The sequence below is a fragment of the Trichoplusia ni genome, chromosome 11 (genome assembly GCF_003590095.1).
Source record: "Trichoplusia ni isolate ovarian cell line Hi5 chromosome 11, tn1, whole genome shotgun sequence".
NCBI lineage: Eukaryota > Metazoa > Arthropoda > Insecta > Lepidoptera > Noctuidae > Trichoplusia > Trichoplusia ni.
Genome location: NC_039488.1, coordinates 3,641,505 through 3,713,593, shown reverse-complemented (window position 1 = coordinate 3,713,593; position 72,089 = coordinate 3,641,505). Strand labels below are relative to the sequence as shown.

General features: G+C 35.2%; 2 protein-coding genes across 2 annotated transcripts; one reads left to right on the top strand and one right to left on the bottom strand.

The window, feature by feature from the left end:
- The first annotated feature begins 12,709 nt into the window (after nucleotides 1–12,709).
- On the top strand, nucleotides 12,710–14,466 carry LOC113498782. Its single transcript, XM_026878926.1, has 2 exons — nucleotides 12,710–14,225; nucleotides 14,453–14,466. Exons 1-2 carry the CDS (start codon nucleotides 12,710–12,712, stop codon nucleotides 14,464–14,466), a joined length of 1,530 nt encoding a protein of 509 aa, XP_026734727.1.
- Nucleotides 14,467–44,781: 30,315 nt separating this feature from the next.
- LOC113498876 (alpha N-terminal protein methyltransferase 1-like) lies at nucleotides 44,782–45,612 on the bottom strand. Its single transcript, XM_026879036.1, has one exon. The coding sequence runs from the start codon at nucleotides 45,482–45,484 to the stop codon at nucleotides 44,798–44,800; it is 687 nt and encodes a 228-aa protein (XP_026734837.1). The 5' UTR covers nucleotides 45,485–45,612; the 3' UTR covers nucleotides 44,782–44,797.
- Between the last annotated feature and the right edge of the window lie 26,477 nt (nucleotides 45,613–72,089).

The window sequence follows — 72,089 nt, the reverse complement described above, 5'->3', positions numbered from 1 at the left end:
GCCCCATGACTTTAGAAAATTTTAATTTATTTGTTCCATTTTATTGGTCAGTTTTAATTAAAGTTAATTTGTGTTGAAATATTTCTAATCTAATTTAAACTATTTATGCATTATGAATTAAATCCTTTCCAATTTAATTAAATATGGTTAATTTGTAGTCGTTAATCATTAGTCATGCAAATTTTAATCCAATTAATTACACCTAAATGATAAATTACGTAGTTACCCTACACAATTGATTGATTTACAGTGCTAAGCGCGTCGCCCGCTCCCCATGCCAGCCCACAATGAAACGGTAATTAGGAAGTCATGTTATTTAAAAAAACCTCGTAATGAAAATACAGAACGAACAATAAATAATGTCGAATTCGGAGTAATTTAGATTTCATGACACCGAATAATTACGTAGATATCCGTATATTATCGTTGTTTATACCGAAATGTATGCAGTATACGGTATACGGCATACATTTTGGTGGTGGTGTTAGTCATAGATCACAGGATTAATGTTCGCACACCGGTCTAGAGCGCGGTCTGCCATAGAAGCAAATATTATCCGCCTCGCGTGAAACACTGGCGCTTATTCTGTTACTCACGTACTAAACTAATGCTTCTTTTTTCTTATGCAAATGTAAAATGCGATCAGGATAGCGATAGAAAGGTAATTTCGCAAAAGCCATTTTTACCAACGAAAGAGGAGAGTTAAAAGTTTGATGTATCTGTTCTACTATCTGTGGCATCATAGCTTCCGAACAGATAGACCGATTCCAATTTAATTTGTTTTGTTTTGTATTAAAGATAATCTATTTCCAAGCGTGTAAAAGTTGTGCGGTGTGAAACTTTTACTGACGATGTATTTTTTTTTTACATTTTCAAAGGTCGCCATTTTCAAAGGACCATCAAAACGCATACTGTGAGTATCTTACTCACAGTATGCGTTTTGATGGTCGATCGTATTTCGAGGCCGACCGGTCGAAATAAGTTTAATTCGTGTTCAACAGAATCTGCGCCCACTGGCTTTACTATTGACTTTAATAGTGATATACAATGATTGCAAATCAACTTCTCGTGTTCAATTGAACTGTAGTTCTTAAATATGAGATGTGTAAGCACTATTCTTTCGATTGCTTTGGGAGGAAACTGTTGACTAAACAAAGTAAAAGTTAAATAGATTTTTTAAGTTAAATCTTTCGATAGTTGAAAGGATTTTAAAACATTTTTGAGTGTGTTTTATTATTGTGATATATAATATAATTTTAGCGTACTTCCAACTTACCTTCATATTAATAAATATAAATAGTTTAAGCTTTTAGTCCAAACTGTTTGCCCCTCCTCACCGGGCTGTATCTCATGAACCGTAACACCTAGACAGTTGAAATTTTGTTAAGTAACGGTTGTTACGGCCATACGTTGGTGGGTGACGAACAAATTTGAAGGTCCGCTGATTGGTCACCCATCCGATTTATTTTCGTCATTCTATTCGTGCGTCTCAGCGTCGCCAGTTTGTTCAGTCTGTAAAACGAAACCCTTTAAAAGGTTTTATTATTTAAATCTATAACATTCGATTAAACCCTTTAAATCACAGTAATGAAACAACTCCTACATATTTCAAGGAACGAAGCTAGTTCGGAGAACATAACACTTATTTGCAAACAGTTTAGTTTTGTTCAGTTGAGTTCGTATTTGCCCCAAATCGGACTTAAGCCGGGCACTCACTCGCCGACTGTGCTCAACTATAAACGTAATGAACAAAGCCTTATTGCGTACCAACCACCTCTTAAAGTTGTATTATACTAGTCACAGAAGCGAGGAAGTGAGACAGCGCTCTATAAGGCGTCGCAGCGTCCTTGTTCCACAACTGCTATAAGTAATATTACTATAGCGCGTAGTGATAGGTTCTCACTAGCGACTAATTTGTACAACTGTGTTATGTTTTGTCAACAATAAAGGCCGATGTAGATCGTGGAGATTATGAAAAACATATGAATAACGTTGCGCCGATACATAGCAGTGCATTTGAGACGATAACAAAGCTTTGTGACTTTAGAATAAACGTGTTTTGCCGACTTTTGCCTTTGTTTTTATTACAATAAACCTGTTGGTCGATCGCATCGATTTTTTAAAGTTAAAAGTTGAATTTTGTTATATTTACGTTAAAAGTAAAATATCGCGAACCCAATCGCTTCGCAATTTCTCTACATGATTAGTTATTAAAGAAAAGTACTTTGATTGCCATTGCCAATTATTCAATACAAATTATAGAGTAATGAAATTCGAACGAACGTTATGCCCCACAGCAATGAAGGTACATAATATCGATATCCCATTTCGGTTTAGTCGAAATTGAGGGCTTGTTCACGTGCAGCGACACCTGGTGCACAAAATGAACGACAATGGAATCGTGTTTGCGAGTTCGCGCACAAATTACGTGCATTTTATTGTACGTTGCGCAGCTAGTTGCTGTAACGATAAATACGTAGGTGCTAGGGATGTGACAGATTGTTTTTCGATGATTACGAATATCGAATTCTTGTGTAATATTGTTTTGGATTGGCAGAGGTCCGTTGTGGCGCAACTTAGGGGAGGCTTTTGTACCGCAAAAAGCTGAGTTGTTTGATAGTTTAGGATTCAGTTAGGAGAAATTTTGTGTATAAGTGTTGCATTTTTTTGTCTACGCCGACTGGCAGCGTGTTTATTTAATTCTTATAGATAACTCTTTGTGAATACAAAAACTGTATGTTAATCGTAAAAAGGAATAGTTTTTCAAGATTGATTCTTTAATTAAGAGCAATTTAATTCTTTATTTTGTTTTTTTTTGACATTTTGAAAAGCAAAAGCGACTTTTCGATAAAACTATGTCCCATCACTTTTTAAAAAGTCGTAAGTGATTTCGCCTGTTATTGCGTAGGTATAAATAATAATATTCACATGCAAATAATGTAAAAATATATTTTTATTATTTTGCTATTGATTTTATGACATAGGAGCTAGCATGAATGATTAATTGTACAAAGCTTTATAAGCAAATACCTTCAGCTCAATATTTTATTAAAAAATCTTGTCAGGAAACTGTTTAATGAAAACAATGTAACATCACTAGATTACAATAGTAAATTCGTAACATTGTCACATAGTTTTGTAAAGAGCACTTTGTATGCACTGTAATCGTTAATTATTTACAACCCTGACACCTGGCAGCCTCCCATAACCCCTTAAAGGAAGAAATAATTTCTGTTGCTGTGGAAAAGAGACGGCACGCTACGAGGGGTATAGCGACATCTCTTTTCCACACGGAGATTCGTTTTACATTTAAAGTAGGAGGCACCATTGACTTCAGTTTATACAGCCTTGAATACAGTTTCACTATTAATGAAAGCTGATTGACCATCAAAAGTTACTAAACGGTCCATAAAAAATTTGCGCGTATCAAGATAGATTTTCTTTAAATGCTAGTCTTAAACGATCTTTATTTTATGAGAGATTTTGTCTTAATGACGTGTAATTAAAAGTTACTGTTTATGCATTTCATTAATTTAGTTTCATTCTTAAGTTAATATTGAAGTTGAATTACAGTCGTCGACCAATGAAGTAGATGTATTATTTCTAAGGTATCGTATAAATAGTCTGAAAATAAACAAACCGTTTGGGTGGCAAATATATTTTACTCGATACTATAATGTTTTGCTATTTGCATTATATCGGCTACAGGAATACATCATCCGCGTAAAGACTCACAATCTACTGCCTGATGACAGACGGATAGAAAGCAGATCCTCAGTAATAAGGTTTCCATTTTTAGCCTTTCGCAAGGAACCCCTAAAAACCTAACTTATAATAAAATCACGTTCACTCAAACCAAAGAGGCCAACAATTTAATAAAACTACAACACAAATCTTTTTATCCCGAAAGCTAAAAAATATAACGTTTTTCTCGTATCATCAATTATTTATTGCAGGTCGGAGGCTGTGACTGGCCACTTTCATAATTGCCTTAGAACGTAACGACGCGATGAGTTGGCCAAATGATGCGTTACTTCGATGGGGCTAAAGTAGGGGAAAATTGCTATAAGTTATGCAATTTCCCTACGCACCATTAGCCCCAGGCCTCCAGACTGGGAATTTAGTACTTAGCGCTTATTGCAACGTCTGCAGCGGATTTTGCGATGTAATAGCCTTTGTACCCTCTTGATGCGAGGGTTCTTGCACGTGATTTCATGGAAATGTTGTTCATTATAATTATTAATTTTGTATTTTCTCTACCTCTATTATGGTTCAAAAAAGTTTTGCTATCGTTAATATTAATACCTAAGACGCTACTAAGGATTTTAAGTTTAAAGAAAATTGTTTTTCTTTTTTCTGTACAAATATTTGCATGGCTATCACAAATAACAAACGTGTTACTGGTCTGTATAATTTTTGTTATCATTTTACACACACAAAGTGATTACACGTGAAAAATAAAGAGATTTTGTAAAGTTCACAATGTCTCCACCCAGAACATCAAAGAAATAAAGGAAGGACAGCGCAATTTTGAGAAGCTTAATTGCAGAACGATCGGTTTGTATTGGGAGTACTTACGATAGCAAAATTATCCAATTCCTTAATAACTCTGCACAAAAAAAGTATTACAAACAAATCTAAGCAACTTCAATAGGCACATAGTACAGATACAAAATTTCTATAACAATATAACTCTACGTAAAAATTCATTAATCATCAGGTGTCCTAGTTTCTACTTACAGAAGGTTACGTTCAATTAATGAGTGGCTAGTTGTAAAACGGAACGAGGTTCCGTGCAGGCACATTACGACCTCGTAAACTAATGTAACTGACGTGAGACTACTCGTAATTTGACTTTTACTTGTATTTGTACAGTTCTCGTCGAGAAGCAGGTTATGTAGGCATGCTTCTGTGAGAACATCGTGAATTCTATTCATGCGGTTTTCTTTTTTTTTTAGGTACTGGATACTTTTTATTGCTTTTTTATTGTCAGTTGCGTTACTGTAACGCTGTATTAAAAAAGTTTGCTATGCGATATGAAGATAGAGGTTTTAATGTTGATACTAAACTTTATTTGCGTTGCTCTAATGCTGCATAAAGTTGCAATGCGATATAAAATTATTTAGTATTATTTTATTTAATATTTAGTTGATATTTCAAAATACTACTTTACTATCACTGTGAGATTTTTTTGTTTTAAAAGTATCTAAGTTAGGGCAGAATTAAATACTATTCTATAAAATGGGCATGTAGGTACCTACAGTGTAGATCCGTCGTATAGATCTCACTTAATCTTTAACTTTCAAACTTAGAAACAAAAGATACCCGTTTTCGGCGCGAACTCTGCCGTGTATAATATTTGTAAGAATGACTCCAGTAATTACATTCTATTGGTAGCTTGGTAATAAGTTAACTTACTCTGTTTAATACTCCACGATTCTCTCACGTCTGATAACCAAGGCACTAAGCGTTTGTGTCGTTAAATTAATAGTCACAGAGCTCGAGGGGCGTTTATACAAAATCTTTTAAATAAAGTTGGTACGTGATCCCTCGCTACGGCCGTCCTGCCAAATGGTGCAACAACAGATTTTTGTAATGTTCTGTATTGGTAAGCGAGGTCTGGACCGACGCCAATTCGGCCATCGATTTACAAGTTCTCTTTATGTTTTCCTGATACTTTCTGTACTAGACAAAATACGGGGCGCTTCCGTTTGTTGTACCTACACGAAAACCCTAAATTTAAGATCGGGTTTTCTTTTTTACTTGATTCTGAATTGATTTAGACTACAAATTGACCTTAAAACAGGTATTTGTTGTTCTTTTTGTACCAATGTATAACCCAAATTATGTAGTTAACATGGCAATTGCATTAACTTCTGAAAAGCTTTTGAAAATTAAACCAGTTTATCAGTTTATTCTTTTAATCAAATCTTCAAATTAGTATTAACACCTCTTTCTTTAACTTTAATTATATTTTAGGTTTAAAAACTTAGGCTGTGTTGTTAATGTCATACGAATACTTGAGTTTGGTGTTACCGAGTTTTACAAACATTACTAAGAAAGGCCAATTACACTGAGTGGTTTTACGTGTATCTTACTTACTTTGTCTAATTTCGTCTCGTATAATTAATGTTAATTACTGTATAAAAGAGGAATGAAAACAGTTGAATGCTTTAAATTCAAGAAAGTTAAACATAGCGAAAAGTGAATTAAAATTTAGACATTATTTTATGATTGTTTTTGTTTAGGGTCGAGCTTGTGATGCGTTATTAATTAATGGCTAGCTTCTTCACTTGACATAAAAGATTACATAGAGTCAAGGGACAGTTGACGAAAACTAATAATAGTTTGAAGTATTGTTTCTTTACAGCTCGAAATATGGCAGTCAATCACACTAAGCCATATAGAATTTGCTACTTTTGTCCGCCTTCGCCAAGGAAGTGTAAGGTTGTTACAGCTATAACTGACATCCAAGCGAATGAAACTTCGAGTCAAATAACAAAATGAAATTTGACGTTCCTTACAAAAACAGTTAAGTACTGAAAAAACTGAGTGCACTCACACGTGCTTCAAAATTTATCTAACGCAATCTACTCTTAAGAGTGAGTGACACAGCATGAGTCGATTAAAACTAAACGACGTTCTAGTATTCGGCCATATTAAACATTTTATGAGATCCTGCTACATACTGTACAGCACTATTTTATATTGTTCCTCCAGTTTATTAGTTAAATAAAGTTCAGTGCATTGTATGATGAGATAATACAATGTTATTTTTAAGGCTAATAAAGTCCGGTGTAACTTCAGCTTCAGTATTGAAAGCTCAAAAGGTAGGTTTATGATGTTACTCAAATAAAATTTATAATATTTATTCTGTTTGAGTAATAGTTAAATATTTTGTTATTTAGGTTTAATTATGAACCGTGTTATAAGAAAGTGTTGTCTTTTACTATGTCTCTATATTTTTTTCATTGAAATTTTTGAAAAAAAATCTTTTGAAATTCTACATACTTTAGTGTCAAAACAGTTAAAAGACTATTTAATGAAAAGTCTCTTCTTCTGAAATTCAGGGTTAGGTCAAAGTTCTCACTGAGGCCGTTGCATGTTGGACCTGTCTCCAAGTTAACGCTTTGGAAAGTGACGGGACTCTTTCAATGAAGTTATCCCGTGCTTGAAGAATAATAATACTTGAAACAGTGAATTATCAACTGTTACTATGCAAACCTTTGGTTATCAATTTAAATACATATTATGTATTTAAATTGCGCATAGCAACTTATCTACTTCCAGCAAAGTGACTGTTTTACTTCATAGTAATCGGACTATCACTAACATTTCACCCGATTTTGTTTAATACTCATTGTTTATAATAGATTCTGGTAACCGGGAAAAATCCAATGACTTTTGTTTTCTTTTAAACCAACTTTGGCCTATAAAAACGAATTCTTATGACCCAGCAACCCAAGTCGCTTACGGCGTTTCAAACAAAAAACGTTATCGTGATATTAGCTCATTGTAAAAAAAGTACCGACCTCTATATTTTTTAGGGTTACATGCCTAAAGGGTTGCTTGCGGCTTCGCTGTTTGTCAGTTTGTCCGTTGGTCATGTTTTATGTCTCATGTACCGTAATAGCCTGGCAGTTGAAATTTTTGAAGGAGATTTATTTCTGGTGTATTTAAAACCAGATAAAAAGTCAAGGTTAGGCAGTTCTTTAGTATGATCACATATGAGATCTGTGGTTATTTCTTTAGTTTCTTTCAGCCTATTTGAAATTAATCTCTGTGTTTCGAGTCCGATTCGTAATTGACCGTTTTTTTGTGAGCAATTTCATAGTCAAAGAAAATACAACTTAACAAAAATATTATCGTGATTTCTTTTTTCTCTACAACACTGTTAAATAGCTTTTAATTAAGGCCGAGAAAATAGGATCCTAAAGAATTGTCAGTAAGTATACCCTCAACAAATGTACAAAAAATCCGAGATTCATGTGTAATTAAAACAGGACTTTCAAAACTTAAATGAATTTACATTACACAATACTCAGTGGTCAAGTAATGATGTTCGTTTACTCACGTTTAAAAATGAAATGTAAATATAAAAAAAAAATCCCGACACCAAAAAACTTTTACCCCATAACTTTAAAAAGGCTCAACCGATATTTATCAAACGCGTCTAACGACATTCGCATATAATACGCATATAAACGAAACAAATAGAGTTATAATTACTCAATCCATTCGGGAGCTTTGATGCTGACAGAAAGACAGGCAAACAAACACGTGAAACTTATTTTACCCCTCTTTTTGCTTTGGGGCTTAATAATTGTAGTGTTATTTTAGGTGATCACTGAAAATCAGCGCCGAGTTGTGGTTCGCGCCATAGCACAGCACAATGCTGGGTGGTCACCTACTTGTCGCAGTTGACCTTTATATTATTTATATTAAAATGCTATTTATAACTTTGTTTGCATAGGTCTCTGTGACAAACAAATATTTTTTCTTTATTTCACTGTATGCCGTCGATTCCAGTAAATCTATATCTCGTAAAAGCCGTATGCATCCGCAACATAGCATGAAAAGGCTAAACATTACTCTAACAGAAATAGTAATTGCGTTGTTAAGTTAACGAGATGAAGAATCGACAATGTATAACAGTATCCATTCAAGAAGTAAAGTACGTCAGTCAACATTGCCTTTTACGCTAACGATCTGAAGAAGAGCCAGATTATGTAGAAACCAAGCATGTAGAGTCAGCAACAAAAGTCGATTTAATGATCACATTTCCAAAACATATTAAGTTACTGCTCTGATATTTTGTGAGAGAATTTTCTTGAGAGCTATTATCGGATAAATACACAATAAAATAAATTTTTGGACGCAGAAAAATATTGGCACTTTTAAGTCGGGTTGTGATTTTTGTTGACTGTACTTAAACCTTTATTAAACCCAGTATTTGTGTCATGTTCGAAGTAATCTAGCACGACTTAGTACGTTTAACCTTTAGACGAACATTTATCACTTTGAAAGACGAAGTTTTTTCTTGTTGTATTTAATAAAGAGTATTAAAATTTTCCGAAAATAGGTTGGAATTTTACTTCGCAATACTAGGTTTGAAATTAAATTTATTAGGCTTTTCATTTTACTTCAATTTATTATTGATATTTATAGCTTTTTAATTTGAAGCTTGTATACCTACCGTAGGCAGAATACTTCAGCCGTACAGTCGTTTGTATAATGCGGATTTAAAAATGCCATCATCATTCAAATAAATTTTAAATAGCTTAATTCTTAATAGAAATAAATCTCGCAATGAAGGCACAGTAAGATTTTAGACGTGATTTGTCAGGTGGAGCAAGTCGACAGTAAAATATAGGGATCATTAATTGAATCGCAATATTGCTTTAACAAAACAAAAGGCCGCTGCGAATGACAAATTTGTATCGTCCTGGAGGCATCAGTCGCTTACAAAATTTGACGGAACCCCGCCCTCTGGGCGCGATACCGAAATAATAAATGGAATCCTGAACGGCAGCCGGCTTAAGATATAATTTTACATTTTTCTTGATTTGTCAACCCTCTTGCTCACGTAATGAGAATAAAAAATGTTCGTAATGAATTATTTCAATGCAATATTTTAAGCTTCCATCGCATTGCCTGAGTTTCAATTACAGTAGGCACTGTGCCACTTGTAGAACATTATCCAGCATAAAATACTACTTCATAATTTAAGGGAAAACGCCGCCTGTATTGACTATTATGAGTAAAAGTCGACTTTTTACGAAATGAAGTCATCATTTTAAAGAATTTAATTTAAAGCAGCCTTTATTAAAGCTAGTATAATTTTCAACTTGAATTTGTAAAAACGACTGTCTGTTTACTGTGCTTATTTTTATACATCATAACTTGCTTGTATGTCCCACTGTCTATTGTAAGACAAAACAAAACACTATCCGCCTAATGTACAACGAAATTTAAGACACTACTTATAGTAGGCGCACAACTCGAGCAACTTAATGTCAATTACGGAACCATTATGCAAACTTAAGAGCGAAACATTACATTGCACTTAACAACAACAGAGTGAGGCACGTGGAACCCGAAGACGAACGATAAACCAAGAAATTTCAGTACGCGAATGAGATGTTGGAACTTACCGTGAAACTAGGAACCAGTTGAAGAGAATTTATGCAAATGAATCTCATCTTAGTTGATGGAATGCATTGTACTGTAACACTACGCATTGGATGTAGCCGCAATATAAATTATCTTTGTTGGTATTGTGTAACGTGAGGCGGTGATGTGCGCAGGTGTTCGCGTAATTATAATTGGTGAATGTTTCAATTTTAAACTGATGAAGAAATTGGTTATTTGTACTGGTATGTAATTGACCTTTTTAGCCTACTCTCGCGCATGTATTTTGATCGCCCGAGTAATTTCGGGATCTAACGGGTATCGCTAAACAAACTCCTTTCGAGCTTGGAACTAGTCTAGTCTTGATAAAAACTCGTAATAAAATCTTTATCGAATAAATATGAATTCATCTCAAAATTATAAGACTCTTTTTTCAGAACTGTTACGCAAATATTTGTATAATATTCACCTATTTCAGAAACCTGTAAAGGGTTGGCGTAGCGAACTGTGTTTCTTCATTCTCCCCAAAGCACCTTTAGATAGACTAAGCTTGCTGAGTATTATCAAGATTCTTATATAAGACGCTACATTTTCGTAGCGTAGACGAAACTACGCGTAGAACCCGCTACGAACTACGCCTCCTACAGAGAAAAGAAACCGCTTGGAACATTATTCAGACTAATGCGATGACTTTTTACAGGCTAATGCAAACAACTTCTTTACCAATAGTGCCATAAATAAGTGACCAAGACTTTTTTATTTCACGCGACCTACTTCACGTAGGATACAGTTACGTAAACTCTGATCATTGTCAATTTCTAGGGAAATTTGTTTCAGTACATTTTTGCCGGCCCAATTGAATTATATTTCAAATTATAAACAAAGCAACTTTATACCCAAGAGAGAAACGGCTATTCTAAGATTTGCGAAATGTATTTTTTTATTTCAGATTGTTCGAAACTTTTTTATTATTATTCAAGGGCACAATCAATCTCGTTTGAGTTTCGCCGAATCCTAATTTTCATCTCTATAAATTGGGGCTGCGTTTAAAATGTGGGGTATATTTTCTACAACTCGTCTGAAATTCAAATTTATTAGAAACGCGCATAAATTTTCGAGTTTAGTTTTGTGGCATTGCGTTGGCGGCCGTGCTATAAATCTGGTGGTGCCATTGGACGCTAATAGCGTGCACCTGTCGCACGCGCGCGGAATTCAGAAAGGTATTTGCGCTATCAGCACCACTTTGACGTGACGAGAGCTATGACACTACAGCACAGCCATTACACCGCGTCAATTTTCTGCATTCAACTGTTTGATGCAGGTTAAAATATGCTTTTGAGTCTGTGAAAGTCAGTCTAGAGTAAAAATATTTATCATAAAAATGAACATCAGCTGGAAACTACGGTATGTAATGTAATAAAGTGTTACTTTCATAAAAGTCTGTGGTCTGAAGAATAATGTGCTACTAAAATGTGGCTATTATGTCGGTATATAGCTAAGTAAAATACGTAGCTCATTTTCTCCTTTCAATTGCTTTATAATAGCATCAATATTTGTGTTGATATTCAAACAATTTTATTGCATAATCAACTCGCATTTAATAAGGTTTCATTTAAAATAAACATTATTTTAAAGTACAAAATATTTACCGATAACTGAATCTAATATTTGCTTGTTTGCTATCAAATGCCGAATGGTAAAGCTACTTCTCTATGGCAACACATGTACGACGCATAAATTCGGTCCTGCGCGTTAAAATTAGAAATGTAAGCTTTGCGCCGTGAAATATGTGCCTTTAAAATTTATACTGTGTTATATTTTGTTTACGCCATAGACCCACAATTATTTACTAAGCACACTAGATTTTCCGAGATACAAACTCTTTCGTTATTGTTTTTCGAACCTCTTTTAAAAAAGAAGGATTTAGATCGTCTGTTGTTTCGAATTCTGGGCTGATTGTTTGTGGATTTTCGCTGTTAATAATTAATTTTCGGACCCTTTTATGAAAGTGCGCTTAGACGGGAGCGGTGTTTGAAAAGGTCGCCCACCAAAATGTAATACTGTACAAGTTAAACATCTGGTATATGCAGTACGTATGTAGTATCCACTTTAGATCTACAAAGGATACGAGAACGCAGATATAAGTGTGCTTTCTAGAAGAACAAATAAAATATGGGAGTTTAGTGTCTCTCCGTCGCAATACTTAAGTATCTGCTACCTGTTGCTTCTGTAATCTTCATTATTGAACTTTGTTATTTTGTTGCTTCAAACATACAGTGGAGACTCTGTTTATGCTTCTTTTTTGGTCCGTAAATAAATATTCACCGTACTGTGTTATTATAATAATAATAAATAAACAAGCTGTTTCTGAAATATTTTTATTTTTTTCGTTCATTTACCATATTTTAGTAGGTATACAATATAATAATATTTATAATTTAAACAAGAACTTCAAATAAAATCATAAATTCAGCAGAAACCAAATAAACGTTAAAATAAAAATGAGCCCGTCGTTACGACTTGTAATGACATACGTCAAACATAAAAAACAAGAAATCCGGAACAGTCTTTTATACAAATGTTGACACGACTTCAAGCTAGAGCAGCACGCCTTCCATCCCCGGACTCGTCGCCGAGCTCCGCCTCGCAGCTGCCGCCGGACCGAGGTTCAGCGACGGCAGTTGCAGTCGCGTCGAGCTCCAGCGACGAGTACTACTCCCCGCCGACGTCGCCAACACCTGTACATCGGCAGGGGAGGCGCCGGCCGCCGAGTAGCTTGGCGCCCTCAGGCCAACCGGCCTCGAACAGGGCTCCCGCTCCCGGTGGTGTAGTGCAGCGCATGAAGTGGACTCGACCCATGAACGAGAATGTCATGCGCGCCTACTATGGGGCGACAGGGGGAGGAACTAACCTCACCGCGTACCGTGCAAGAATGCTCTCTCTGTTTCAGGCCCTTGAACCGGACGTTGACGTATCGGCACAGCGATTATCGGATCAGGTGCGGGTCATCCAACGTAATCGCAGGTTGGATGACGCGACGCTTGATCGATTGCGTTCTGAGGTGCGGATTAGCCCTATCGTCAGTGCCCCGTCACTAACGGTAGTGCCAGTGCATGGCACGCCGCCTACCAACTTTGATGGGGAACATGACGACGGTGCTATAACTGTAAGTACCCAGTGCAATGATCTTATAAGGAGTACTTTGGAGGATGTGATTCGAGAATATCGGACTTCCCCTCCGGGACTTAGGCCCCGAGTACCTCGTTTGCCCATGCATAATAAAAATAAGGCCATAATGGGTGTCCTAGATTCACTGCTCCCAACCTATTTTGAGAGCAGTGTAGACCTCACCGACACGCACTCGATCTTGTACTGTGCGGCTCTAACGGCATGTCGTGTAGCTAATGTTGCAATAAGACCAAATAACAACGCTACACGACCAAAACCAGCCGTTCCAGCTTGGCAGTGCAGGATCGAGCAGCGTATTGCGGGAGCTAGGACACTCATTGCAAAATTAAAAACCTTCAAAGAGGGTAATTCTAGACCGAGAGTGATGCGCTTTGTAAAGCGGGCATTCGCTGGGACTAATATTAGTCCCAGTGAATACTTTTCTCGTGTTACAGAGCGCATCGACTTTTACAAACAAAAAGTATATGCATGGGCAAACCGTATTCGACGGTATAAGTGTCGGGTGGAGCGATATCACTTGAATCGCATGTTCCAAAAAGATGAAAGATGGGTATACAGAACATGGGAGCGACCTGGACTAGGTGTGGATGATGGGAGCCTACCGGATGATGATGCCACTAAGTCATTTTGGCGCAGCATTTGGTCGGAGCCTGTCAGTCACGCTGAATGCGATTGGATGAGAGAGGTCGAACAATCATGTGAGCATATACAAGAAATGGGGGCAATAACTATCAGCCCCCAAGATGTAGCAACTGCGACCCGTTCGCTGTCCAATTGGAAAGCCCCTGGACCGGACGGATTGCAGAACTACTGGCTTAAGTGGCTACGGAGCTCGCATGATTATCTGGCATCTCAATTCCAATCTGTCATAGAGTCAGGAAAGCTCCCATTGTTCTTTACTACAGGTAGTACCCATCTGCTCCACAAAACGGGTAGTACCACGGACCCAAAAAATTACAGGCCTATTACCTGCTTGCCTTCGATTTATAAACTTCTTACGTCCATTCTGAGAGAAAAGATAACTAATCATATAAATACATATTCCATCATGTCTGCCTCTCAGAATGGATGTAGAAGTGGATCCCGTGGTACTAAGGAGCTACTCCTTATTGACATGTCCATTTGCCAGCAGGTTCGTCGCTCTAAAAAGGATCTTTCGACATGCTGGATAGATTACAAGAAGGCCTATGACTCGGTGCCGCATACATGGCTCTTGAGGGTGCTGGAGTTGTATAAAATTAATGCAACTCTACGCACCTTTTTGATGACATGTATGTGGCAGTGGAGTACGGTGCTTCGCTATCCAGGGTGTCGGGAAATCCTACAGAGTGGAGAACCTATCAAGATTGAGAGGGGAATATTCCAAGGTGACAGTTTGAGTCCCCTGTGGTTTTGTTTAGCCTTGAATCCTCTTAGCACTCTGCTTGAGAATTCAAGGCTAGGCTATTCGTTGCGGAGAGGAAGCCAGGTTATTTCCCACTTGTTATACATGGATGACTTAAAATTATTTGCGTGCACCAAATTGCAACTGATGAAGTTACTGAAGATCACTGAAAGCTTCAGTAATTCCATCAGAATGGAATTTGGTGTTGACAAATGTGCAGTCATGCATGTAAAACGAGGTGGGATTGTAGAATCCCAGGGTATACAGCTCTCAGATTCTATAAACCTGAGGTCCCTCTCCTCAACGGAAACCTACAAATACTTGGGTATGTCAGAGGCGTTAGGCATTAATGTCGTTGACATGAAACAATCGTTACAGACACGTTTCTTTGGCCGCCTGAATAAGGTACTAAAAAGTTCTTTATCGGGCGGTAACAAAGTGCGTGCCTTTAATGGTTGGGTCATGCCAGTGATTATGTACTCCTTTGGCATTCTCAAGTGGACACAGACCGAGCTGGACGCCTTGGATAGAAGAGTCCGCACACTGCTCACCGCAAATCGAATGCACCACCCGCGATCATCGGTAATGAGGTTATATATCCCGCGAAAGTGTGGGGGGCGAGGCTTCTTAAACGCCAAGACCCTTCATAATCGCGAGATATGTAACCTCAGGGAGTACTTCCTCCGAATGGACGTGGGGATGCATCGAGATGTTGTGGCAGTGGATAAGGCCTTCACTCCGCTCTCTCTAGGCAAAGAGAACTGGCGCAAACCTGTCGTACTAAGCGTCAAAGACCGCAAAGATGTATGGCAAAGCAAGGAGCTACACGGACGCTATTATCGGACTCTTCATGGAGCCGATGTAGATTTCTTAGCGTCCGTGGCCTGGCTACGCTTCGGTGATCTTTTTGGTGAAACCGAAGGGTTTGTTTGTGCAATTATGGATGAAGTTATCTTGACAAATAACTACCGGAAATATATAATTAAGGATGGTACAGTTGACATCTGTCGGGCATGTCACTGTCCCGGTGAATCCTTGAGACATATAGTTTCGGGTTGTTCTCGTCTTGCTAACGGCGAATACTTGCACAGACATAACCAAGTGGCCAGGATTATCCATCAGCAGCTTGCTTTGAAGTACAAACTTGTGGAATCTGAGGTGCCGTACTATAGGTATGTTCCCGACCCAGTTCTCGAAAATGGTCATGTCACATTGTACTGGGATCGATCTATCATCACTGACAGGACTATTGTAGCCAATAAGCCTGATATAGTGGTGATAGATCGATCAGAACGTCGAGCAATGATTGTTGATGTCACCATCCCCCATGACGAGAACCTCGTGAAAGCGGAAAAAGAAAAACAAATGAAATATTTGGATTTAGCTCACGAGGTTGTCGACTTGTGGGAGGTGGACTCGGCAATCATTGTCCCGATAGTCGTGAGTGTCAATGGCTTGATAGCCAAGAGCCTCGATCAACACCTTATGAGGCTCTCGTTGGGCGTCTGGGTCAAGGGTTTGATTCAGAGAGCGGTACTTCTGGACACGGCACGCATCGTGAGGAGGTTCCTCTCTCTGGAGCCCTGACCACCGGCAGCTTGGGCCCTGTTCCCGTTGCCGGTTGGACACTATTTTTTATATTTTTAAATGTATGTTGTTTTTTTATATATATTTAAAAATGTAATTTATATGTATTTAAATGAAATAAAGGAAATAATAAATAAATAATAATAAATTTATTTATTTTCAGGCAACATGGCCCATAGATATATACCTTACAGACTAACATATATATAAAGTATACAGTATTGGTTAGTAAATAAAAATCTTAAAACTATATTAGTAACACTTCCTAGCACTAGGTGTTTGTGCGTTCGGTCGGGAGTTGTCCGCGGAAGCGACGGAAAACCATAGCAATTATAGCAAAGGGTTGGCTTTTCACTTGTTTTAGGGCTCATAGAAATAAAAACATTTTAATTTTGATTGGCTTAAGCAAGAGCGTTTTATAATAGTAGCCATAAAATTGAACGACACAAATTGAAATCTTAGACATAGTTAATTACAATCACAATGCAAAGACGTACCTAATCATTTTGCCTTCATTTGTTTTCATCCTATTCAAAGCTAAGAACCTGAACTGTGCTTAAAAAAGGTGCTCTAAATTAAAATCGAAGCGCACGTGCATTTTACGAGGCAATACATCCAGCAACATTGTATGAGGGTGGATGGTAAAACCTCCAGAAATCTCATCTAGTCGCACGCTGCAGTTTAATCAACTTCATTCTTTCCTCAGTTATCTGCTTCCCCGTTATCTAGAGCTAGCCAACGAAACTTTTCAATCAAGAAAATCATGATTAAAATATCATTTGAGATTCTTATGCATTCGAGTTCCGATTTAGTTTATTAAGCTTCTTATTTTGTTGAGGAATTTTGTCTTCATTTAAGTTTCATTAGAGATGGGAATGTTATTAGTTGAATTCTTGGGGATAATATTTTACGTTCTACTTTAATCTGAAGTGGAACATTAAATATTGATGTATGATGTCAAGGTTTATGTAACAGATTTTTTTATACATTTAGTCCATAAAATATGTCAGTGTGGATGATGATTAATCCGCAAGCTTCCTTTTCCTTCCTTCTTCAGTCTTCTCAAACTATAAGATAATATTGAAGATAAAAATTTGATCACCACCCTTGCTCACTAAAGGTTGGTGATTGCCGATTCCACTACTACTAGCAATCCTTTTCTAGTAGTGTTTTAGATTAATCAGGAAAATACACAAACATTTGAAAAAAAACCTTACGACTATTCGTAAGGTTTTTTTTTTAATTTTAATTACCTACTTTTAGGTCGAAATTGCACCGCTTAAATCCATATCCAAACATAAAACTCACTACGACAGTTTTATTTTAGTTTAATTATTAATTTATTAAATAATTTACAACAAATATGCAAGCCAGCTAAATTGCGCTTAGCGGGGTCGAGCCATCTTAAAACAGAACTTTAACAAAGTTTACGAATTGTAATGTGCCTTGTAAATATTGTAACGTAAAACAATTTAACAGCACTTCAGTGTTGACTCTCCTTCTGTATTCTAAAATCTTGAAATATTAATAAAGTTGTTAAAACTTCGGGCATTCAGCATCGCCTTGTTTACTTGGAGTTGAAGAAAGAGGTGAGTTCCTATAACGTTGATGCAAACGTTTGTTTCGTTATTTGTAATGATTTGTATTTTCTTTGTTGTAGCTCGCAACATTCTTTTGTGAACAATGATTGTGATTCTGTTACTCGAAAAGTAAGATCAATGGTTCGGAGATGTTCGGTGAAAGTATATTTATTTTATATTGGAGGAGCTTCTTACGTGATTGATGTTGTTTTGTTTAACTTCTAGATATTACTAAAGTATGTAGGTACGTAGTATGTCTTATCACAAACACTTACCGTAAAGTCTTTTTACTTTCACACAAAGCCTTGTAGTCGCTAATTAAGGCTAAGCTTCATTTTTTCCTCGCATTCCCTCACAAACGGGGACCACCGCGCGCTATAAACTGAAGTCCATGCGGACAGAGTCGCAGGCAACAGGCTAGTAATATATATGATTTACTTAATTGTACTCAAACTACGGATCTGTGGACATACGAAAAAAAATACTCACTCAATAACAAGTTATTATTTCAAACGTAACGGAACTCAATAACCTAACCACTAAAGCTAATTTCTAAAGGATTTACATAATGAAATCCGTAACTTCGTAATAAAGTCACGGCACATTAATATGACAGTGATTAAATATCAGTAAAATCTAAGGGAACATTATAAGCAGTGAACAGCGCTAGTTATATTAAATTCTGTGGTTGAGGCTGTCTGCGACACCGCTATACTACGGCGTACGTGTGGAAGGGAGCTAAGACGGAGCTTAGTGATTTCGTACAGTGAAATGATTTAGTAACTGGCTTCGGCCGCCCTCGTGCTGTCGCGTGCCATTGTTTCACCTCATCACGATTCTCTAGACGTGCGCTTTGGTTTGTTCTGTATAGACCTCTTTTGTTTTTCTTTCTGTGTCGATTATTAATATGGAATCTGGTGTTTAATACATGGTAAAGTAATGCAATGTATGAGTCTATTTTCGCATCTGTCTGTCACCAGGCTGTCTCTAATGGAACGCGATGACAAACCGTTCAAATTTTTACAGATGATTTAAAAACAATTACCGAGTATAAAGATCGAGGTTAAGCAAAGTTATAAAATTATTTGTTTTTCTTTAACCTAGTTTATACGGATCACTTAGAGTCGCTATTCCGACTCACATTTCACCTACTTCATTATTAAAAACATTTTTTAAAACGAATTATAGTATACACAATTTATCGGAGCTGTAAAGAGAGAAAAATAATCTAGTGACTAAAACACTGATAGAATTGAAACTTTACCTCAATAAATCAACTAGTGTCAGCTAAGTTAACTGTCATCAATTGTACGGAGTCATTAATCATCACTCAACTTATGAGTGCAAACGTTATTTATTTGTTGGCTCGAAGCGGAAAAGCCCTTTTAAACAAATGGCTGGTCGCGTTCCCTGCGTTACGAGTACTGAAGCATGTTTATAACAATTTCATGGGTACCCGAAAATCTACCTTGAGCGACTTAAATTTAAGACTTAATGTGTTTTCTGAGCACGTATTTTCAAGTAGAAATGTTAATATCTTTTATTTTCCCTTTACTAAATATGTTGATGGTTTAATAATATATGTTATTATTTTTAAATAAGAAAACAAACGTCTCCCGCAGGAAAGAATTGATTCTTGTGTTTTGAGGTTTTATAAACAGTCACATGCACAAATACGCCCAGACTCAGGAAACGCATTTGATCACAAAACCGATTGTCCTACACGGGTATCAAACCTGCGCCATGTTGCGCACGATGGGTTTGATTTAGTGACTTTACCTACTCGGCTATCCGTGCAATCAAAGTAATTTACAGAGCTTTTTTTTTTGTAAATATAACGTTCAAGAGAAATACTGGTAAAGTTCTTCTTTGACCGGCGTACTTCAATTAAGTGCTCTCTAAAAGAATTCACACATGAACGAAAAGTAAACTTTTCCGTAGTCTATGCGAGTTATAGGCTATTCGTATGTGAGGTTTGTTAAAGAACCTTATTTCGTCATACAAAGGGCCCGTGCTTTGGAATAATGAGGTTCTCACGAGAGTACACTTGAGCCCCGTTCCTCCTATTTCAGAACTTGACTTTACAGCATCAAGACATGAGACGTGGAAAAAACTTTTAATGGAAGTTGTTTGACGAAGTGTTTTTTTTGTTTAATTCCTTGGGCCCAGGTCGATTTTTATTAAAGTTAATCATCGCTCAATTTTTTGTACAAGGAGTACAAAATAAGCCTATTACAGAAGCACGCCTGTTTGTCATCAGTCCGTCTATTTGATTGGATAGATAGACAGACAGGCTGATACTCATGAACCGTGATTGCTAGAATCTTTAATTTTTACTTGATGTATTTCTGTTGGTGATATCACAAGAAATACTGTTAATGAATATCGAGTTTAAGTAACAGATGTTTGCGTTTATTTGTCACTAACCGATTTATTTTTCTTCAGTTTATTTGTACGGAACCGTCAGTCACGAGTCCAACTTACACTTGATCAGTTATTTCTTCCTTATTTTTATTACACCATAAACTAGCAAATTCAATAACAAATCCAATGTTTGACCGTTTCTCAGAATATGAGCTCACACAAAAACGTGACTGACAAGAACAAGATAGGAAAACGGATATCGAAATCCAACTAACGCCTCTTCCTTTGTCTTGTAACCAAACAACAAATACTTTACAAAACATCAAAGCCTTTACATTGGTTATTTTATAAAGCGATACAAAAATCTATTACGCTCGAATATCACAAACGTTTACCTGAAACGATATATCCTTTTCTATTTGTCTGTATGGGATCTATATGGGTTCTGTTAGAAACGTTGTTTCATTGTTTATAGAAAGTCATTCAATCAGGCAGTACAATGTAGGAACATATCGCTCACGTCTTGTATGGGCTCGTTAATCTTAATCTTGTTATCTGCGTGGTCATGGTCGGCTGGTTCAATGACGTCGAATTATAATTATGTGTTTTCAATCGGAGGAAAATGTTGCCGAGTTGGTTGTATTGATTGTGTGATTGAATTAATTCAATACAGTACTGATTTAAGTATGTATATGGTATTAATTGCTGACGTGGAAAGTTTTACTCCTATTTGTATATCACCTCAAATATTAGTGGGCAAAAAAATATGTTTATTAAAACGAACGTATATCAGAAACTACTAGACTGATTTGAATAATTGTTTGAATTGGATAGCTTATTTATCGATGAAAGCTTACATAACAAAAATCCCTCGACGGAAATTTTGGGGCCCAGCAAATAAAATCTTTGAAAAATACGACTCCCGCAGTAAAGAACTTAAGCTTTGTCGCGGAACGTTTTACAAACATTCAAGTCACATGCACAAAACACACATATTCAGAAAAAATGTTCGTGGCAAAGGCATCAAACCCGCGACACGTAGTGCAAAAGAAGGATTTTGCAGTGAAAAATATAAAAAAATTGCCACCAAACCTTTATTGTTGTAAATCTCTGACCCATATTTCAAATAGTAAAAGATAGATATACATTGTATTCAAACTTTAACTTTTCTATCACAAAACTAATTTATTGTAAGAGGTACTTCTGAAAACAATCCAACAAGTATTGACAGTCAAGCAAAACTTAATGTATTTTGAAAGAATCTTCCCTTGAACAAGTCTAAAAAGTCTGGATGACAAAGCAAATATATCTTTTATTTAGATCAATTGATCGAATAGGTATTCGAACCTCTATCACAAATACATAATATACTAATAGACCTCAAGATATATCATCTTTATCAGAATTGCAGAGTGGGATTTGGTAATTGATACTCTTTCGTCATATTTCCCAACCATTTATTAACTCATCAAACGAAGCAAAGAAATCTCTTCTTTAAGTCATCAATATTCTCTTTAAGTGCGCTTGTTTTTGAGTCCCCTCTCTACTCTAGTATATTTGGAGACATTCGTTTACTCTTCCCCATTTTCACTCACCACAACTTTTAATAGACTGTACCGGTTTTTATAAATCATGTCAAGATCATTCACAGATAATTCACACTTTAACAGAAAACAAACTGTATAGCCCGACTAGTTTCAGATCTAACCGGAGTCCACTGCGTCAGCTCACGACCAAGTAATTCTTCATTTAGTAAATAATTATGAATCCGCCTTGCAAAACATGATAATAATTATGACTATGTTCAAATAAAAAAGTACCTTTGACCGCCCAAACAAACACTCAGGTGGTTACTTTTACAATAATATTATGACCATTTCTATTTTTATCTAAATCATAACTGTCAACATCAGATAAACGCGAGATTTTCCTTACATCATTGTCAAAGCAACGGCCTCCAGCAGTTATAATCACTTTTTCATCAATTCTCGAATTTTAACTATAAATAAAACATATTTCATACATACATGTAAGTTTACATAGATAAAAGAAATTAACCTCATTCCTTTTACGTTTACGTAATAAGGTAGAGTCCAACCCAATAAAAATACATTGAAAACGTGCAAAAACGGGCAGACACAAAAAGCGGATATATTTTTTTAAAGCCAAACTAACGGCAGCTAATCGAAAACTGTAATGAATCAAAGGACTGTTGCGTAGTTCAGATAGCTTTTTCCTGCTCTATCGTCCATTTTTTTTTTATTTTAGCCCGTCGCAGTCTCGTTAGCCGAACTGAATTCAAATTATCTTGTTATTTTCAGTTTTTCAAAGTGGTAGCTTTAATACACCTGCTTTTAAAGTTAAATTTTGCTAAGAGTATTTTCGTTTTAGTTATTTTCTTTGTTTTGCGTTCTTGTCAAAATTGTGAAGGTTTAAATTGTTGGTAAATGAATAAGCTGGGCTGTCATTTATAGCTATTTAACAGTTTGTAAGTTTCAAGTAAGATTTTAAAGAAGACTGTAATTTTTGCCCGCTTTTGGAAATGATTAAATTTTCCAAAAGCATTTGGAAAATAATGTATATTATTTCAGATATTTTATTTATTTATTAAAAAAAAAAACTATTGTCCAAAAAACATGAATGGTGTTATACAGTGCATGTACCTCAGTATTTCGTTATTCTTTTCAGAATAGCTTTTCAATAAATTTGAATGTTGCTTTTTTCATAAATATTGAATAACTTGATCTGAAGTCAATACTGTATGTCAATACATTGTTAGATTATACAAGTACAAGTATTTTAGAAATTTGCTTTTAGTCAAATAGGTTTCTGTCAATGCCAATATTTTTAAGTCAAGTCGGGATTCCCCAAAGTAATTTGGTGTCACGTTTTTAAAACATCTGTTGTCATATATTCGAAAACGAAAAATGTATTTTGTATATTTTTGACAATTGAAAAATGGATGTGGGAACACGTATAACAACACCGCAGTATCTGTAAACGTAGAATGCGCATAAGATTAAAAAATAACCTATAGATCTGTGATTGACTTCCAGTTTGATAAAAACGGAGACTTTACTTGGTACTGGGATGTGGTTTCTTTTTTTTTCAGAGACACAAGAAATAAAAACCTATCTAATGCGCTACTTGGACTACGTAATCGAGGGGGTATACCAGTCTTTAAGATTATTGCAGCTATAGAAGCGACTACAAAATGTATGTGTAGAGAAGTTAGAAAATCTAGCAACCGGTCTGGGCAACACGATATTTCTTAGTGTGAAGTATTGTGTTGCCCAGATAACTGGGTTTAGGAGGTCAGACAGACAGCCGCTCTTGTAAAACACTAGTACTTAGCTGCTTTTGGTTAGACTGGAAATCGACCCCGACATGTAGGTGTTGTACTCCTACCAACACCTACTGAAGTGTGTCTATTTACAAAACCTAACTTGACAAGTCTTACAAAATCCACTACAGACAAGTCATTTTTAATCTAGTTAATCCATTAAATATACGTTATGATATTTATTTTAGAGCTTGGATTTCCAGAGCTGGCTTATTCTTTATCTTAACTCAGATCGCAGCGGTCTCTGTCAGTCGCGGTGGGAATCTGAGGATGTCACGCGACAAAGGACGCGTTTCCCGACGTTTTTGCGTTCCTTTGAAGAAAGATGGCAGATTGTAAATTAACGTGCCACTGAATTGAGACGGTTTCCTACTTATATATCTAAGATTTTTTTTAGAGTACCTTGCTGAAAGAATAAAAGCGGAACCCCATTACAAAGCTTCCCTAGTTTGCCAGTCTGTCCGTCAGTCCGTCCATTATTAGGATGCATTGACACCCTGTTACGCGTGTCCTTCAAGGGCTTGGTGACGTCAAAAAATGGAACGCCCAAAATTCATTTTTAAATACTGTACTGTCACTTTTTGTGGCAGAAACAGCATGAGCCTTAACAGAACCGTAAAACAGATTCAACCATAAGTGGTAGTGCAGACTAAGCAACCAACCACAGCATGGACTCAGCCACAAGTTGGCCGCAAGTCGCGCTCGACAGCCAACATGAATTTTCTATGGAGTCCGCACAAATTCGGCGTTCGTCGCGCCGTCGGGCCAAGTTTGAACAGTTCTACGGTTGCTACATCTTAGGCTAATTGTGGTTGCTATTCGCGGCCTTCGGTAATGGCGACAACCAGTCTAGCCGCAAACCAGACGCAGAAAGATTTAAAAATAGCTCTTCTTTATCTAAAAGGCTTGATCTGGGATATTGAATTTATTATAGTTAGTATTCGAGAGTAATTGAATAAGAATCAGCTTTTTCTATGATAAAGTAAGTGAACGAAAATGAATCATATTTAGTTTCCCATTACATACATAATAGCGAAAATAGTAATGTAATTAATGAACCGAGTGGCTTAATGTGCGAGAAAGCTTATGGAGAAAATGAACAAAGTTAGGCAACATATCAAATTGGTCATTATTTTATGATTACAATGAATAATACATACAATACATATGTATCTAAGTCAAGAAACTAATAAAACTAAGTTTAGTTATTAGTTTTATCACACTAAATAAACATACCGTATGTATATTTACAACACGAGGCAAAAATCTTATCATTCAATACATCAAAACTTGATATTCTATATTTGAACGAACTTTTATAAAAAAGAACTGAACTTTCAATGGACTTGGACGGCTGTGTCGCTTACAAAAAATATATTTCATCTGATACGACGCGACGTTAAGAACTTTTCAAGTAAAAAGTGTAAGCCTGCTTACAGTGACGTAGGAGCGAATAATAGCAACGTAAAAGTCGAATTCTAAATGGGTTTATGACGTAATAATAATACATTCCACAACTTACGCACAACGCCATCTAGTCGCATACTAGGCAAAGCTTTTTTTGAATAGAAATACTGGATAAATGATAAAAATACTTATGTATTTTTTTAAAACATACATGTTATAGATAAATTAAACCCCAACACGAAAGAAATAATCAAGCGCATAACACAAATATTTGTCATGAGTGAAAATCGCACCCGACATCGAATCGGCCAATCATATTTTGTTCTCTTGTGTTCATGTTATTATGTAAGAATTTGTTAGAAGTTCATAGATATTTACTCGTAAATACCTACAACGTACTGTACATTGGGAACGAAAACTTGTAATGCTAACCTATCGGTTTTCACTTTGTTTTAACTGCTTAAGTGCCAGTTCGTGCTTCGACGAATGATCTGGAGTCATCAACAGATTTTAATGAAACGTCTGCAACGGCAACGTCAAATGGCACCTTTGATGACCGTTTACTCGAGAACAGCCTATAAACTGCTATCGATATCGATTTTACAATCAAATTCGCACGATTCTGTGTTTCCGTATTTCTTTACGCATTTATACTAGAGAATTATCCGATTCTCGGATTCTTCTGTTGGTACGCAGGACCCTTTCTCCCCGTGTTAAAAACTGACGAAGCCTCCGCTGTATTCAACGGTTTTCCTCCTTTCACACTTTTTGTGCGAGTTCGCGTGACACTTCATTTATAATTCTGCTTAATTCAAGTGAGTGAGTTCTTACTGAATGAATTTGTAATGTGAAGATTAATGATATATGCTAGGCGCTCTTTCAAACCATTCTCTAACTGCTATTCCTTATCGTATTTATCAAGTCATACGCCCTATTGTACTGTCGATCCGAACTGTTTTTTAACCCACATAATTCAGGGATTATCAAGTATAAAATTGCGTGAATCACAAAGAGTTTTTGTACACAAACCCGGGTCCTAACCGATCCGTGTCCGTTATTGAAACGTTATGTTCAGACTTGGGAGTAAATTTAATTGTCGAAGTTCAGATTGAAAAAGTTACAGGCGGTCGCATAATTCCACAAAACGAGCCTCGGTGCCCGCGGCGTAATTATTAGATATGTTTGTTTTGTACAATTTGGTTAATGTAGCTGGTGCCTGCGTTGGGAAGTTTTATGACTGAAATTTTCGGGAACCTCTTTAAACGTAGGTGGAAATTATTTCTTCAACTTTTATTACTTTCCCCTTAGCGAAACTTTTTAAGCTGTGTTCGCATTAAATTAAACAGCGTCACATCGAGGCTGTTGCCTAGACGATTACTGTGTGTTTCAGCTTTTAACATTAATTACTTGTAAATTGGAACTAACTACGACGCTGAAGCTGAACTTGGAATATAAAGCTAATCGTTACGGATTACATTCAGCCGTTGAGAGCAAGCAGTGTTACTACAATAAAAATAAAATAAAAGTATATTAAGGTGCTTAAAAGGCTTATGGCTTAACTTGTATCTCGACTAAATAGGTTTCCTAAATATCCGTAGAATAAATCGTCCAATAACGGGTTCATGTAAAAAGGACTCTTTGTTGTATGATTTATTGGAACGACTTTCAATAATCCAGGGCCCATTGCCTCCACGGGCGTTAAATTTCGATGAAATTGGAAAAAAATGTTATGGAGCGGGTAGAAAGGCTCTCGGAAACTTACACAAAGGAGAAAATTCTATTAAATATTATGAGATAATATAGAAAAGGACTATTTGTGCTATGTTCTTAACTACAAAGAAATTGTACAAGAAGGAACAGGCTGTACTGCCCTAACGCTTGTCTGCAAAAAAGGTAAGTTTGGTGTATTATCTCATCGATTTTAGATTAATTACCTTATAACGGTACTATAGTTAATTATAGAGTATACCTCAGATTAATTAGAAGGAATGGGAACTTTCATCACGTCAAATTATTCCATCTCGTACGTACTTACACAGTTCACGGATCATGGATCAAATTTAATAGCATGATAGGTGTCCTTAATGTAGCTACACGTTCCGTAATATCGTGTGATGAATTTCTGTGTTGTCCCAGTAAAGGCACCGTATTACTAAATCACTGTACAGTCCAGTAAACGAGCCAAATTATTGCGTTTATAACGGCTTTAATTTTAGTTACAGCATCATGGTACAAGGAGTTACGAAAGCCGTACGTTTTTTGTTTATTTATTTTTTATTTCGAACTTTTGAATTGTTTCTTTTTTATAAACTTTTGTATCGGTAAAGAGGTAGGCTAATATTCTTGTTATAAATTACTGTTCTATTGATTGACCTTGGAGTGGAAAAGTTAGTAGAGAGAAAATATACTGGGTTAAGACAGTTCAAAGAACGCTTAGAGTTTTGTTTTTTTTTATTACTATGATGAAACTGAACTTTCATCGAACCAACACTGTTGTTGATAAAGACAGTCCGTATAATTAAATTACAATATCCAAAACTATCGTTACTTCATGTCAATTGCATCCAATAAATTGTGTAAAAATTGCTAAAACACACGGTACGCAGTAACAAGTTTGCGCAACGTTTTCATGTACAGGGTGTCCATTACGCGAACAATCCAGCTGCGGCCGAATTTAATCCGTTTAACTGCATAACGCTGGCAAAGTTATCTCTCTGAATATGTGTGTAAAATCAGCCCAGTTTAATGAGTCCAAAATAACGGAACAGCGTGCGGTCCGCTTTATTTGCATACCGTGTTTTTCTCAATTTGTTAATGTTATAATTAATTTATTTGTTTTCGACATTGCCGGCGTGTTTTGGTGGTTATTGCTGTTATATTTGTATTAAATAGAATCAATGGTATTTAGTGTATCAGTATTTGAGTATGTTTGTGTGTGTCAGTGTACTGCATACAGTACTGTGTTACCACATTGTTTCTGTTTTAGAGTGTGATAATCGCAATTAACGGTTTGTGTTTAATGTTAAATACAAAGTTCAGAGAATAATGTTTGGTATATTCATTGCTGTAGGCCCGTTCAGCCAGTGCTCTGGTAAATCCTGGAAGTCACATTATAAACCGTTTATCTAATATTTAAAATTGTCGTGTCGCGGTTTTTTTAGACAAATGCCTCAGAAACAGCTTGAGCGATTCTCATAAAATTTTGTGTAAATGTTGGCTGAGAGTCGTGCCGAGTGTCACCCCCGTAGCTGTTAAAGGTAGTCCACCCCTATTATTTCTTTAATTTATGCAGCAAAATAACGGTAATTAAGTCAGCTAGTTTATTTGAATGTCTATCTTAAGACTGTCATGATCGCTTAATTACTAAGAGATGTTTCTTACACAAAGTCAATATCAAGTAAGAAAAATTATGTTTAGATGTAATTTCCTATCCCACTAGCTACGTTTTTTTTAATATTTAAGAATTTTAAAATAGTTCTAAAATTATTTGACAAAGAATGCTATTTTAAAGTGGACACTACGAAATTATACTTTTACAATAATTTTTAATATTCTGAACAATAATAGAAGCGAAACCTATGAGCTCATATCGAAACCCGAGAAAGCATTCTACTTATGAAAAGTGGAGCATATTGGAGCTTCATCCTAGACTCCATCAGAATGATATAATAAAAACTTATCAATTGAAAAATGGAAACCCTTTGATCTACTTTAATCCCGGTATGTCGTGAATGTAGCGAGGGAATGAAACTGGAAATGTCTAACGAGATTTTATTTTGAAAAGCAACACGAAATCGCTATTTATTGAGAGTTCTCTATTTGATTTGCTTCGGTACGGCTAGGTTTTGAAGTGTGCAAACGGATTAAGGCGAAGAAAAATATCTATTTAGCTTTCTATCTACAGTTTGTAGTTCTAAGCGTTGGAGGAATTAAAGTTTGTTCGTTTGAGATGTTTGGAATACGTGTTTGCTGAGAATGGATAGACGTTAAACAATTTTCAGTTCTTAGACTGATTTAGGTATTGTGTTTTACTGTAAACCTGGATCTATCGGGCAAAGAATATAAAATTTAAATATATGATCTATATTTGTCTTTATTTCGAGGTACACTGCTGTATATAGGCCTTATATATTGGTATTACATAATTACAGCTTTAAAACTTACCAAGCTATTTATAACCGTTTCGAATTGCTATTTTGCCGATTATTAATATTACGTATGGTAATGAGATGCACGGTCCGACCGTTTAATGGTAGCAATACCTGAACGATCTCTTATTGTTCAAGCGCAAATAATTTCATTGCGAACACAGCTATAAAAAGGTTTAATATAAAAAATAATCGAAAAGCTCGCTGATTAACTGCAACTTTTTCGTGCGATTGTACATATGTTTAAAACCATCATTTATAATTAAAACCATTAATGACGAGAAAGATGATTAATAAAAATAATATTTCTCAACTTGCACACAACGCCATCTAGTCTCATACGAAGCAAAGCTTCTATTATGAGTACCAGACAACTGATAAACATACTTATATAATTTCTAAACATAATATAGATGTGAATAAGAAATGCTCGGGCTCACCATAAATTAATTTGTCCTAGGTGGGAATCGACCTCACAAACTACACTACAGCAATCAGGGCAACCTACCACTAGACCAACAGGCCAGTCAACAAAAACCTATTCTGTGCTTCAATATAAGCTATTAAATTGTTGTTCATATAGAAAGGAGACACCAATACGCACAGTGTAAAGCAGCCTCTCACTTCCACAATAACACAAGTCTCGCTTTAAGATCTCAGTACAGACACCAGTAAATGAACACGATACCAATTTCAATAAAGGTCTTTTTCTATCAGTGAACAGAATCCGTTGATTAGATTAAATGTTCCGCGCCAACTGTTGCCGACTTTAAAAAAATCGAAAAACATTTCGTTCAAAAATATTTCAATTTAATCTGCGAACTGAAGTTCGATAAGTGAAACTTTTTATTCATGTAAATCCATATTATAATAAGAGGGATAGGAACAAGAGCTCGGGTACATTCGTAAATGGAACATTCACGTTCGGATTTCAATTTCCGACTATTGACGCTATTCTGATTTAAGGTGACGTCATTTTAGATAATTTAATTTGTAGTTGTAGTTTATTTATGGTTTTTGCAACGACAATTTCGGTCAATTTTAATTTAAGGTGACTATATAATAAACTATGTATGATATTGCGCGAATTGTATATTTTTGCGTGGTCCATATTAATCGTTAACTTGCTTATTACCATCTCCATAAATTACGGAATGATATAAAACATTGAGTATGTATACATGTTTTGCCGGAACAAGTTACAGTTTTCTTAGTTGACTTGGAAAGCGGAATAGTATAGGTAGTACTCCAAGGATTCGATCCCCCATCAGTCATTCATTTGCATGATCCATAAATGATTGCTCTATGTCTGGGTGTACATGGCGTATGTGATTCAAATGTTTGTAAACCATCCGCGAAATAAGGATTAAATTGCTTTATTTTTATGAAAATGATATGACTAGCTATTGGAACTTCTTTCTTTAAACCGCGACATTTCAGCTCAAGGAAAGTATAAGCATATCCTTTAAAAACCATGTTAATCCATTTATGAAGTAAATAATATAATAATCTTGTAATATATTGTGTCATCTACTGAAACGACGGTCTCCAAATTACCCGCCATTTACTGCGTTTTGTTCGACAATTTATGTTTGTATTTTACAGTCACTTGATGACATCTTAACTTTGAAATGTGCGTAATAATAAAATTTAATGACCCTGTTCCGTAAATATTCTGTTTTTTCAAACATTCTCTTGAAGAGTCGTATTTTTAAACAATAAACCGTTTGAATAACGATGCTGTAAACATTAATGCTTTCTTTTATTTTGACTTCGGCTGTCGATTTCACTTGTCATGTTTATGACAAAATCAAAATGGTGAAAAGAAAGATAGTAACTATTTCTACGTGTGAATGATTTGACGATTGTTTGTGTCTCTGAGGTGAATGACTCTGAATCTTTGAGGTGAATAGTATAAATGCCAAATCCAGTGATTAACTGGTATTGTTAATTTGTTTTAGTATCGTATGCGAATATTTGTCTTATTTATACGATACGGATATAGAATAAAATAAATTTTTGTTTGTATACAAGCACGCATAGTACTTTGTACAACCTGCAAATTATGTTTATTTGCCTGTACAGATGTAGAAATAGCCAAAAAAATATATAATATATTTAAAAATGCAACGCTTTAAAATACACGTTTACGATCCGTTCATATCTACCGTCTCTCAAAATTCCAGATTTAAAGTAAACAGAGTTGATGGATTCGTGTAAACAATTACAAAGACAAGCAAATCGTTAAAAGTAACAAAACTGTTCGCTTTGTGAAACATAGGGAACTGGGGTCTCCCTCTATTAAAACTTACGGCTGTCGGTACTCGCCAACCATTTCACTGGATTACATGTAACTTTAAAATGTACTCGAATAGTCGGCTTTTTTTTTCTCGGTAAAATACTTAAATTACAGATTTTTTTGTTATAATATCCTGAGTATTTTTTATTCAATTTCTAAATGGAAGAGAATTAGGCTAAAATCTAATTGGAACAATAAAATAAAAAAAACTGTTTTACGTAAATAAAAAGTTCAGACAATGTAGTAATTTAAATGATCTGACGTCACTTTTCAGTTGTTTTTTTAGTAATTACTGACTTTATCAGCAAGCCCTCTTCTTCAGCAGATCTTCTACTTATTCATTAAAAAAAAACATATAGTCTCAAATATTTTTAGAAATTTAACTAACAGATTCATTTTTTTTTGACAGAAGCCATATTTTTTGCACTATTATTAAAAAAAATGCAATGTTTTCTGTTGCCGTGCTTATTAACTAAGTAATAAGTACTCAGAATCCCGTTTTCTTTTGAAAAGTCTTTTACTATTAAAAAAAAATTTAAGTAGTTAATTTTCCTTCTCAGTACGGAAATAGTTTTTTTAATAGTTGCACCGTAGCTTGATAAAGCCTATCAATAATTCAGGACTTAGTCAAACAGGCAGTGAGCTAGCTAGAAAATATGCAGAGCAACGACCTATTTTTATAGAACCTTCTAGGAGTATGAATAACGCAAACATCTTATGCATGTGTTATCGAACTTTGCTAAAAAAGTTTGACACCTTTTTTTTTAACAAAAACAGTTCCATATTTTATTTTTAACTACTGACTAAAACCGTGTACTGGTTCCACGGCAACCCATAAAATTGGGAAATTCTTAATGCATAACTTTGTAGGAGACCTATAAAAAAAATTATTGTCTATTACTGAACCGCAACCGCAAATGACCGGTATTTTAGTTGTTTGCTTAAATTTAAATAATCTAATAATTTAATCATGCCGAATGAATTCACATAAAGGACCCAACAATTTTATCGAATTCAGACCCGGATCCCCAAACGATATTTTTCGAGGTTGTAACATTCATACTCAAAGGTGGTTAGTAATGCAGGGTTACCGAGTGGCCGCATTATGCGACAGTAGCTCTCTCTGGCCCAAGTGGCCTTACAGTATACTATATGAATGGGGAACACCCATACATACTTATAAAATACTGCCTGCTTTCAGGAAAATGTGTAACGAACATTAAAACCAACAACACGATAATATTATAGTGTTTACATATAAAAGCTTTAACACTCAATACGCGAGAAATATTCAAATTTTACCTTCATAATTAAGTTTGGTTTTAATTTACAAGCTTAAATTATATTTTCATTAAACGTCATAATTGACCACTTGCCAACCAGCATCGGTTAAAAAAATTACCACTGAATTGTTTGGTTACTTTACTACTCCAATGGGAGTATTCGGAATCCTTGATATCAAGTAATTTTTGACATAATCTTAATATATCTCGTGTCACAATGTTTGTCCTCAATGGACTCCTAAACCACTTAACCGATTATAATAAAATTCGCACACCATGTGCAGTTCGATCCAACTTGAGAGATAGGATAGTTTAAATCTCAAGTTAAAGTCGCAATTGCTTCTAACCACGCGGAAGAAGTCGCGGGCAACAGCTAGTTGATTTATAAAAACAAAATAATTCGGTACTAAACATTCATAACAGAAGCGAAATCCAATTCATACAATCCTATTTCACTTTCATACTTTTTTATTCATATTTTATCCCTTTATCGCTTCATCGCTTGAAACTAATCCAAAACAAAGTAATTGCAAATCCAATAATAACTGTTAATATTTATTGATTACTCATAATTACCTATCACGTTATTCTCTTTATCTCTAATATCTGACACACTTACCAGGGCAATATACGAGCACACAATATAACGCAGCAGTGTAAACATGCAAAATTATGATCGCATATCGTAAATGATACTACTCTATCACCTTAGGCTAAACATATAAACACCAAACGCACCTACCAGGGCAACATACCTACACGCAGTTTAAACACATCCGAATCACTTAGTCACGTAAGATGAAAGCATATATCAACTGGTATCAAAGGATCTACGGAGCCCTAATCAGGTGTATCGCTCACTAATGATCCGATCTCAGCGCTAATCCTGTTCCAGTGAGTCGGGGCAGGGCCACTTTTTCTCGTTAATCCCTTCATTAGCGCGTCTACTACAGCTTCCAAACAAACGTTCAGGTATTATTTTCGAAGTATTACTTGCTGGTGATTAGCTTGTGTTTGAAGTTTTTCGACAGTTGACGGTTTGTGAAAATGTTGAGTTTTTATTGGACTTGAATGAATTATTCCTTTTTTCACTTAACTAAACAAGATGTGCCCTTAGTACAAAACCCGTTCAACGTTTTATGAATGATAAAATCAAAATCAAAAGTCATTTATTCTAATTAGACTACTAAGTAGCACTTTTAACTAAGTATCAATTGGTCATGGATATTCAATTGGCATAATGAAATTAATTAAAAAACGGTCAATTATGATTTAGACTCATCGTACAACGACGCTAATATGGCGCTACGCTAATACGCATAAAAAAATGGTCGCTTATCACACCTATTTTCCACCATAACCCCAATCAATCTGCTTTACTTCGAATTTAAGTTTTATTATTTACTGTTAAGCGGTAACTGAAATACATAATTATGGACGGTATTGCCATTAAGGTTCATGAAATACAGCCTAGTGACAAAATCAAAGATATAATGACAGCGGAACAGTTTTTATCCTTCGGTAACTGTTCTGTAACGAGAACAAATAAACTATAGACAGATAGTTGTTTAACACAGCAAAACAAATAAGGCAAAAAGTCCTCAAGTCGTGTTTATTTATTCGTTATAAAGTTTCTCGAATAACTTGTTTCCATAGCATGTGAACGGAATCATAAAGAAGTTTTATAACCATGACTAACTCACGTGCAGCTTCCTAGATGTAGCGCAGCGTTGCATATTTTACGTTTTTCTTATTTAAAGGAAAATCTTATGAACCAAGTGTCACAGTAAAAGTACTTATTTTATGCTTTAAAACATATGAATGCGATTATTTAACAGAAAAGAAGGGGAAATAAGCAGTCTGTAGTTCCACAACTGACTTTAAGAACTTATTCAAATAATTTAATAAAAGAAAAAAATGTTTATTTAAAACCAAAAATAGTAAATATAACAGAACACCGTACAAAACCTTTCGCAAAAACTAATAATTAACTAATTACCCGTGAAAGTAGACCTTACATAGTATTTAAATATATTTTTGTAGGTGCTTTATTAACCATCTTTAATAAGACAAGTAGGTAAATTGTCGAGATTCTATTAACTTAAAACATTATCATTTAACCATACCACAGTATGACGGCATAAATCTAAGCAATGCGAATACAAAAAAATAACAGTATTCTAAAATATTCGTTTATTTAAAATAACGTTTACACTTGCAAGTACATAATATATCCACAAATTGCAAATTACACGCTATTGTAGTTTCACGAACTCAACACTCAGCATGCATATTAAACAGATCATTGTCCTACAAGCATTCACTGTTTCATTCCAGTATCTGAGAAGCTCGCCCTCATTGATAAAAAGAAAAGTTTTATTTTGTAAAAGAAAAAAGGTAAAGGAAATGGGTCAGAGGGGCAGTACCTTTCTCGTGAGCGTAATATGTAACTATGATCATCAATCCTTTTTCCAATAGCTGTTGTTATGAGCTGTACTTACCTACATCTTGCTAGGCACACACATAACCTGCCTACAACTATTAGGACCGATCGATTGCGGGTCAAGCAACGTTTGGCACGGTCGCTATGGGGATCGGTGACCATTTATGTCATTACAAAGTTCTTCGTAATTTGCATGGCAAGTTAAACTGGAGATTTCACAGGCTAAACAAAGCTAAGCTTGTTGTTTTTGTCCGTAGATTTGTGACCATTAATTTATGTCATAACGAAATTCTTCGTGTTACGTAAGGTATGTTAAGGGGTAGATCGCATAATTAAGCAAAGCTATTCGCGATTGGTTCCTTGATGGATGACCAGTTATGCTTAATTGAATTCCCGATGTTCGCAAGGCGAGTTAAATTGTGGATCTCAGCTGTTACTTCGACATTCGGAACAGGACGGACTACTAAAAGTTTTACTTTCCAATGATTTTCTTCATTCGATCTCATCCATGCATGATACGTTTTCAAAGCAATTCATAAAATATTTAAGCATAAAGGAAAATCTAAATAAACCTATATAAGTTACCTCATTAGTTCAGTATCGGGTAGGAAGATTAACACTGCAAGTAGAGCGATAAGAAAAGTTCAAGCTAGTATATATAATTCTGACATAAATTTATTCGTCATCATCATCATCTTCGCTTTTCCCAACTTAGTTGGGGTCCGCTTCCAGTCTAACCTTATGCAGTAATGACCAATATTTTACAAGAAGCAAATACCAATCTGACCTCCTAAACCCCGTTACCTAGGCAACACGATTCCCCCTAGTAAACACATTGTTAGTTTCTAGCTTCTGACTACCTGCAACGACTGTCAAAGATGTATATTAATATTATTAATGACGAAATACGGGACCCACCATTTTGATGTGTTTTCCGGAACACGAAGGAATTCATTATTACATAGTCCAAAGACCAACTTTGTCAGTATAGCTTAGCCACGACCTCTTCCTAAGACAAATTTAGTATCTATACTTCTATACTAATATATAAAGCTGAAGAGTTTGTTTGTTTGAACGCGCTAATCTCAGGAACTACTGGTTCAAATTGAAAAATTCTTTTTGTGTTCAATAGATCATTCATTGAGGAAGGTTTTAGGCTATAAATCATCACGCTGCAACTAATAGGAGCGAAGATACAATGAAAAATGTGGAAAAAACAGAGTAGATATAAATCACAACTTATATCTTCTAACCACGCGGACGAAGTCGCGGGCAACAGCTAGTTAGAATATAAAAATACATGAAATATCGTCCACTCACCGCATGACTCAGCGTAAGTGTGCCGCCAATATAATCCATCGCTTACAAAACCTTATTCAACCATCAGTTAAAGTTAATTCTGACAATCAAATCTATGAACGAGCGTCTCATTCCGTTCTGGTCCGGTTCGGATCGCCGGCGTCCAGCGTCCGGACGAGTAGGTTGTAATATTTTATAGATATTGGACCGCGTTTTCTGTCATTATCGTAAAAGGAGCGTCAGCAAGAAAACTATTCCCCTCCTCTATTACTTTCATAATACTTAAGTGGATCCGATACTTGCGTAAAGGAAATTGAATCATTTATTGTAACGGTATAATACTGCTTTATCAGATAGGTTTCGGATGAACATACCTATGATTGTTTACTACAAAAGATACGAGCTAACCCTTGCTCCGGATGCGGGACCCCCTATTCATATCTGTATCCACATCCAATCAATTCCTTGTACACGCTAAAATATACAACACAATACGAATTGGTTCGCCTTGATTGAATGTTCATAAACAAAGGTTTCGGTATTTTTGCCTACTTTTATATTGTACCTATATATCGCAAGTGTTTATGGCGTTTGATGAAAATTACAAAGCATAATTGCAAAATATTTAGTTGTTTCATGTTTTCAATTCATTTATATTATAATCCAACGCTTTAATCCTAAAACATAATCCTTCAAAAACAATGAACATATAATTTTAAATAGAAAACTTCAAAATACAAAATACATTTAACGAAAGATAAAAACCACATGAGAGGCCAGTGTGGGTATTAACAAGCAACTCGGGTCCTCAACAAACTGAAATCCTCGACGTCAGAAACACTTAGGTCACGAACTATCAGCTGACTGCAAACAAAACAAAATATCCGAACAATATTAAAATAAAAAACTATTTTATTCCGCATTCGGTCAATATTCAAAGACATAAATTGGAAGGTTAACCGAGCTCACCCATGAAATCATAAAATCAGAACTACAAAGTGGGGGAAACGTCAGGCGTCATGCGGTATGCGTCACACATTAATCTATGTACAGGGTGCGCCACTTGCAACTGTCCGACAAAATCCGCATGCGGTGGCCGACAGAGTAAAGCCCACCGAAAGCTGCTTTGAGTTTGTCCCTGAACGGATTAAAAGCACAAAGTTTGTTGAATGCAATTTTAAAATGAAACTTTCGTAAGCGAGTGCATTCTATTATGTAACAACTTCATTTATTTTGTAAGCAGCGGGATGGAGAGCAATATTGGAAAAGCTTCCATTATAAGTAGTATTAAAGTATGATAAAATGTTTTAGAGCAAAATATCAACAGAACTTGATTGGTACTATCAGAGCATCTTAACAGTAATTTAAAACCACATCTATATACGTCAAACACAACAGTTTCATTGAACACCGATAAAAAACCGTTTCAAAGCGATGTCATCTCAAAATCAAAAAGCTTTTAATCGCGCTCAACAAAGTTTTTCCATTTGCTTCGATTCTTGTATCGGCGACATTTCCGCAGGCAACTTTTTCATTTTCCCTACTCATGTTACTTTACACGAGAGCTCGCCCCATCCAGAAAGCCTCCTATTGTGCGATAAAAATATTGACAACAACTTTTCATCAGGAACCAAAATGTTCACACAGATTATTTCGTTCATTTGCATCAACACCTCTCTTTGTCGAATGCTGATAACGTTATTGTTGAAAATAAATGGAATAAGTGAGTGAATTTTGTACGCGTATCCACTACGAATGGATGTATCATTATTCTGTTGCAGTGCGATGGGCTTTTTGTATTAAATAGTTGTGCTAAACTTATTTAGTGCGTGTATACCATTGTTATAGCAATAACTGAAGTTTATAGTTATTGCATAATGACAGCGACATACATATTGTGCCGCAGATCAAATATTTTTCTCCCTCAAAAATATTTTCTTTATGTTCTCTCCTTGTGGTTCAGTCTGGATATACCAAGAAACTAGACAATAGTTTTTCTTAAAAAGTAATATTTTTACATAAAACAGTAGTTTAGACTCTACATTTCAGTCTCGTCAGCGTCTCTCCAAAATTATTTTATGAAATCACGTTAGTATGTGGCAATTTCCATTCCATCTGGCGAGAGTTTACATCACGTTGTCTCCGCGGCGAAGTCGGGCATACTTGGGGGTAACTCATCACTTATTACGACCCAACTATCCGGTGGAAAAATGACGTAGAGTCGGCAAAGGGGCCCCAGTTTTACTTTAGTTACTCGTAGTTTATTCGGGAATTTAATTTATGCATCTATTTAACATATAGAGAGGCCAGCTCAAAGGACGGGCAAAAAAGAAAAGCTGATAAGTTCTGCTGTACTCGTTCTAATTGTTTTTAGTGGATGAAATTTTCTCTTTCAGGAAAAAAGAGTGTTTAGAGTTTAGCTTTGAGGATTAAAATAAGTATTCTGACGTACACTAATACACATTTAGAGAAAATAAATCTAAAATTATATGACCATTTCTATAAATTACATAGTGAACATTAATATACGTACGTAGAAACTACACAGCAGCTTTAATCCAACTTAATATTTAACTCCAACTATCCAATGCTTTTTCATGTTACGTTTGAAACAAAACAAACATTTGCTTCTGACTGTACGAGCGAATTCCTTTGGAAACGATGAAACTTGTAATTTACGAGTAATGCACTAGAAACTTACAGCAGAACTGGACGTTGCGGTATATTTACTATAAATTAACGTTTCCGTGGTTTGCTAATACAGTTTTTGAAACGGCGTACTTGCTTTTGGTGTTTTTAAACCCTTTATTAACACATTTTCTTTAGCCTCTACGAATTTTAACTTGTACGCATACATACGACACTAGGTTTTTTACAACTAAAAGTTTAAGATAGCCAGACGTGATGACGTGGTGTAATACCGTTAGTCCGAGGATGAGATGGACAAATTATATCAAAAGGTAGCAGGGACAGGATGGATGCAAAGGTTAAGAGATACGAGAATAGAACAGACACAAGCAGGCCTTATGCCTGGCCATATCAGTGGATTGTGCAAGGCTGATAATGATGACAATGAAACGCATCAAGGGGTCTGCCTGTAACAGCATACTACTTGGCATAGAGCTGCCCCTACTCAACTGCCTTATGAGGTGATGGTAACGCAATTTTATATTGTTATCCATATTGTTAACGGAAAGACAGCGTGCTGGGGAGTTCGTTTCGGCGTTTTTTCTCTTCAGCATAAGTACTTAAGAAGCGCCAAACGGTGGACGAAAATGGGTGATGTCCAATTTAATTTGTCCTTAAAAAGTGCTAGTTAATAGAGATTTCAGTAAATTACTTTTGATTTGATTTGGAATCTGGATAGAAGAATATTTGCCAAACTTATCTACTTGTATAAAATTTACCTTTTTTTTTGTATATGGTATCAGATGATACGTGATGGATAGAAACCTTTTTTGTCACAGATGGTACGCAAAACGCGAGACAACAAATCAATTTCCTTAATATGCGATATTGCTTTGCACCTGTCGACGCATAACCGTCATTTCATCAACTTTTAGAGCCGTGAATTCCCTATTCCTGTTGGAAAACTTATCATTCAAGCGCACTCGAACTTCGCTTACTCTCGTAGGTATCTCTTCAAAGTTAGCACGTAGCGTTTTACACAAATGTGTACCTTAATCACGTGGAAATAGAGCTTATCTGGAAGGTATATAGAATTTAATACTGTTAATAAAACCTTTATAACCGCATGAAGACATTTTTAATCTGATCTGCTGGTTTTTAAAACTCTTTGAAGTCTTTTCTTAAGATTTTTCTTCAAGTAGTTTCTTACATCTTTTCTTTATCGGTTTAATATTTTCTACTACCGTTGCTGCTTTAAGTAAGCATTACACCAAATATAAAAATAATACATTTGATGATTTAGTTCTAAGTATTTTTCCAAATCCTCTTAAAATCTTTAAAATTAAACTCGACAAAAAACCCTACCACAAAAACTAACGCCGGTAATTCATTAAAACTAAAACATCAAAATGTTGAAAGCAGGTTTTAATTAAACCATTCGCATGACCAGTTCTAATTAACTTTAGGATGTCGATGTTATCTAAATACAATTTCATGACAATAATGACATAACTAAAATGCTTTATCAACTCGAACACACAAAATTATTAAACGACATAGGAGATAGCGATCACTTGTAATAAATAAAATAGCTTAAAAAAAATGTATAAAATTGAAATGTACTATCGGGAAATTAATACTTTCTAGGCTTTGAAAGCCATGCGATGCATTTACCGATCTTAGAGCAATGAAAACACTTACTTATATTATCAATAGAGCGGTTCTGAAAGTAGGACTGTTAGTTAACTCTCACTGTGATTTAACAAAGTATTACGTTAATTATTAATGCCGTGGAAAAGAGATGCCGCTGGTTGGATGTAGTTGGTCTCGCATCCACAATTACTTACACTGAAATTATTTTTAAGGGTAGATGGAGGCCCTCAGAATCATCTCGCTAGTACTGGCACATTTTCAAATCAACTGCAGAATTGAAGTCTGAAAAAAAAACTCGAAGAAATTTGTAATCGTAGCTTATCCAGTAATCCCTACATCTGTTCGTCGTATTCCGATTCGAATCGCGAAGTTGGTAGCACGTTGTAATTCCGATGCACTCCAAGATAACTTTCTAGATCGTGCGGGGGCCAAACGACCTGACAAAGTTACACCACCTCGTCTCGCAGATCTAACATTGTATTTAAGCGTACAAATATTCCGACCATCTTGAAAATGAAAGGTATCCGACATTTTGCTTTTACGTTGGACATTTTGAAAGGAACGGACTGCGTGCCTCGGATTCCGTTGAACTTTCTCCTTGATTAATTTGTGAGCTGGTATGTCTGGCAGCGATCTGGAACATTTTCATATTTTTATGCTCTGTAAACATTGGGTTCGACCTTCGTCTTTTATGTAGTGTAGCTTTGAAGTTTAATCAAAACTGATGTAATATGAATCTTGTTTATTAGGCCATGTGTTAATAACAAGATAATAGTAATACTGCACGAATGCTGCTACGAATCGCCGAGTGGCTGATGTCACCACGCCAATCCACTGTGTGCGATGTGTCGCGGATTCGATCCCCATGCAAAATAAGCGTCTGTGTGATCAGTAAATGCTTGTCTTGAGTCAGTAATATTTTTAAAACCCTCCGTGACAAAAGGATTATCACGGTTCTTAAGATATGTCCTGATGACAGACGGCTAGAACGTAGTCTTAGAAATCACGTTCCGATTTAACCTTTTTACATTCGAAATTCCTAAAAACAAATACAAAAATGATCACAGAACCCAGTCATAGTAATCAAGTAACCATTTGTACAATCTGCAATTTAATATCGTCAATATAACTAACAAAGCTTGTGTCGTTAAAAATAAAACTACAAGACAATAACTCCGTTCAGAATCAGTGGCACTTGTATTGCGACGATTGTTTCGCTCGTCTAGTCTATTGCTAAGTCGAGACGACTGCATAAGCCACAGCTGACAACTCAGTCGGTCCCTTTCCAATTTGCGTTCGAATAAATGGAAACGCTCGAATCGCATAAATGAAAGCGGTGGAACAAATTGATTTCTCACTCAAACAGAACCGTGCACAGAACAACCTATTACATTTTCTATTTTCTCTTGTATTCTAAAAATATTTCGCGATAATAAGTTTGACGGCTCGCGTCCATTTATTTTATAAACTTTCAACGATAAGTTGACAGCACTCTTGGAAAGTCTATTTTTTATTTTATTTGGTGCAGCTTTCAACATATTTAGAAAGTGAATAGATAAATTATATAAGGTTTATAATTTTTCAGAAGTAAAATGCTTTTATCATAATTATGTGTATCATGTCATACAAAGTTACACACAATACTCAAAACTACTTGCTCAAGGTCCTTACTCTCGGGACAGTAACACCCTATTTACAAAACTTGTACAACAGCCGATAATTTTGGCAATAAATCAGACAACTTGTTAACTAAACTGCCACAAGAAAATACGTCGAAATTCTCCCTCAATGGGTACATAATGTAAAAATAAGGGGTCCCTTTGTCGTGAACGTGATCGTCAGGCTAGCATCACGCACGAACCCACTGTGGCCAACGAAGCGATGACAAATGCCTAATTGAATTTTCAACCACGATATTGTGTCCCCGTCAGTAAGATTTATACTAATATTGTATAGCTGTTTTTATTTCAACAGTAAATACGAAATGTATACAAAAAAGTGAAATTGTAGAGACCGCATTGCATCAACATACAATGTCATGATTTTCTGTATTCGTTATTAATATGATTCTCTTCAATAAAGGTGATTCTTTCGTCCATTGGTTTTTTTTAAGCCTTGACATGTAGAACTAACATGATTACTTTCTTTCTTATCCGTTCACATTTCTAGCTCCCTATTATAAATTTTAATGAACATAAATATATGTTATTAGTATGTATGCATCTTGATCAAACTTGAAAGATGGGACTGCTAACATCACCATTCAAGGTCACAATATTATTGTCTTCCAAATTATTTATCCATTACCCTCCTAGGTACAACGAGGACGAAATCGCGGGCAACAGCTAGTTATATATGAAAACTAACACTTACATTCCCTAATGGGACGGAGCAGATTTGCGTCGTTGCTGCGCCCCAAAATTTGCTAGACAGTTTTAATCCCATGTAATATGACGAAAGCTTATTGCCATTAATTAGTGGTGGAACAAGACGGGAATAACCCTAAAATGATATGTACTAAATTATTTACACCTTGTTAAAATAATGGTCGTAATAACTTTATATGTATTTTGCATAAACATACAGCATAAAAATATTTATGAATTGATTAATCAATGTTGGAATACTGACGACTTAAACGTGATGAACTTATGATCAGATTATAGTTATGGAATTCTAGGTTCTTACTTAAAAAATAGCTTTTAGTTTGTAAATATATCGCGTAAATAAATATCGTTCTTAAAGTAGTATTCTCATAACATACGCGCGGAGATTTCAGTACCTACAATAATAGGAGAAATTTCACAGCACGTTATACCAAGATTTATGTGAACAGGAACAAAATGTGTGCTGTGAGCACGAATTAATTTGCCGTAAACGGATTCACGGTTCCATTCTCAATATTTTTTTTTATTATAATTCTCGAATGTGTCATTTTTTACTTGACATGACGAGGCGTGGGTTGCTCTTTTTATATTTAACCGTGCGGCAGCTTATGATTGATTTCATTTTGAAAATACCGTAATGAGTTTTGTAAAAAAATATGGCTTTGTGCAGAAAGTGAATTAAAATGTTTTGATTTATTGATTATTGGAGAACAAAGGTCAGGCGACCATACTCAAGGCGGTGTATCTTTTTATACATACGCATTAAATAAATAAAATACTGATATATTTCAGTAGTTAATTTGAATTCGTGATCATAGTTGTTGTTTTTCATAGGCGTTTTGTGGAGTTCTATTTTAAAACTGAGTCTTTCGACAAAAAGACGACAGGATTAAAAAAAAATAGTATATTGACTATGAAAAGTAAAAGTGTAAATAAAGACTTTAGTATGTGCCTTCCACTTCTACAAAAGTATTTTTTATTCAAACAATGCATCATCAAATTCTAAAGCTTATTCAGTAGGCCACCAAATTAAACCAAAAATTAAAAAAGAATCTAATTTAACGCCTAAATAAACATGACATCCGCCAATGAGCGTGCTCATTCCCAACGAATTTCCGAAACGTAGACAAAAACGAGATCGACAAATGTTCAGTCATGTATGAACCCACATTATTACTTGTCAATTCAAGTAACGAGATTCCGCTTACAGCCGATATTCGGTACAATTTAAGGGTGCATTCAGACGATTCGCACCCACTACGCGCATTCCACGCGCGTCTCGCTCCCGTCCAACTTCGACTTGTATATAATCTTATCCCACAACAATAGACTTAAAATTGGGTGTGACGAAAGCCAGCAGTAAGCGCCACGCATAAGCTACGTCTTCACCTCGGACAAACGTTAGTCATAATTTATTGATGTGCCAGACTCCAATCATATAAAAATCGAATAGATGGAAATATAAAGAATCGCGCCACTGAGGGTCCCGTACAAAAAGGCTGAAGAAAATTAGCTATGCCATTAAACATAGTCCATCTAATTTATACTACTTCATCAAAATATTATTATACTCACTTGCATTAAGACGTGAATAAATAAATAGTCGGAATTGAAGTATGTTGGCAATATATCTTGACACTGAATAATAGACAACAGTTTAAGTTTATACACTTTATTTCTCTATAGGAACTAAGGCAAATGTGTGCACGGGATATAAGCCGTCTGGAAATCCTTGTTGAACGACATTTTTTATTATTTTCAATTTGGCTTCCTTAAACAGTGTTTCCAATAACGCTATAGGACGCGTTACCGATGAATCGTCTTCATCATAATCTATAGTTCTCGAAGTTGTTAAATTCTCCTTTATGATAATCAAACCGTTATCGTTCAGAGAAACGCGAAGTCGGTCTAAAACAGCGATTAAATCATAATCCTTAATGTGACCGATCACCCACTGGCACCAAATGACGTCGTATTTTTTCTCGGGTTTGAAATGTTGGAGACCGATTTTATACAGACTTTCTATCCTATCGTGGTCTTTACCAATGAATTGTTGTGCGGAGTTAATGAACTTTTCGTCTTGCTCGACTAAATCCACCTTCTCGAAGCGTGGCAGCAGAACATACTTCGTAACTCTTCCTATTCCCGCTCCACAGTCGAGAGCATGGTTTGTTGATGGTGGGTTTTCTAACGCTAGAACTTCACTCAGAAAGACTTTAGAGCCCGCAATGTCAGTTTCTGAAATATATCCAAAACCGCCGAGCACTCCGTCCACCGTCGCTGGTATATTAGCCCAATAATTAGCTGCTTTTTTGTAAAATCCACTTTCGGTCATTGTGCCATTTGTCAGTTCTGACATTTGTAATGTTTTTACTTTTTCAAAGAAGTTGTATAATTTCAGTATTGAAGTTTCAATGGTACAACCTTTTTCTTTCACTTTAATTTATGAAATTGCTGTAAATGTATTGTTATTTGAATATTGCATGCCAATTTACTGTGGAATTCATGTTTTATACCCTTCAACCTCAACCTTTGTGCTATTGTAATAGATAGTTTAATAAATGTAAATCACAAAGCCATATTAGATAAGTACCTCGGAGAAAAAACTTGTAACGTAAAAGTCATTATTGTCAAAATTGCTTTTCATGAGATACAGCCTGGTGACAGACAGGCTAACAGCGGAGCGTTAGTAATAGCTGCCGTGTTTACTTCTGGCTGCAGTACCCTAATAGCACTAGTAAGTGCTGAGCGACTCGTCTGAACCCAGCTTTATGCTAACCCAAATTTCTGTGTGAGGAAAGCCCAGTCTCTTGAAGTCCTGAGGACGCTTCACTTAATTGAAAGAGATCACCCTCGTTCGTGTCAAGGGTGTACAAACTATGCGATCCCACTTGCTTCGCTTTAGTTGGATTGGGAACCTTTAAAAGTCTCACCCCTATGCAGTGATTGTCCTTTTTTTTCTGCTTCGATCTTGCTTTAGAATTTTCGTGCAAAAATGCTCGATTTTCGCGACTTCGTCTTATTGTTGAAAATCTTAATAGACAATGAAACTTAAAATGAAACTGAAAATTTATTTAAGACCTAACTAAATGTTTTAATATACTCGTAAGTTAGGACTAGATCATTAAAACTCCTTTACTAAAAATACAGAAAAAAAAATACTATTGACCAGAATTTTACTTCTTCATTACTCATTGTTTTAATCAGATTGTACAAAGAATTCCGATATTGCACTCCACTTGACGCGGGCCTTTATTAATAAATACTTCAATTATTTCATTTGTTTGTTTCATATTACGAATCGTTGTCAATATGAACAGTATTGAGTTCTTAATGTAATACTGTTTAACGTTCTTTCCTTTATTGTTAATTGATATAGGTTTATTGCCTTGTTTTTCTTTTTGAGCGTAGGTACTTTGTTTATTTTATCGAATACTGAATAATTCTAAATTGTATTAATTGAATTTATCTCATCTAAAATGTTGTCATTGGTTGCTTTGCTTTTTTAACGACTCCCACGCCAAGGAATCTTTAAGAACTGTCTTCATACGCGGGTAACAAAAAATCAAGTCACATGCACAAAGATCGAACCCTTAAAACGTCGCGTACAGTGGGTTCAGCGTGGTGGCCTCAACTTCTAGGCTATTCGTGTAGTCAAATGAATGAATATAATCATGTTTCCTTATAATATTTACAATCTATGTAGTCGGTTCATTCAAAGTGTTCCAGGTTTCGTCATAAAACTTGAAGTATGAGCGGAACTTCGTAAAGGCTTATAGCATAATGAATATCTTATACTAGATCTTACAGCTGACTTACAAGTGAAGCGAGGACTTGCCTAAGTAGTAAAACTGACCTACGAGAATGTACAGGTAGTGTTAGGCTAACTGCAAGTTCGTTTCTAGACCATTAACGTTTCATACAGATGGGGAGTACGCTGTATCAAAATTCAATAATAATGAATGACACATTGTTGTTTGAAAATTATGTCCGTAAAAGCCTTTCGTTTATTACAGAAGTAGAGGTAGCCGAGTTCTGCTGTAGGCATAATTTCTATGTATTTAGGTTTTGGGAACATTTTTCTTAAACGAAAATAATGTCTTGACTATAACCCTATATCCAGCGAATAAACTAAAACGCGTAACAAAAATTTGAGTGTCACATTCATATTTACGATTACGAATCGCATTACATACGTCAATATTTTCTTGTTCCAATATTATTTTGCGAGGGAGGCGCTTAGGCGCTTCCGTAGCGCGCTTATTCTTCAAACCCTGTTTCGAGAGAAGGTCGTAAAGTTTACGAGCGTGAATGACAGTGCTCGGGTCAAACGATGCTGGCTCCTGTACCAAACGGGAGTTTCGTTTATAAAGCCCAGTCCATATTATGTCAGTAGCACCCTATTCTAGGGATCCATCTGGATTGCAACTGGAATAAGAAGTCACTAGCAGTGCCATATATTACTTTATTTGAAAGATCATTATTTTATAGTGTTCTTGATGCTGTGAAGATATGGTTTTTGTTGTAACACTTAGTTTTCTTTCTTTTTTATTAGAATGCTCCTGTTTCATCCAGTATAAGATTCGGTAGGGATAATGGATTCAGTCCAGTAACTGGAATGGCTACGCTTAGAATGTTTTTTGATTTTGGATTGGAAATGAAATCAAAATCTGAAGCTGAATAATCTGGTGAAAGCTGTTGCCTTTGCTGGAATCAGAAGCTTAGATCCATCTTACCTTCCGAAAACAACGACAACTTTGAAAACACTCCATTGTGGTGCAGTGCTCGCGTCAATTGCTGTACTGGGGTACCTACTAAAATGTGACCCGGGTGTGGTAATATTCTGTTCTAAGATAAACTGGGTCTCGAAAGCTTCAGCTGGGTTTAAAATTGATGATTCTCATGAATATAACAGGTAAGCAAATTGTGTACTCTGAATTTGTCATGCTAGTATCGGGGATTGTTTTTTTTTGGCATATTAATAATCTAAACTCGCAGTTAAATCGTGTTGAATTGATTCAGTTCAGTATCAAAAATTACTTAAACGTCTAAACTGTTCATATAGTGTAATAAAACAACCATGTCAACAAAATATTTTGCACAATATCGCAATCGCAAAATAAGCATGAAACCCGTTTCCAATCGTCATTACCTCCCGTCCCATACATTAGGACTACAAATTGGTTTTTGTGGAGAACATTAAACAAATAACAAGTATTCAACTCACGTAAACTGCTTCAAATGGAGCGTTAAGATGTGACTTGAACAACTGCATGACTTGATACGATTTGTTTCGTAGCCGCATCGATTTGACAACAGCGATGATACAGCGTTTTGGAGTTTGAAATTACTTTAGTTTTAATCGTTTTCTTTTTGCGATTCAAATTAGATTTTTGGGGGAGAAGGTAATCAGGAAAATAATTTGCTTATTTTTCGGTTCAAAATAATTTGTAATTTTAATTGTCTGATTATGAAAATAACTGCACTCTGGCTTATTATAGTTTAATTTGAATATCTATACACAAGACTTCACAATGAAAATAAAATAAGGTTCCATTATGATAAAGGAAGCAAATGCAATGGAATGGCTGAGTTACAAATTCATAACTCGGTCACAGGTAAAGCAAACCATATTGCGGTCGGTCCGTTGATGGGTGACCATCAATGATATAACGAGATAAACCAATTTTCGTGTGATGATTACGACAGTAATGTTCTTTGACGACCTCCGTGGTCGAGTGGCGTACGCAACGGTTTCAAGGTGTCGCTAGCTCTGATGTCCCGGGTTCGATCCCCGGTCGGGTCAATGTAAAAATTATTATTTCTACATTGTCTTGGGTCTGGGTGTTTGTGGTACCTTCGTTGTATCTGAATTCCATAACACAAGAGCTTTAGCAACTTTCTTTGGGTTCAGATCAATGTATGTGATGTTGTCCGCATTTATTATTATTAAATGTGTTGTCCTGTTCACCAAATAAGGCCTGCAAATTGTTCACAACACTTCTGAGCAAGACCAGTCACCCATCCCAAGGAAAAACCAAAACTTAACATCTCATTAAGCTACATTCAATACCAATGCACGTCCCAATGAATGTCTTAACGATCGCTAATCGTCCGCTTCATACATTCATATTCCCAGTTCATTTATCCACTCACTCGGTACAAGTTGGTGAAACAGTGTTGATGGGAAAAGTTTGGTTATTGTACTTATTGTGAGTTCCCTGTATGTGAATCTGAACACCTGGGCGGGATTTGCGGGACTTGCCGTGTGTGTTCAACAAACAGCTTCTTTTGATTACACGGGAAATGTTTATCTTATGATTAGTTTGTACTGTTTGTTTTTGTTCTGATATATAGGGATTTTTGGGTAATGTTGTACTAGAGGGGGCTTGATTTTCTGGCTTCCTTTGTTTTTTTAAAACGACTTCCGCGTTAAGAAATTACCTGTGTCGCGGGGGATATCGCAAACATTCCAATCACAGGCACAAATACACCCAGATTCAGGACAAGCATTTATGGATCACATAAATGCTTGTCCTACGCGAGCATCGAATCCACGAAACGTCACTTTCTGTAGGTTTGGATTGGTAAACTCAACCATTTGGCTATCCGTGCAGTCAACTAGTCAATTTATGTGAGAGTTTTCCTTGAAAGAAGACCGTTTGATCAAAAGAAGTACAATATTAGTCTTCGGGTCAGTGGCAGTTCTATATCACTGGATAAAAATAAAACCGGTCAAGTGTGTTTCGGCCTACAAAGTGCGTTCCGTACAAATAAACTTTTGTACGGTTGGATGCTAATTATACCTAGTACAAATGACGAAATCGATAGTAGATAATGTACCTAAGCTAAAGGGATAGGTCGTTTACGTTAGTGTGAACGTGAATATTAAAAATTATGCACAAGTACTTACAAATATGTGTCATGAACACAATGGCAATTGCCCATCACGAGCAGTTTGCATAAAAAATCAAGCTTACAGTTTTCGACCAAAAAATGGTTTCAGTAATAATTTTATCATAACATTACTGACCACAATGAGGTTAAGCTGCCACGCCGGGATTAAAATTTTAAGTGTAATAAACAAGCCTAATGGATTACTGTTGCACGTTTGATAATCCTTTCACGTGACTGGGGGGGGGTAAAGAACTTTATTCGTGATGTGTAAGTAACAAATTGGTATATAATCAGTTTTGTGCACGGAAAATTATTTTAAAATTATTTTAAATAGCTGTTGAAAGTTATTTTAGGGTGGGTTGACTTTTTATTTAGAAATGCACACATACATACATTCTATACCTAATCCCATATATTGTAATGACTCTCTGTGACTTTTTGTAGAACTACTGATATGTACACAGTTTGTTACTTTTTCAACATGTTTTAACTTCTTATTTGGTCTTTATCATTATTTCCCCTTATAAACCTATCTTTGTATAGTGGTTTCTTAGGTTTAGTTTCAGTCTGCCCGTGACCATGATACCTGCAAAGGTGTCGAAAAGTCGGGAACTAAAATCTAAAATTAAACCGCCTAAAAACTATCTTTGTATGTTAATACCTAAAATATATTATCAGTCACTAATTTGAAAGTGTAACTTAGTAGCGCTTTTAATCATCTCGCCAATACAACTTTTGATGATAACACGCACAGCAATATCGAAACAATCAAAAATGTTACCAAAAGTATTTTACGACAGGTAAAATGTTCCAAAAACTTAAACGGACATAAATACTTAGTCCATCGGCCGTAAGGAGTCTTCAGGGGAATATGGAAGGGACGCATCAGATATTTATTCCTCAACGATCGTAATAGTTTTCCTCCCTAGTTCCTTTTTATCTCCCCTTTGGTCTGCGTTTAGTCGTACGTGAAACTGTACCACTTAGGCGTCGATTTGTAGCAATCTAATCGGCCTTAATGCTGTTGAATGGTAAACACAATGTTAACTTGTGAAGTGTATTATAATCGTACAGAGGAACAAATTGTTTAAAGATATTGTATCTTAATTTGTCAGTGCATATTTGAGTGATTTTTAGCTGTCTGCTTGTCTGTGCATTGAATCGAAATCCCGGATTTAATTTTTTATCGTGTGATGAGAAATTATTCCATACGTCAACACTATTTGTAAGCATTTAAAGTTTTTGCACACCTTATTTTATGACATTGAATGTCTTGGGTACATTTAAAACACATCAAATCGTATTCTTGTTAACATCCAAAATATCTATCTTGTCTATCAAACGAAATAGCTCTCATTTATTTAATTCTCAAGCAATTAGTTAAGCAATTTAATTAATGTTACTGTCGTCGCCCTACCGATTAGTCGCACGTCCAATCGCATGATCGTATATTTGTAGCAGTCCTGGCTGCCTACCACTGTTGTATACAGCAGAGGAAGCAAGACAACAAACTACAATTCGTAGAGCGCCATCTCTGTCCAACAACTGCAAGACATTAAGACGTGGTTGTAGGCCCCCTAATCCATACGAGGTAACTCAGTATTAATTGTGAAAGTTACTTGGTTGCTACACCAACTAATTCGAGCTGTACGTGCTTCTGCGCCACGCAACATTGACGCGTGTACTTCTTACTGATTCCACACAAATTGTTGCTTGTATTACTGTAATGATTATTGTTGTTTAAGTTTAGATTGAAGATGGCATTGTTTGATAGAGGTTGGTGTTGTGTGTTTGTCTTAGGTTATATGGGTTTTGCAAACATTTGGTTGTAAGTTTAGAATTGTATTTTATTTGATTCGTAATGCATAGTGAAAAGTGAATGTGCGTAAACATAATCTATCCAATTAAAGTACTACGCCTAATGACCTGGGGTAAACTTTTTTTTTATAATATAAGTAAACTTTTTTAACCGACAATTTATTGTAACTTTAAAATTATAAACATATTGTCGAACCATATATTTAAAACTCATGTTTGATTTTTCATCAAAATCCTTAATCGCTTTTACACATAGCAAAATGGTGTATCAAAGCGTAGATTGGTCAAAGGCTCAAAATATATCCAACAAAAAAAAAAACACAAAACCATATCACGCAAAGGCTCAGTTACTGCAAACCCGCTTCATAATGGCGACTGCATGACTGTTGGAAAACGGAAAACATAAATAAAACCTCGTAACTCAACATTTTGTGAAATTAGACTGAGTATACTAACCATATTTTATAAAATTTAGAGTGTCACCATACCACTAATTGCGAACTCCATTATGGGATGTAAAACATTTGCGTCATTGATTAATACATCATAATTATAAGTTTAGGTGTTCTCCGTCTATTATACGATTTTTTTTAGTGGAACATCTCGAGATCTTTTTACAATGAAGGTAAGTAAAGAAATACGTAGCTAATCCTTGAAAATCAGTCAAATTCCAGTATTTAAAGACCAACTATGAAAGTATCCTATAGCAGTGTCCATAGAAGCTTAACTTCTATTTCGATTTGACGCATAGAACATAAGCTCCGGTTATGTATGGACTCCAAACGTGCGATATTGCCGTTGCTGCAAAATTACAACAAACATGGATTGCATATGCATATGGCCTTTTGCTTTATGGTGGCAAATGTTTCGTTCAGAATTGTTTTTATTTACATTTGCACTCATATTGTGCCTCTATTACGCAAGGGTATTGAATGCTTGAACCAAGTGAATTATGGATGATGCTTTAGTTACCTGTATTATTTAATTTAGTTTTGTTGGACTAAATTCATACATGCTACTATTATTCCGATCCCATTTCAGGGCAATAACCTGCCCTTTTTCCTCATCTCTCACATGATTTATCGAAAAACAAGTGTTTAAAATTATACACTATATTCCAAAAAAAAAATACACTAGGAAAAAGACAAGGCACCTTATTTTCCCATCAGCCTGATCTTAAGCACAATTTAGAATACTTGGTGGTAATGGTATTTCACGATTAGCTAGAATATGGCACGTCTGGCCTACCAGAATGTAATTGTGCGGGCGTGAGATCCCACGGGAGTTTTTAATCCGGGCCCCAAACTTCCAGAGTCACATTAATGAGGAAATAACACCACATTACCGGCCCCTATTTCGTTCACAAAGTTAGATTGAATAAAAGGTTGTTTACCTGTATTAGTGTCAGAAGTTTATGATTTAATTTCATTGCATTTATCCCAGGGTTTTTAATTAAGTCGCTAGGTTAGTTAATACATTTTTCGGGTAGACTAAATATAAATTTCTGTCGGAGGTTGACCTAATTCGAATTTCACAGCGGTTAATTCTTTTATTAAATAAAAAGTCGGCGTTCAGAATTAAAGTAGATATTTTTATTTAATAACACAGAGTTGAGCGCAGACTTGTGTAAATTACGTAAGCACCAATTTTCACGATAAATTCTGAAAATTTAGAACATTTCAAACGAGCACTGGTGTTATTGTATCACATAACTCAACAGGATCATAAATAACAGAACGCCAAACATCTAAATGCGTTCCTAAAACAATAAAGTAAAATAAGAGCACAGCACGAGCCAATTTGTGCAGTGTTCGCTCGCTCAGTCTAATTTACAGCAGATATTAAAACCGCGGGCCGCTTCACACGTGTCCTACCATAAATTGTACGAGTACGTTCCACTGTAAAATTGGGTGGTGGAACATTGTTGAATCTGCCTCATTTGGGCGGCGCAATTTTCTCATTATTAATAGAGAACGGAAGGTAGTGTTATGGTTAATTAATTAGATTTTCCTATGATTTTTGGACTGAAGGTGTTCTGGGACTCACTAGTGATATTGAGCTAAATAAATGACAATGAAATTTAAAACGAATAGTAGAATAATATGACGAGAAAATACAGTTTTCATCGACTACCAAAGTCGTATGAGCAGAATAGAGCTGAAAAATGTCATAGCTATTCCAAAACAGCTACAACTGAACAATTATCGTTCACATTTAAAATTCCCAATGCAAATAAGACAATAAACTCAATGGCAAGCAATCTCCGTCCCACATAAGATATGAAAACAAACGGCCATACAGAACGATAAAGCACTTCGTAATCATGCGGTCATCAAAACGACAGACACTTGATTATATCCAGACCGTTATAATGCTGATGATGAAATTTTCCATTAAAGCTCCCACTACCTGAACTACTAACTCTTTGAAGAAGTTTGTTGCCATTGTTAAAGGGAGACAACGCTACATGCAGATCTATTGTTATCTCTCTTCCACAATCGTAAATAACTGTTTTTCGAGAATAATCCCAGTGTTGCCATTAGTCATTGCGCCTTGTATAAATGGCATTTCACTGATGCAAGCCTTGCCTTGATATTTCGATAGATATTATCTTACTAATGAGTTTTGAAACTGATGATGTTGAATGCGTTTTGTTGATGAGTTAGCATAGTTTAGATATGCTGTATGCGTTTGTGAGTGACGTTCGTGTTGCTTATGCAATACAACGTTTAGATTTTCGAGTGAGTGAGTTCAATGAAATATGTAGTTGTATTAGTTAGTATATTGTAAATATATTTATTCACGGTATATCAAAAGGCAGGTGGTGAATTGTAGCATATTCACATTTTCTAATTGTTTAGTCATTGGTTACTTACGAGTATCTATCCATTTGAGTAAGTTTTCTTTTGACTACCCTGAGAACTCTTCCTAGATTTCTTCCACCCTGGGAATTCCAGAGCAGTATGCTGAAGTGTTTGGTGTTTCTTTCTTCCCATCCCTGTAAAACTTATATCATGAGATTCCATGAAAGTGAAAATAAATGGTAAAACATAAGCGCTTTCTTGGAAAGATAATAAAAACTAATACTTAGTGTAAATTCTATTACAAATACGTGGAATAGAATAGAACGCTGACTTATGAGTTTTCTATTGAACTACGAAGCATGCTTGTAATTAAAATTTGATAGACAACTGCCAGTTTTATATTGCCCGGAGTTGTAATTACAGTTGATTCCTAGAACAATGTTACACAGCTATCCCTCATACCCAGTCTTTTGTTTTCTATGTTAGTGTTTTTGGTATTGACTGGTGAAGGTTGCGGGTTCGACTCCTACATGAGACAAATGTTTGACAAAGATTCGTACAGCCTTCGCGAACTCAGGCATCTTCGCCGTCGATATAAAAAAAGAACAAAAGATTTGCACACGTTTTGATGAATAGCACTTTTTGACAAATTATGTAAGGTGAACTAGTTACCTAGTTATGATTGTATAATGTAAGCAGATTTTTTCTCGTGATTATTGCTCCCATTGCTCCAAGTTTGCTTGTAAAGTCTGTACATATCTATAACTATTTGATTGCCGGTACTCCTGATCCAATGGCGCGATATGATTGACTGTTCAGCTGATATACTGTTATTAAATGGTATACAATAATTATAGATATGATTACATAGATACAAAAATTATAGATATATGATCTATACATAATTATTGCCAAGGAACTAAAGATAATAAGTAGGTAAGAACCAATCGTGCTATTTAGACTTAAATCAATGGAATATGTCATGGCGGCCTATAATACACCCCATAACCAGGCTGCTTTATATAGCTAAAGATAATATAGGCCTACAAAAGTGATCAAGTTGATAAAAAAACACTAGAACTTTTATAGTTTACTAAAAGTTGAATTTGGACGCTGATCAAAAGCGGTCCTTCAAAGCAGTGCAAGAAGACCTTTGTTTAGCAGGTGGGGTGGTATCGAGAATAACTATAAGTCTGTTTATAGTTATAACACCAACTGCAGATATACGGTCTATAAATAATTATTTTTATTCTAATTTTACGTTTACAAAAATTTCAAAAAGTTCGCATTCTTTCGCATAAATACCCTTTGTAAAACTATTTTCATATAACCTCTCCTCAGTTCTAATTACACGTTCTTCCAACAAAAGGAGACAAACATAACGTTTGTTACGTAACTATTGTGCACTTTATACCCAAAAAGCTAACAACATCATGCATAAACTCCTCTTAACCAGTGACCCGTCCAAAGCCGGCCGCTAATCTAAATGAAGCCGTGTTTTGAAGAACAAAAGGTGTATTATCATTTGGTTGGATGCGCCACGTCAACTCTTATTAAGTTCGCCTGGTAAGCTCCTTATCAGACAGTGTATGGTAAAGATAAAGCGGACGCCAATGCCCGCTGTCTGCCGGAATGCATTCAGTGTAATCGTGGACAATGGTGATTTCACTTTATACCGCTCATGTGTTTTTGAGGGAGGTTGTATAGCTCATAATATATTTTTCATTTTACTACTAGCTAAATGTCTCAACATTTAAGTTTAGAATTACAGTTTTTTTTTTAAATACCACGTATTGACAGGCGGATTAAAATAAAACATACTTTACATATACGTAATTTTGGATAACTGGCTTATATACGTATTTCACAAGACAATAAACTTATAATTTATGTTTTGAACTGTACCTGTCCAGTCTACTAAGGTGGGATACCATTTCTGGGGCTTTAGTGCATGAAATTTGACAGCCGGCCTCCCCCTTCGGCCCTAGTACTTCTCCCCCAATATTATTAAGCTGGCTTTTATCGGGCCAACCTCACCGCGTAAATTAATAAAGGCAATTGTGGCGTACGGTTTAAATGAGTAAAAACTGCTCGGAACATTCAATTATTCGGTTCGACTGTGAGGGAAATATGGCTTAAGGGTGAACGCTAATAAAAACCTTTTGTTTTAGTTATGATTCCGTAATTAGTAAGGGGTTCTGTTAAGGGGTTGTAATTGGTCAATTAGTTTTTTTAGTGTGATAATCGCTTTTACGCCTATTATAATCCTTAACACAGTTTTTGATATTTCATAAACCATTTTTATTTTTATCAAAAGTTTTTCTTTAGCGATCTTTTAAGACGAATCATTAAATATCGTTTCTTGGAAACCTTGTTTTTCAAAAAGAGATTATCTGAAAACGCCGGTTTCGAATTAATGTCTGCCTACTAATACACTGATTACAAGATACCGACATAAAAACTTAAACATCATCTAATTCCGAAAAACCATTATCTTGGAAGTCTTTTAAGTAAAACATTTTTTGTATTGAAATCTTTTGAGGAAAGTTTCAGGCAATTTGAAAAGTAGGCAGTAGCAGGTAACTTGATTTTGTAAGTTAATTTCGATGCTTCTACGCCGGTCTAATTCGTTTAGAGCAGCAACTGAAGAACGCTATCGGATTTTATGAATATTCAAACCAGATAATCATGTCTCGTAAATACGATTATATCAAGTCTGCCTTGTTATTTAATTATCTTGTTGTACGTACAAAATATTCGGGATATAAAAAATAGATATTAAATTTTCATGTAAAAATATATTTTTTTACTTTCATGAAATTTGTTGCCCTGAAGGCAGTTCTTCTGTAGCTATAATACATAAGTTTTTTTTAGTTCAAACTTCACCTAAATTAACCGATGTTCATAAAATCGCCTTAACTTAATGAGATATGGGCTATTTTTCGCTACCTTAAGTTCACCACGGGGAAAAAAGTTACTTCTATTATTAATAGGACTATTAATATTTGCGTCAGTTTATTATGCTTTCACTGGACAAAGACTAAGGGAATTGGGAACCTTTGATGGGAAGCTTTGATCCGAGTAAGGGAAATAGGTTACATGCTACCCGGATACCGACATCTACACATGTAGAGCCAGAAGCCAAAGATAGTTAATCTTATTGTTTATTTCGATTATAAGTTTGTTATGCATTTTTAACCTTTCCAATTAGCCTAATATAGATATTTTAATTAAAGTAAAAATAAAGTAATAATTTTCTAACCGAAGCTTTTTGATTATGAACAAGAATATTCATTTTAAAACTTTTTGATGTGGTATATGAATCTTTTTTAAATCATTTATTAATTTAGGTAACAGGCCTAAAGAATTATGGTAGAGATCATGATTTCAAATCCTTAGAAGTAGTGAAATACTTTTTGACTTTTCATTTTACCAAGAAAACAAATATTGTGTAATGTATTGTAAATTAAGTGGTTTATAATACTTTGAAAGGATAAAATTGACACTTTTACTCTTTATAATACGTTCTTTTTTCAGCTAGCTAGAGTTGAGTCCCAAGGATTATCACATCATGTCGATATCAGATTTCACAGTAACATTCAAATCGAGAATTATTATCATTGTATATTATTTTTCGCCACACTAGTAATAAAAGGCACCTGTCATTGAAACTAGTACACAACGCACACGAAATAAACGCGGAAATGAGAGATGTCATCCGTGTTACGAGTGCCATCGTCATGATATTCAGTGTTACGATAATGTCTTGTAGTAAATAAAACGAGGAAAACTGTGCGAAGGAAATATGTTGAGAGGAAATTATGTTGTAGCTTATACGTATAGTGTGATGGCATTAATAAACGTGATCAAAATGTGTGTGGAATTTTATTGCGGTTATTGTCTGTTATATGAATGACGACTTATGACGAAGTTTTTTTAAAGTACGTCAGATAGATTGTTTCAAACATTAGACACTTACATTTGCTTTTAAGCGGACAATAAAACTTTGTATAGTTTTATTGTCCGCTTATAGTTAACTGTTTTAAAGCTTCGAGTATAGGATTACAAATAGGCTAAAGAATAACATTTTTTTCATAAAATTGGTCATTCTGAAAATCTATGAACCTAGCAATCTCTGCCTAGATCGATACAAATGTTTTAAATATTGCATCAACGAAAGTACATTCATTTAAACACAAATCAGTGAGAAATTCAAGTATTTATCTATCGCAGTTTATGAGATATAGCCTGGCGTTAATCGGACGGGCATGTACACGGAGACACGGAGTCCAAACCCTAAAAAAAAACTATTTCAGTACCAAGCATCGACATAAAAAAAAAGTTGAACTTCTACGAAAATAATCCCAAATACTCAAAACGTGCGTAAGTAGTAAAATAAACAAAAGACAGTGGAACACGTCTAACCGCTCGCAATAAACTACGTGGAACACCGAGATTATAGTCCTCTGAATAACAAAGCAAGAACAATAAAGAATTATAAGATTTGATGTAAATTAAACTTTTTTTTTCGTCCTTACGTTTTTCAGCCGTGAATTCTGGAAGTTCGCAAGGAAAATATTCGGAATCAGTACAAAGGCGACTTGATAATAATGCGGCAACTCCATTGACTGTACTGTAATCATCTTCCATTTCCAATTTCAAAAAACTTTTTTCATCTTTGTTCACATCTGTTTTGCGTTCCTCGGCGTCCTTTGATTGTGACGCATTCTCAAAAGATACTTTCTATAGAATTCCTGTTACAAACACATGTACAGTTGGCAGAAAAATATTTAAAAATACACCTTAACTCATTAGTAATGGTCACTAAAAGTTGGTATTACGGCTTTCAAAAGGTTTTTTTTTAATTTCTAACTTTAGAAATTATGTTAATCTTTGGAATGTCAAATTTGTTTTGATCATTTATTTTCTTTGCTGACTCTAGAATTTACGTTTATCGTTTATTTTAGAATTTATTTACCCATCTAAGGTGTCAACTCAGTTACCTGCCCAGACGATACCTCTTAGTCAAACTGGTTATCAGACTTTATAGCTTTTGAATACTCTTAACGATTATCAAAGGTGGTCACCTATCTACGGACTGGCCGTGTCCAGCGTAGCTTAACTTGTGCAGTTCTTGTTTAGCCGCGAACATACCTTAACACAGTTAACACATCAACGGAAAACCTAGTGATGACTACAATACAAAATCAATATAAGTATGGAAGTCTGTTACTTGACAAGCAATCACGTTACTTCCATAAGCTTACAACTCCAGTGGCTATTGTTGTCAAAGTTTAATAGATTTTGTTCTAGAACTGTTGAACATGAGAAGCGAGAGAGAGTAAGTACGTTTTCAGTAACATAAATTTACAGTTTAAATTGTTCGGCGAAATGAACGAAATTTATATTAAATTAGTGTTGTTTTGAAATAATTTTGTACTTTACAGGTAAAAGGATGACAACTAAAATAACAAAAAGAAATAAATTAGTTCATTAGAACAATAGTTTTTTCCTTTATAAAAAGAAATCTTTTATTCACTGACAGAATACATTTTAAACCGTTATGTGATACTAGTGCCTGATATACTTAGGTAACTTAATATTATAAAGGCGTGGTAATTCATGATAAGGTATTACCTTATATTGAATTACTTATTCTGATAAAAATGTTATAAAGATTTTATATAATAATAATATAATATATATCCTGGGACAACTCACACACGGTTATCTGATCCCAAGCTAAGCAGAGCTTGTGTTATGGTAACCAGACAACTGATAAACTTACTTATATATTTCGAAATACATACATTGTATAGATAAATTACACCCAGAGACCAGAACAAATGATGATGCTCATCACACAAGATTTGTCCTGGGCGGGAATCGAACCCACGACCTCCGGTATAGCAGTCAGGGTCGCTAACCACTAGACCAACAGGCCCGTCAGATATATACGTAAAGCGTTCAAATTTAGCAGTGTCAGGCTAGTAATGGGAGGAAAGGATTATATAACTTTTTAATTATAGTTCGACGGTACGGTTTTAATTAATTTAGGTACTGTTTCTTTGTACAAGGGCTCAGTACGAATACATAAATATCAGAAAATGATTCGTATTGCGGTTGATTCTTTTTATTGGTAGCCTTCATTTACGCGAACATATTATAAACTAATCAAGTAAGTATCTATTTTATTTACGTGGTAACTATTCAAGAAACTATACAGAAAAAAATGATTATTGTAAAAATCAGTAGAAGTTATTAAAAACTAACTGCAGACACACAGGACTATAAAAGCGCAAAATATAAATATATAGGTCATTCCTTTCAAGAAAGATTTAGCCACAACTGACAAGGCCACCGCTTAAGAGGCTTCCAATTTTCATGAGGTACAAACAAAATCGAGGCCGTTAAAGTTTAATATCAGGAATTCTTTAACGTATTCTCGTCTCAAACACGTCGGTGATTGGTCGAACAGGGCTGCAAGTGTCTACCTACGTGATTCGCAAGCAAATACGAGGAACGAGGATACCTCTTGTATCTGAAGTAAGTTTTACGCCGGATTTTACTACTGCAACGTGATTGATACAGTGTAGAATTACTTGGGAGTCAGTTTTATAGGTAGGTCTTTGTGAATAAGAATCGGCCTTGTTTAAATTTTGTAAAGGTGTTAGCTGTTACGTGTTTTGTTCGTCTTGGGTTATCGTTTGGGCTTAAAAGGTTATCGGAGAATGATGTTTAATGCTAAGCAGAATTGCAATAAAGTAGTATAGTGAACAGTGATTAAATCCATAAACGATTCACTAGAACCTTGCTTGAAAGAGCTATTTTCCCACGTTTTTTTAACACATCTATAACTCAGATAGGATTTTTTAAATTGTACCTATTATTGAAGAACTGACAGGTCATGTGTGTAGAAATAACGTTAGTCAACAATAATTATTCATTTTGGTGAGAAGACTTTTTATTTAAGAAAATCTCAAAAAATGTCGTGTCGCGTCGTGTGGATTTTGCAAACATTCCCAGTTACATACCACCTAGTTTCAGGAAAAGAATTTGTGGATCACAAAAATGCTTAACCTCCACGGGGATTGAACCCGCGACACATCGCACTCAGTAAGATTTGAAAGCCTCCACCATCCGTACGTCATATTTTTCCACCTGAACCTTACATCAGTAGCGTTAGAGAGCTTAACATATAACTAAGCTAAATATATTTACTTAGCTGTGTAAATCAAGTTGTCTCGCTAGTCGGTCTTGCATTCTAGATTCTTGCGTCATCTACACATATCCATACATTTCACGATACCAGCGAAAATATCACGGAGGTTATGATTGTGGCTCACGTATTGCCGGATCGCCGTGCATTTAGCATTCACATTTCAAGCTTAGCAGCACAGTCATGTATCCAGCAAAATTTAATACTGTATATTCTGGGAGCGATTCCAGAGAGGTCTGTCTCCCAGTAGATTGATTTATTGGAGCCCGGGGGCCTTCGACGCATTCCCATTCTGTGTTAATGGAAATCGTAACGGGGTGTCCTTTTCATTTTCTACCAATGACTACGCTCGAAGTTATAAAAAAAGTTTGAAGATTTTTTTTCTCTTTACGTTGATTTTTCTTATTCCGCTTTCTCTTTTCCGTTTTCCGTTTATTGTTGAATTCGAATTTGTGTGTTCAATTTTTTTGAATAATCTAGCGGATCGAGATTAATATTTGGGGGAAATAAACGAATTGTCCAATGGATATAATCATTGCGGGTTTCGTTCGGTTAGGGAAACCATTATGTATTAAGAATACATTTTATATTTCTCTTATGTTTAAATGTGTTTTAGGATACATTTAAAGCTCTTATTATACCAACCAACACTGGTTATTATTAAGTTTATAAAGTATCTATCGTACACGTATTGTCTACTTGGTGTCTAGCAAATGGAGTTAATTTGTTTTCTTTAAATTTGACATCATTAATAATACAATGATTAAAAAAATACAATTTTATAAAAAGAACTAGACATTGTTTGTTAAAATATATTTATAAATATTTAATAAAACAGCAATAAAGGAATACCTAAATCGCTCTCAACTCAGACATACCGTCCTTAATTAATAGCGAATTTTGTTAAAGTTATAGACAAGCTATTTCAATTAATTTAATAGTTCGTAGAATTTCTGTGTCTAATTTCGAAATGCGAACTACAAGTTAATACTTTGTCTTGTGGTATTGAAATATTATTTTTGTGAACTAATAACGCCTTGAGGTGAGATGACATCTAAACAACTTGTCTGCGACTTTATAAACTTTCAGGCTAGACATTTCTTTTGAACCTACAATAAATAAGAAATTATATTTCACAATAGTTTTGAAGCAATTAAATGTTTATAGAATTCTCCCAAAACTTTAGTTATCTGTGCGATAATTTGTCGAGCAAATATTCTTGTTCATTCTGTTAGCTCTCTTTTTGACGCGTGAGTTTAAATATTTTCCCACAATATTCTCATATACCGTTTGTCAATGGTGTCTTAGAATTAAGAACATACTTTGCTTGCGTTGGTAACCTTGGTAACCTTCAACCAACCATGACAGCCTTCTCATAGATAACATACATAAAATTCAGGCTCGAAACGTCTACGTAGATTAAAGGCTCTTAAATACCGGCTCTCGTTCAAAGTTATCGGTTAGCGAACTGCAGTGAAACTTGCTCCAGTGTTTCTTGCGAAACATAATAAATCTTTCTTACTGTCATTGATATTTAGCTCGTGCGAGGGATCCCCGCCACAATGGAAGGAACCTTCGATAAATCATTTAGAAGTATTCTGTTTGCTTACTTACGGACGGTATATTATGTACGGAATTGCTGTAGACAGGGTTAATCAGGGGAGTGTAATTGTTCTTTTTTTAATTTGAAGTTTTTTGTGTTATTAAATTTGTTGCTAATTTTCTTTAGGTTCCTAAAGGGTGAAAAATGACTCTTACTGAACCGCGTTGGACTATTGGACTGTTAGTCCGTGTGTCAGTAGGCTGTATATCAAGAGCCGTGATAGCTGGACACCTAAATATTCTTACAAGGTATCTTGCCGTTAAAAATGAAGATGCAGTTAAAAAAACAATATTAAAAATTAAGATGCAGGTTAAGCAATGATTTTTACGGTCATGAACTTGATAGGTGCCACATTTTTTTACAAATTTGCTTTTGTTAAGCCTTGTACATAGTATCAGTGTCAGATTTTGACTCGCACTCAACCAAATATGGCGTAAACATTTTCTAATACAGTTTTGTATATCCAGCCGTTCAGAAATAGGTTTCCATTTCTGATATCAACAATCTTCACCAACGCACCATATTTTATACCTACAGGATTTACGTATTACAAACTTGGGCGTGTTGGACTAAAATTCTGTACATATTTAATGATACAAATGAAACTAGACATAAATGTATGTGAGCGGTATTATAGATTCATGAGCACATCAATACAACGTTGGTACTACATGATTTTATATCTTTTAGTTATCGTAAATGGTTTTAGGGGCAGAATAATTTAATTACTTTAGCTAACATGGCAGGTTATCCAAACAGTCGGGCTTCTATGATTGATAGAGTAATTATCAGGGCCTAATTAAGCTGCACCATTAAATGAACACGTTGTATTAATTAGCTTAAATTAGCGTAATAGCTACTTTTGAATAGTAAATTCGTAAATTATTTACGAATTGGTGTAATCGCGTTATTCTGTATAGAGTTAATGTACCGTGTTTACATTTTATTTCAGTTGTTTTTATATACGCTAAACTCTGTGGCAGTATACAATAATGACGTCACTGTGTTACTTATGTACTGATTAAAGTAGTTAAGGCTTTTAAAGGAGGAGAGATAAATTTGTTAGAACACAGTTCAAAGTAGGTGTCTCGTACAACATAAAAAAGACGTTCTTATATTCTACCACTTCTATTGTCCAAATGTTAAACTTAACCTACTATTAGACATTATAATACTAACCTCGAGACCCTGCCACCAGAGTAGACCCGTAGACTCTTGATAATGTTAGATCGCATTATTATTATTTTTATAATAGAACACTTAAAATATTTCGGAATGGAAAACCAAAAGTATCGCTTCATCAACAGATTTTAGAAGCTAGTTAAGTGAAACATTGCATTTATATAGTATAGCAGGCTTTTTGGCTCTATTCAAATGTTAATATTAATGAAAACTCTAGTTGACGATACTGATTGAAACTCTTCCAAAATATTGTACCTTATTAAAGTAAGTATGCAACAACAACGTAAGTAAGCAAAAATTAGAAGTGGCCAAATAAGAAAAAGAACTTGTTAAAGGAAGTGGCTTTCTGTGTTCCTCTTCGTTGCACATATATCAAAATTACATATTATTTTACGAGTATTCGTGTCTGCTGCACAGGGATTAAATTATTTCACGCCGGATTCGTTCTTTTTAAAACAATAAAATATGCTCAAATAGTATTATTGTTGCGCATTGCTCAACAATATCCGACGAGCAACTTCACTTAGTGAGTAATTTAAAGTCCCATGAAGACAAAACAGTGTCAATATTATTCATCATTGATTGCTTCTGCTTACCCTTTCCCGAATGAAAGCGTGATGTAAATTAATTGAAGATCAGTTAAAAGGACAGGTCCCACTTATTTAGAGAATGCTTTGTTTCGTTCGTGAATAAAATCGTTTGTTTCCCCGTTAACTAGTTATCTGCGGACTTTGAACCAATTTCATTGAGTTTGTTTATTAGATTTTTAGTTATTTAGGCGTTAAATGTATTCGGGATTGAGCGCAGATTTTAATTGGATACTGAATTTATACTAGTATTTTCGAGGTAAAGTTTACAGTGTTAGGAAAATCGAATTATGAGTGACAGCCTGTCGGGAAAGTTGGTGTTTTAATACTTACCTGTAATAACGTAAATGGCTAAGATCTTTTATGTTCCACTATACCTATATATGTATATATGATTTATTTTTATTACCTTCCCTTAAATACTCAAGCCAATGAGTATTTTAATGATATTTGGCGTTCTCTCAGAAGTTTTCTTTTCTCAGGAAAAAATTGAAGTTTGATATAAAGTTCAGAGTCGTAGAATACAACCATACTACCATATATAAAGTTACATAAACAAAACTTTGCAACTAATAATTCTGACCCAGGATAAGTAACATTTCTACAATCATTAGCGTTAATAATTGACGCTCAAATGTATGGAAATGACATTTCATTTTAACATTGACTTGACTTTGATCTGTCAAACCTCCGAGCTCTTTCCGTAGTCATAAACATTGTAGATGTAAGATGTCTAAAAAAATGAATCAAAGTATATTGGCTCTAATCATATTATCTATCAACAGTGACTCAGATAAATCTCTACCCATTACTAATGAGTATTACCTACTAGGTATTACGTTTCTGAGATAAGTTCAATTCAACCTTAATCCACTCGGCAAAGCAATTGACCTATGAAAGGATACAATAGGCACAATAATGGAGTGGGTATTTTCGAAAGAGTTCCCTTTTACGATAATTGCTTACGGGCTTTTGGTAGCTCTGAGACTCAGAAGCTGTAGGAACGCTGAGATTTACGTTTCCTCAACTATTTGTATGTACCACTTTAATAGATACAAAGAATTAGTGTTTTGGACGTTTGTTTTACATTGAAAATTGGTGATGACAAATTTGTCATTTTCTGTATTTTATTTGTCTTAAGTAGTATATTAATGCAGAATATATTGTTACCCGCGACACCGTTGGCTTGGGCTTCAGTTTACAGCGCGCGCTTGTTCCCGTTCAGCAAATATTAAATCATCATCAAAATACCCAAAAACCGCCGTGCACATATCTAATTGTTTTAAATGAACAATATTTAAATAAAATATCAAAGCTGTAGTGAGTTCCAAAAGAAAGTTATCACCCATTATCGCCCCTTACAACCACGTTTTTTTCAGGCTCTAGAACTATCTGTGTAAACTGCTAAACACGACTTGATTACACATTTTTGAAAAAAGACCACACCTGTATTTTTGAAATGTTAGCTCCCTTAAAACTAAGCTAAAACAACTGAACTATTACCAGAACAACAGTTAATAACAAAAATAGTCGTCTAGAACTGTGAAAAACGAATTATAACATAGTAAACAAAATATGTACATAGGTATATAAACATTACCTAGTTATCCATTCTAATAGCTAATCTTAATGTTTTCCATAATACGCCAACATTTTAATACCCATTTAATAAAACATGCACGAAATAAGAATCCATTGCACCATTTAATTTTTCCACAAATTCCAATAGAGTTTAAAAATCATGTTAACAAAAGCTGAACCGCTTCAATAATCCTTCTAATTTTGATCGGAAAATTCAAAAACCCGTATGCCATGGCATAAAGGGGTAGTTTAGCAAAGAAGAAAATGCGATTAAATTAAATTTCCTCCAGTGGAAAGTCTCAAAGGGACTTTTCGATAGCTGCAATATCTTAAGCCGGCACTCTAAAGGTCTGGCCATCGCGGTCTTTCCTTTTCTACAGCGAGCCTTTTCGTGTACTAGTTTAGCCTAAGGGTGCGTTTACACGACATCAAATTGCTTGTTTTTTTGTTGAGGAAAACAGTTCGTAATTTTGTGTGTAATTCACACGCGACGTCATGGGCGAACGAAGGGTTGCGAATACGTTGCGCTATTTGGATTATTTTTCATCTCTTTATTTTTTTTTCAGTGTTTTGTGTATTTTTGGAAATTGATTTTTATATCCTGCCATTTTTTATGTAACTAACAAAAAGATTTTTCTTACATTTTGATGATGTAACATCATATATATGTGACTGTAAAGCCCCGAAGCTAAGCTAAAATATTATTTTTAGTACATACCCTAGTTATAACTATTTTAAATTGTATTTATGCATAAATTATATTGCATAAGATTAAGTTTGTTTTTCAAGTACCCACTTGAGTTATGCAATAAATAGTGGAGAAATACCATTAACGTCTTGCGCGTAGCGACATGTATGACTGTATGAACAAACTAACAATACCTACAGCTAAATCCACAACGCCACCAAAGAGTTTCAGGTTTTCTACCCTAAAAGGGACACCCATCGGACACATAACTAGGTATGGACTACAACAATAGCTTATAATAAAACACTAAAGTGTTTCAATAACCCATTACAGAGTGAAAGCAACTTCGTATATCTAATTATTCCAGTAATCCTCTTTGTTGGACACAGTTTATCACTTAAATGTACCTGGATTTCATATTAAGTAGAATATTAAATTTTCCATTATGATCTCGGTTTATTTAGTCGATAAGGTTTATTAATTTATTTACTTTTGCTTAAAGAGAAAGTACTTTTCGAAAAATGATACGTGGATTATAAAATATTTTTTTATTCGGAAATTGTGAAGATATAGTTTTTTTTTAATTTTTACAGGACTGAAGCATATTATGACATCAACTTTATGTTTTAATTCAATTATTCTTTTATCAATTAAAGTTATGCTGCCTTAGGTTTTTAACTCAATACTTCCAGTTTTCTAACTGATCCGAGTATCTTTTCGCTTCGACCTTGTCGATCAAAGAGATTGACCATCAATTTTTGCTTGTTCCTGTCGACAGACAGCTTTAATCCTTGTAGCCGCGTACTACCTTTTCGATAGCACATAATACGTGTTATTAATAATTCAGTTTAACAAAAGACAACAATTTTAGAGGTTTACTTGGCCTTGACTAGGATTAGGACTAATTACACCATTATCATCAGCCGTTGATTATTTAAATCTGTTTTCTGAACTTTTTCTAGCTAGCTTGCCTTACATATTTATGGCAATATTAATTTGCCTAAATTGCTATTCTGCCCTCTTCCTCTCTCCTATATTTTTTGCGTGCCCAACAGGGTCCATATTGAACTCTAACTGCTATTTATTTTTACCATCTCTGTAACATATGGAATGCAATAAATGATTGAGTATTGAGTATGCTTTGTTCCGTTTGGGTGCCTTTAATTTTCTTCAATTGATTTAAAAACACTACCCACCCATTTCTTGCATTATAACCTTAACATATACCTACAGTATGGTTTGCTGATAATATCAGCAAACCATACTGTAGGTATATGTCCGAGCGAAATTATTCCCTACCTATGTACGATCTAAGTCACATCCATTGGTTTCTTACTCTACGTCACCCGTAAGTGCGACACCGAAAGAATAATTGTGCGCTAATGCTCGTCCGAATCGGTGGATAGCCGGACGACGGCCATGCAGTTTTATTGTAGCCTTTCAAGAGAATTGACCGTCCGACTGTCACTGTCGAAACTATTGGTGTTTCAGATAAAATTGACTACGTTTTTGTGGTATGTACTTTGTTTGTATTCGATTGTAAAGGAAATAGTGGTCATTTGGGGGTAAATGTTTTCGTGTATTCTCAAGTTATTCTCGCCTAGGCTTGATGTTTCTTGAATCATGAACTTTTTCATATTATGTAAACGTTAAAATCTTAATTATCTTAATTGAACGATGCGTCACAGTCAAGTAAAAAAAAATATTAGTCATAAATTATTGATAAATAATCAAATCATTTATGACTACTATTTTCTATTGACTTGACCACTTACATTATTACCGTTTATTGAAACAAAACACAGCGTATGTTAGTAAATAATTCAATACTTCTCTTGCTTTTTTTTCTCAAGTTCATTATTTCCTTATACCATTTCGTCGTAAGTAACATACCGTTTGCTTTGGGTAACAGTAAATTGTTTTCGTAGGCCATAGCCATACGCATTGCAGTGAACCTTTTTTCTCCGTTGACTCTGATGGCCAGTGCGGAGGAATCAATCAATGATACGGGTTTTTCCTATATAACGGAGAAAGAATCTAATGTTTTGTAGAGTAGGCAGTCTGGGCAATGCTGTGCTATAGTTACGAATATATCTTGTTTACTTCATATATGCGTAAAGGGTATATAATTAAATATAGAAGATATAAAAGAAATAAAATATTTTTTGAACAACATTAATTGTTTTTATTTATTGTGAAAGCTTATGACGTCTTCAAATAATTAGGTGAAACATACACAAAACAAAAAAATTACTTAATGAGTTATTAAAATTGTCAATATCATAAATTCAACTTCAGGATGCTCATACGTTATTATGCAATGTTGCATTGTCTACATACAGTCGCCATGTTTTTACCCCCATACAAGAAACAGACCAGACTCACATTACACAGCTCACATACCATATTTTTTAATGAAAAAACTTTTTCACATTTCAATTAGTATCCTTTCAAAGATTGTAATTTTCCGACGTTAACGAGTTAAATTTTATCGAAAATTAATTGCGACATCTTCATTGAAAACTTTTCACTCAACTTCGATACCTACCTAAATTTTCCTCGGAAACTTTGACAATACAGAATCTGCCGTGAAACTCGAAGGGGGTGACTGAGTAGCTGTTACGTACAAGTAAATCTTAAACAAATTTTCTCTTCAATCACCCGTTGAAACCTTCCACTGGATTGCCAAAACATTATTAACAAAGTTCTCATCTCGTTTTGCCCTGTTTAATTACACCAAATCAATAGTCTGAAAAGACTTTTAATGTTATTCTCTTGCGTCACGAAGGAGGCTAATTTAGTTCAACGCGTTTACGGATTGTCTGACAAACAATGACGAAAATAATTATTGGGCTGACAGATTTTCATTTGTTTCTTGGTTTTGTGGCTTGGTGCTTTAATTACGACAATTACTACTAATTTTGCGACGAGAAAACTATACATGATTTCTTTTTACAAGTAGTTACTTTATTTTATTTAAAAAAAGGCATTTTTGCACCAGTGTAGCGTCTTAAAATGAATATATTCGGTCAAGTGCTGTTCACGGGTTCCGTGACAAATAGGACAAAGCAAAAGTAATTGTGGAAAGAAATGTTCACGAATTGAATTTTTGAACGTTACCACAGATGTTTTAAAAAAGATCTTTATTTTTAGTCATTTTTGCAATTGAGGCAACAAAAAATCATTTTTTGAAAAAAGAAAACTGTGATCCAAATAACTGGAATCTAATAAATCTCTTCGTTAATATTCTCCGAACAGAACGATTAATAGATTCATTCACCGGATTCCAAATACAAAACAAAATCCAATGTATCAAAAACCATAATTTCTAGAACAAAACGAAATATAATCGCTAAAGCTAAAGCATTTAATACACGAACAATCTTCGTTAGTATAAATAACATTTCCATGAAAGGTACTTTGTGTTTATTCGCTGTAAGTTCCCAGACTTGTCAGTTATTGACGGGCTAACTGCAAGGATGTATTGTTTCCAATTATCCGTCAGTCTTTATGCAAATCGGAACAAGCTTTATCGATTAGATGCCGTTCTGATATCCGATTCGATATACATTAGTGAGCCTGTATACTGAAATGCGGTAAGTACGGGCTTATAGTGCATTTGTGCAAATACTTTGAGATAATGGAACAATATTTTAACAATACGTTGTTTTTAAATAATTTATATATTGTTTATCCTTTCCCTATTTAAAGTGAATTCAATCAGTTGTACAAATTAATGCAACCGTACGCTTTTTTGTTGAAAAAAGAACTATCCATCTCGTTTCCTAAAGCATAATAAATATTTAATGATCAGTACGTTTGATCAGGAAGATTTTCGATCCAAACTATTAAGTACCTACAGAAACTTTATTTGTTATAACGAGACCCACTTGTTTTAGTATAAACCAAATCCGATGAATACAAATTATCGTTAAGGATTACAAGTTTAAATCGCTTCTATGTGTATGGGCATGAGAGAAGTTGTGCGTCAGCTGGCGCGTGTGTGAGTAAATCACCATTAGTGTGTACATCATTTACAAGCCCAAAAATGTTACTTTCCCGCTTCCTCTCGCGGGCCTCTTGTAAGCGCCGCAGGTGTGTGCGTGAGCCGCCCTGTGCCGATAGGTTCGCGAGCTCGATGTAGATGTGTAGGTGAACGGTCCGGGCTCGCGTAGCCCCCGCCAGTGGCGAGCCGGCCGTAGCGGCACTACGACGCGCCTACGCCGTAGCTCACGCGCTCGCATCTGCCCCCCTACCCACATCATCGGACAATAGGACCGGCGACGATTCGTGGCGTTTTGTTATTTTTTTGTTAGATGTGAATAAAAGCGACTCTTTGTGACATTCACTCGTAAAAAGCGGAGACAATATGCTGAAGGGACACCCTTTGTCCTCAAAAGAGACGGTTATTAAGACGGCACTATGTAATTTTTGAACATTAATTTGTTGAAATGATAGCTTACAAATTGGGACAGTTTAGTCGTGTTGCGGTAGATTGAGCGGGGGTTAAGGCAGCCGCAACGGGATTCGATAACTGTGTACTAACAAATAAACGCGAGAAAGCCAACCTCGGCTTATTATTGTA

Bases quoted from the DNA above. Each gene is read 5' to 3' on its own strand.
- LOC113498782 (XM_026878926.1), top strand. From the start codon at position 12,710: ATGTTGACACGACTTCAAGCTAGAGCAGCACGCCTTCCATCCCCGGAC.
- LOC113498876 (XM_026879036.1), bottom strand. From the start codon at position 45,484: ATGTCAGAACTGACAAATGGCACAATGACCGAAAGTGGATTTTACAAA.